We start from the raw sequence: 70,816 nt of genomic DNA, 5'->3' as shown, positions 1-70,816 counted from the left end.
GCTACTTCAGCCTAAGCTATTTCCTCTCTGAATAAATGGAGATGACCTACAGTTTCTGTTGTCTTTGAAGACCAAGTGATTTGATGGCTGAATGTCCAGATAAAACACCTTCAAATTAAGCTGTGCATAGACTTCTGAAGACATTTAGCAATGGAAGACTTAATTTTCTTGTGCCAAAGTCAAAGCAAGTGTAGAGAATAATTAAAACAGGAAATAATGTAAATGAAATAAAATGATGGACCTCATATGATAGCAAAATTTTGAAGACCTCTAAGGGATGTTTCAAATATACATTTAAAGGTTTAGTGAACATTTTGGCCAATAACTGTGCTACCAACCTGATGAAATTCTCACTGTTTTTCAGTTTTACTGCTTCCACAATCTTTTAATCCGATTTTCTATTTATATTTGTGAGATTTTATCCATGGTTAGTTGTAAACTGTTTATTTCCATGAGAAAAGAGCTCTGATTCCCTTAGGGCTGAGTCTTTGCCCTTTTCTCCAGGAAAGGTTGAAATTTCTTCCGCTGAAGAGACCCTTCCTGCACAGAATTGATTAGCTTGCTATACAAGCTTTATTTCTGGCTTTTGTTTTCAGTCACTAAACCTAAGCTTTTTATGTCTCGGTTGCCTTTTGTGTGTATTAGAAAATCCATGCTTCAGGTGGGTAGAGGTAGATACTGTGCGGCTTAGATGCTTTGCTCTCATAATGTACATTAGGATTCAGTGATGAATCATTCTTTTCAAGAGTGGAAAGAATTCTTGGTACACCTTGTGTTACATTCTCTTTTTCATAAAAGAGTGTATATACTTTTTTTTTTTTTTTTTTTTTTTTTTTACCTTCACATAGGGCTCTAAAAATCTTGCTTTTCTGTTTTTTCTCTTAAGGCTGTTTATATGCCCCTTTGTCTCTCATTAGAAACCTATAATGTAACCATCTTTTAAGGTTAAAAGAAAGTAAGACTAGAGCTGGTCTTGAATACTACATTAAAAGGTTTCCAATATAGCCTACCAATCTGTAAGAACACATCATTTGCATGGAACAGCCATTTGCAGAGTGGGGGGCTGTGCTTTGAAACCCACAGTTAATCAGAGCTTCAAAAGCTGCATCTGGGTAGGTTCCCAGCATTTCAGAGCTAAGGTGTGCTCAGATCAATGGTGTGGCTTCAGGTCCTGCTGCAGTTGAAACCCTTCAAGGATACACTTTCTCCTTCCCACTATGCTCTAAACTATGAATAGGACCAGTCTATACTAATGGAATTTGGCCTTTTGTCAAGATTCATATAATAAAGGAGACTGGAAGATTTTGGAGGGAGATTTTCCACTCTGCTGGGCACAGATGGTGGCCTGTTCTAGTAAGGAGAAAGTACAGGAAGAAGAAGGGGCCAGGTGGTTCATCACCAACTTGCTATGGTAGTTGTAGACAAATGTGGCCTCATTTTAAGGGGTTCAGCATTCCGGTTGGAGTGAAAACACCCCAACCTTATACTTCCATTGTCCATTCCTTTCCTGAAGACTGGTCCTTAAATGTTCCTCTTCTGCTTTTTGTGACTCTGGTCAGCTACCCAATGGTGATGAGCTGCTTTTCTATGTTTACTTTATTTGTAACGTTGGGCTGGTAGTACTGAGTGCTGTGATTGACTGAGCAGCCAAGCTGGCGGCAGGAATGTCCAAACAGGCCATGAACAGCAGCTTAATGCATGTGCAGGTATGGTATGTATTTATATCTGAATGCATAGTCTGTGTGTGTGCACATGTATTCCTGGGAAAGTTTTTGAGTGAATGGCTAATGCATCTCAATTACACTCCAGTCTGGAGGAACAGCCTTGCTAAAGAATTGAAAATCTGTAAAGAATCCACTGAGGTTAAAAACACCATTTGGTTTCCTTCGCCAAAGGGACGCTCATCAATATCTCTTTCTGTTAGTATCAGAGGGTTAAAGCCTTGGCAACATCTGCAGCCGCCAGATGCAGGCAGAGTTCAGATGCAAGCAGAGTTTTTGTGAAAGGCAATTTCATTGCTGTTGGGTTAATGTCCCAGTTTTGTCTGACGCTGCAAGTTTCTTAAAAGCAGTGAAAAAGAGATTGGTGTACAGACTGCTGGCTCTTTTGCTTGGTATATGTCCTGTGAATGAACTGGACTCTTTACCTGCAACAGGATGGATTTCCTTAGAATTCACGTCCCACTTTGGATCACATGAAATTGTAGGTTCCCTGAAGCAAAGAGGCTGGTGCTTTTGGTATTTCTACTACATCTCTGGATAGTACAGAGTGCTTCATGAGCAGAGATGATTGTTACGTTGCAGCTGGAGGAACTAAGGCACAGGCAGAAGTGATTTCCTAAGTCAGTCTTCATCAGTTCACACGTGGTACAGGAGGAGGGAATCCTAACCCTCCCCTCAGCTCTTTCTCGCTTAAAACTTAGAAGCAGTTCTAGGAGCCTGAATCCATTTCTGTCTCTCACTAACACAGGACGCTCCCTCCCAGAGCCAGTAATAGAGCAGATTTCTTTAGAGACCCACTGTACAGCTCAAGCCTGCTTCTTAAAAATTTAAAGCGACTTACCCAAGGTTATGCAGCAAGTCTTTGGCTTCACAGTAAGCGATTGGAATGCCCCTGATTGCGTGGTTGTTGTATTCCCATCTCTGCAGTGAGGAATTTCCTCTGGTGCTTCTCAGTTCATTAGCGTGCTGCTGTCTGATACCACAAGCCTTCACCAGCTGCTTCCAGCCCGCGCTGCCTCGGGGGCTGCGCAGCACAGACGGGGACACCTGGTCAGTGCAAACTCCCCGCTCCTCAGGGGTTTTGCAACCCAACCGTAGACATCTGCTCTGAGCTGAAAGTTGGCGCTGGAAGGCTTTTGGCCTTGGAATGAATATATTTACTTTGCACAGAATTTTTGAGAAGGAGCCTAGGATGGAGAAGCCCAACCATCTATTTAGTCTAGTTACAGCAGAGCATGCCAGTGCTTCTGAAAGAGCCCCCCTCCCACCAGTGCAGCTGGTTACTTGTATAATACTTTCCAATAGGAGGGAAAAAAAGATACTTTATTCCTCCCTGTTGATCATCCTTGCCCCACAGCACTAGTTTTGTCTGGTTTGGCAGGTCAGTGAAAAAAAAAAAAAGAAAACAAAACCTTTTTTTGGTTCTACAGAAACAAAGGTATTTCCAAGAAGTTGTGGAAAAAGTTCTCTCTCTAGGATAATTTCTATTCTTCTTAACAGGCTGCAACACTCTCTCAGCGTTGCTGCCTTTTGCCAGTCATGGCTAAACTTCGGTGTGTACTGCTGAAGGCTTTTCTTTTTACAGAGCGATACTCAGCCAGCTAGTTCTGATAGCAGAGCAAAGACTGGCCTGTTGGGTCAAAGCTTACGTACACCCTTTTAATGAGGAAAAGCGTAGCTGTGACTTGTGCAAACGAACTTAACAATATGAATGTTCCTGTGGTAGGATGTTGGAACATGGGCTAGAGCCAAAGTAGGTGCATGTGGGATGCTGCATCAAATTCAGGAGGGCCAGACGACAAATACCTTGTGGAGATTGAGGCTCCTCTGACCCTGTCACACGCTCTTGTCAGAAGTCCTTCCAGTGGGGCCTGTGGCTCTCACTCAAGCTCTAGCAGGTCATGTTGCCATTCTTGGTGAACAGCTTGAATAAAGGAGATGTCCAACAAGGATAGGAAAGTCTTGTTCCTCTTTTCTGAGAGTTTTGTTGGTGCTATTGAAGTGGTGCCTGGGTGCCATGGAGATGTACAATTTACAACCAGTGCCATTTGTAATCTGCAAGAGCAGAGTGGGTTGAATGGCATTCTTGGCTTTTTTCTAAGTCTGATTTCTCCCATTCTCTCCTCACCATGCCATCTGAGAGATTTCACTTATTTGTAATGTTTCTGTGTTATTCATCCCTATGAAATAGAGGTAATGACACTTCCCTGATCATAGTACTCCACTGTTTCTTAAAACTTGTTAGACCCTTGGTAAAAACCTGTCTGTCAATCACAGCTTGGTTTTTCTAGGCTTGTTCTCGGGAATAAGCATGGAGCTGTTCATATCCGATTTTTATGAACTGGAATTAATGTCCTCTGATTTTGAAGAGCAGCACTCTAGAGAGAAAAGTAGGCCCATGGGATCTGTCCGCTTCTTATTTTACACAGAAATGTGACAATTTGAGTGAAAAACCTTATAAATTACGGTTTATCCAATGGCTTTGTGACTTATGCCCCTATTTGTAAACAAGCCATGGATTTATGAAGTCCCTGTCCCATGTTATCCGAAGTAGCTACTGAATATATGAGGAGCCACTGCGCTATGCTATGGCAAGGCAGAGATGATGCCAAAGAAGATATATGAACTAGAAAGAGAATTGAGTGTCCCTAAGTCTCCTTGCAGAGAGAGGGACTGGAGAACAGAAGATCCCCAAATAGGGGGCTATAGGGCCAGAAGTGTCACGGGTCTAAAGTGAATGGGTCCAAAGAGATATTGGCATGTGTTCGAAGAGGAAGGTATTTTTTTGACCATGTGCCAGCTAAAGCAAAGTGGATGGAGTAGACTGGGAGGGCAGCCCAGAGGTGGAGGTGAGAGGTGCCCTGAGAAGAGAGGCATCGATCTGCATCCCGAAGAGCAGTCGCGACTGGGGAGAAAAATTAGGCAGGGGTGACAGGTAGGTGTCTGGCTGGTTTCTGTGGCAATGTGTCCTTCTTGTGATAGCTAGAGTAAAAAGAATTATTATTGACCTTTTGCAAAGTATGTAACATAGTTCATTTATCACATATCCTAGAGAAGGAAAATTGTTGTCTCAGGAGTTTCACATGGCTGATGTCCTGGGAATGGATGTGTGTAGGCATTGGTGCACTACACCATGTCCAGGCTGTGGGTTTCTTACCTGGACAAGTGTCTACTCTGGGGAGAAGATGCTGCCAGGGCTCCTGCGGGATGCCCTGAGGCCAGAGCCATAGGCGGTGTTTGGGCCCCTTCTGATTCAGAAAGTTCAAAGCACATGTACCTGGTACAAAATCTAACTGAATGGGCTGATGAATGTCCAAAAGTGGCTGTGACCACGTAAGGCTCTCACATCTTGTATTAGTCCATGTAATATAGTGTAAGGGGCTTATCTGCTGCAGATAAGGGTGATGGTGAGGGCAGGAGTGACTTTTCACTAGATAGGACTGTGATGCCCCATGGAGGTTTGCGAACAGTTGGCTTGTGTGTGTTTTGAGGCACAAAGGGAAGTATTTATGTGATGGGGCCTGGAACAGGAGGCCAGTGCCGGATCCGCACTGTAGACCAGGCAGGGCTAGTTAGAGGAGCAAAGCCTTGGGTAGCTGGGGGAGCTCTAGGTTGGGGTTACAACACTCGGAGACAGCTGTAAACTGGGAACATGCAGTGCCTGCCCTCATTTGGTTTGGCTCTGCTCAGAGCTGACGTCTCCTCACTTGTATTACATTATGCATAAAGTGATAATCATAAAAATATGATAATGGGACTCAGCAGACAGCACAAAGTCTCTAGCAGTCCCGTGTGTGTTTTCCTGCTTCCCCTTGGAGTATTACTGCCCCTTTAGAAAAGAGCCTCCTGCTTAGTGTAAGTTTCTCATTACTTACTATGGGTTCTTCCCTGTGGGGCTCTTAAAGTGGGATTAACTGGTAATGGGTGGCACAGTTCCCTTAGTACATAGTGATCTAGCTCTGAATTCAAAAGGGCACGGGACTATTGCTGTTGCTTCTTATTTAGTGCCAAGTGCTAAAGGGGTTTGGTGTGAGCCAGTGTTAAATGTTTGGTCCATCTTGGAATGGATGTTATGGGCTAAACTAGTGTTTGCCATTTGTTCCCTGCTATTATCTATACAATACCAGGTCCCCTCTGAGCTGTCTCCTTGGGAGAATTGTTAATTATCTTTTACTGTGTGGCATCAGTTTGTTTTTTAGCATAGGTTTCCCCTGTTTTACTGGCAACTTCAAAAGCCAGTGTGGAGAGGGAGACCAGTTGGGCTGTGCTGCGTGGCAGGATGGAATATTTCTGTGGTCCCAGCACACAGTGGGACATGCTGTTCTGTCTCACCAGGGCCGAGAGGAAGCGGCAGCTGACTGCGGTGCTCTAGATACAGCCGCAGTGCTCCACAGGCCTCCCTCTCCTGCACTTCAGTGCTTTCAATATCAGGATGAGACCTCTGAGGAGGCTGGGATCTTGCTCCACATATTTTCTACACCAGTTTTATTGAAGTACAGGCACGCTTTCTTCTCTTTCCAACTGCTTTTTGATCCAGGGGTAAAAGACAGCTAAGGAAAACATGGTGAAGTAGATGAGGGACGATGAGTCTGTTCAAAGACTTGCAAGGGAACCAAAGTTTGGCCACCAGCACTAATTCTTATTGATGTAATATGGTAACTCTGATACTTGCAAAATGATTAACAACCATGAGGTTGGGGCTGAGGCACAGAATAATCCGTCTGTCTTGGGAATGACACATTTTGACAAAGCCAACGGAAAGGCATGCATCTGCAAATGGGAATGTGTCATCCTGTCCTGAAAGGAACGCTGAGCTTGGCAAGAAAGGGTTAATGTTGTACATGCATCTTTGTCTGTGAACTTGAAGTGCATACCAGGTGAGGGTCAGTCAACTCCTACTGATTTCAAGGGGCAGCTAAATGGACATATCTGGACTAGCCTGAGAGGATTATAGGAGGAAAAAAGTGTATATCAGAGAAATTCTGGGGTGCCATCCAAATGGGTCAGAGAAAAGATGAAATGAAACTCATCAGATGGCTATTTCTTATCTCAGATGCTTACTCTTGCAGATATACAAATCTCCTGTAGTGGGAGAGGCACAGTGCTAGTTTTAAGCTCTTTTCTTTTCCCCCTCAATTTTTGTACTGGCCTATTATTACCACTAATATTTCTTCTCTTCAAATTGGCAATTGCGATCATAGGCTATTTCCAGGATAAAAAAAGAAGGGGGGGGGGATAGGGAGCATCCTCTAGCAGTACCAAGCTGGTAGAGACATAGGAGCTCATACTGTGGGTTATTTAATGAAGAACATGACTTTACTATCCCATTTCATGAGGAGTATGGACCTTTGCAACAGCTGGAGAGGGGGGTTTCATGTACTATCTGTTTCTTTATGTCCAAAAATACTATTTGTGGCTGTGAACTTTGCCTTAAACTCTTATTCTGTTCTCAATAAATTCAGGATAGTTCTGAGGTAGCTGAAACTGAGCTACCAGGTTGTAGGAGAAGAAGTGGCTGGCCCCAGTGCTGTTTCTTGTTGTGGAAGGCAGCAGTCCATTCGGGGTGGGGGTGGCTGCGGCTGTATTACTGAGAATAGGAGGTCATTTAGCTGTGCACAGGGAACTTCGCAGAGTAACACTGCCAGGCTCATTTAGTAAGAGAAGGGATCCCTTGTAATGGAAAGGGCTAAGGGGAAACTGGAGAGGGAGGTGAGTCTTGTTCCTGCTAACAGAGTTCCCTTTTGTTACAGAGTGGGGGATCTAGTTACAGAGAAAACATCCCTGGCTGTGCTGGGGGTTGTGTTATGGAGAAGGGGAACCCCTCCTTTCTGAGCTGGGTCCAATTGCTGTTGGCACAAGTTCTCGATTGTCCCAGATAAACCTTCATCGTGAGTTGCACCGGCACGGAGCAGAGCCTCAGTGGTTGGGAACTGAAAGGACTTTTGAGCTTGTTGAGTGTGCCCACCTGCACGAGCAGGGCTTTGCTCCTCGCTAGCAGGTCACGTTGTAATGGATCAGTGAAGCGTTTGGTTTTAGCCCACCTTTGGAGGGGATGGACAGTCACCCTACGCTGCTGGATAGCTTAGAAAAGGAGAACTGCGGGGCCACGTTCAGCTCCCAGGTTACTCCAACACTTTGAGGCCTTTCTTCAGCAGGTTCGGTTATCTGAAAGTTTGCTGGAGGAAAATATTTGAGGAGAAGCAGCGTTATAAGGGATATCCACTAGAAGTTCATACATCATGACATATATGTGAAAGAAAACGAGAGCTTAATGAGAGAAGGGTATAAGGGCTTAAGAGAAGCTTTGGTCGATAAGCATCCCGAAGTCCCAGGAGCTCCAAAATATTCTAGTGCATAATATTGTTTCCCTACCCTTTCAAAAAAAATAAACAGTCTTATTTTAATGCATAATCCAGAGACATTTGTTTGTGGTATTGCACTTTGAAATTGCAGGTTATACACTGTCTTGTCTTAATTAGTTGCCCCCTGAATAATTTTCAAGAAAGCTGAATGGGAAAAGAAGTAAAAAATTATTTAAAAAAAATTATTATTATTCCCTGGCACTGTATATAGTTGTTTACACTGACCGATTTGCTGTTGCTCTTGAGATGGTATCTGGCTTTGTGATGGGCAAAGGGTGGCATTATCGTATTCTTAATGGAAAGGACAGTCCCGAGACAGCTACCCAAACCTAATAACACAAGTTTAATTGCTAAAGAAGGAAGATGCTTACCGATGAAGTGTAATTACGTGCTTGTACACCATGCCTTTAAAGGGATGCAGCAAACCATTGTGATAGCGCACATGGTGAAGGAAAGGGATGTGATACTTTTCACAATGATGCTAACTTTTATTAAAAAAAAATAAAAAAAAATTGAAAGCTGTCCCAGAGGTGGTAGATCTGCAATAAGGAACTGTGTAGTGAAGCTGCTGAAAGTGATAGTTCGTGGCAGTGTCAGATTTAGTAGTAAGCAGGGGTTAAGGTACGTCACCACTTGCTTGGTGTCAGATGCCTACCTGTGGCATCTCGCAGCCATTCCTCGTAGGGCAGATGCTCCAGCCCTCTGATCATCTTCGTAGCCCTAGGCTGGACTCTCTCCAGTAGCTCCATGTCTCTCTTGGACTGGGGAGCCCAGAACTGGACGCAGTACTTGAGACAAGGCCTCCCCAGGGCTGAGTAGAGGGGCAGGATCACCTCCCTCGACCTTATTGGAGCTGCCGACTCCAAGCAATGGAGCGATGCAGGAACACAAGACACTTGCTCTGTCATGTTGCAAACTAAGTTATATTGCCCCACTTGGAAAAATTTCCAGCCTAACAGGAATCATTTCTGACTAGCAGGCACCCCTTAATCTGTCTTAATCCCCGCTATAATTTTATACTTATTTTACCTCATCCAAACAAAGGCGTGCAGTTGCTTAACTAATAATTGAGGAGGCCTCCCTTCACCTCTAGAAATAAATATCATAATCTCCCTTTCTAAAGCTATTTATCCCTTATAGAGACAAATAACTTCTTAAAACAGGGAGTACCAGGTTTGATAACAGAAGCAGTGCCAGCACCCCGTACCAACTAATGGATATCGTCACTTCACCTGCATAAAAACTGCGGTGAGGGTAGGAACTAGCGCTTCCCCTGGGGAGCTGATATCGCATGGAGCTGGTTGCAGAGCGGGGAGCAGGTCTAGGACAACTGTGGAAGGGGATGAACAATCCCTAATCCCTTATGGAGCAAATGCGAGGAGTTCTTCTGCATTCCTGGTTGTGTGTTGGGAAATGCTTGTAAAAAAGGAATACTCCAGAGATGCCACTGAGTACGGACTGTAATATCTGCAGAATCTGGCATTGTCAGCAAGCTATAAAACATCTGTGCTAGTTTGCTAGCAGCTGCTCCCAATTTAAAATTTGCCAAAGGTACAAGAACATTGAGGCTGGTTGCACAGCACCTTGTGCTGCCACTTGCTCAAGCTGTGTTTCTTCAAAACAGACTGTAGAATGGCAAAACTGGGACGCTCTGCTCGAATGGAAAGACTCTTTTCTCAGGGACTTTTCCAAGCATTTTTCTTCTTCATCATCAGATAATCAGAATGTAACTGCTTTCCCTTGGCACTGGAAAAGTACAGCATGTATTCTTCATCTGACACACTGCAGCAATTCCAGAGATTAGGGATCTGTCTTGCTTTTGTGGAACTAGATTATCTTGTCCAGAATTGGGATGAATTCTTATAGACTTCCAGAGAAGCTGAGCCCCTGTTTCTCACCTTTTGCTATCTCTATTCGTGTTGCAGATGAGATGAGCAAACAGCACAATACATAAATTTCCATCCGATACTAAACTGGGAAGCACTGCAAAGGACAGTAAGGAAGTAGCAAAACAGGACTGTGCAAAATCAGGCTGTGTGAGTAGGAAATGTAAAATGAATCCTGAAAGAATGGAAAATACTGCAAAAAAATGGGGAACAAATTATCCTGGCTTCAAAACTCAAGATCCTCGTAGTCAGGACTGCTTAGAAAGCATGAGGAGGACTAAAAGTGACATAGTGCAGCTTGTGCTACAGTTTTTTTTCACCCAAGACACTAAATCCTGTTTGAAAGAAAATTAACTATGAGCTACACTTCTGGGCAACGTGAAATACATGGCTGTGCTATGACTGTGTAGCTCAGCTAAAAATGCGGCTTCTTTCTAAACCACTGCATTAAATATATGCAGTAGCATATTGGTCACAGTCTGGACACAGCTCTTGGCTTATTGAAAAAATAAAAGGAAGGTAGTTAAAGCGGAAGAAGCAGCTTCGTACGAATGTCTGGAAGACTGAAATCTAATATCTTCCTAATCTCTTATATCCCCGTCACAGTGTCTGGGCTCTCTTTCGTTCTCGCTGCCATGCAACAGGCTGGACAGCCATCTAGAGGTATGTCAAGACTGTGACAGAGAGGAAGCATTTCGGGTTGCTCAGACGGAGCGAGGGCAGGAGAGGGACCTTGGGAGACATTGCTGAGTCGGGGACCTAGTAACGGCGGGGCAGCAGCTGCTGCAAATGGTGAAAACTCAGCAAAGGCATCAGAACGGAGAAGACTAAAACTGGTGCCAGTTTTCACTGGCTGGGGCATACAGTGGGGGTTTTCAGAGTTAGCAGGCCAATACCTGGCCTGGCCAAGGTGCAAAAGTAGTTACTGGACAGAGCTGGTGCTATTCTTAGGGTTTGTCTTTTGCTGAGGCAAATGCCCAGTATGGTACATCAGTTAGACTTTATGGAAAACTATGGTTGTCCTAGTAATACTTTTTAAAGGGCACTCTCAGCTAAGGCCAACATTTCAGATGTTGGAGAAAGGCAGAAAAATGTATGTGGGACATTTTGCTAAATTTAACAGCTGGGGGAAATGCTTTCAAGAAAAGAAAACTTACTGTGGATGGTAAGTCCTGTCCTCTCCTGTCGAACTGGTCTTTGTCTCCCCTTCTGTAGTGGGGACGTTGCTGATTCATCCCGGACAGAATCTGACCCCAGTACTAGAATCTGGCTTTTCCCCTTCCTTCTTTGCAAACCAAATGTAACTGTGAAATGTAAAAGCTTAGTGCAAGCCCAAGGAATTATTGCCGGCCATGCTGAGGACTGAATTTGTACTAACATGCAGACCGTGTTCTTCTAGTATTAGTGTTACATATTGTAGAGCTTGCAAAAAATGTCTCTTGTAGCAAGACAGGGTGCAACAGAAATGAACAAAGAAAACTGAGCTTTCGCTTGCTGTAGCTGAGAGGGGATTGGAGTTTCCCTGATCCTAGGGATGTTTGGGAACTGTCCTAGCAGAAAAAGCCAACAGCCATGGGGCTGCTGCTTATTCTCCCACTTGCCAAGGGACCCAAAGGACTGATCTGGTAGTGGAGAAATGCCAAGAGGCAGGTGCACCAAGTACACACTTCCCCAGCCAGCGTAACACAATTTGGTGACTTTGAAGGGGCTGCCAGGCTCTGGGGTTTGATCTGGGAGACTCCTCGCAGCCTGAAGAACTTAGCTCGAAGCTGTGCAAAGCATGCTAACACTCCTGATCTCATCTCTGAATTGTTCTAAACTTAACAGCAATTGTTTATCCACTGCTCTCTTCACAAGGGATGTGGGCAGGTATTTTATAAGAATGATATTTCAGCATTTATGAACCTTCATTGTTTAAAATCTCTCTGAAAAACTTGTAGTGACGTTTTCTTCCACTCCAAGCTTGTCCTTCCCTCCTGGTCTGCATTTGCTGAGGCTCAGTACTCTGTGGGATGGAAACTATATATCTAGAGCAGCTTTCTTTTGACAGCTCCTTCTTTACCTGTATGACCCTTACTTCCCTGGGTTTTCAGGACAGTCATAGGAGTGTATTTGAGCTACACTCTTCTACTATTATTTTGTCTTCCCCAATGGTATCTACTCATTGCATCTCGCTTTAAAAATATATTTTTAGGCCAGTTCTCTACTAGTGAGTAATACAGACCAGGGATAATTTCCAGATGGAAATGGATGTGGCAAAGCACAGAGCACAAACTGCATCTATAAAATTGTAATTCTTCCATCCTCCAAAATGGTGTGGCCTCATCCAAGCTGCTCTTTGGGAAGGGTTTTCAGTCTGTGATAACTCCTGAACTGTGCTTGGGCACAGTCTGGGAAAGCGTTAGTTGGCCCAGGCCGGAACTATGCCCGAAACCATGCTAGTGATGAGAACCAGTGCCTTTTGTTATTTACTGGTTATAGTTATTTACTAGTATAGATCCTGCATATGGGGCTCGAGCTGGTTTTACGTGGGTGGGAAATTGATTGTGGACATGAGTGATTTATAAAAGTGCCAAACTCTTGTTCTCCAATGAATATACAGCTTAATGTCCCTATTTTCAAGCAATGGCTGTCTATTAGCAGGTGGTAAAAGGCTTCCCAAAGCTCTCATCATGACTTGGTGGAGCTTCCAAAAGCTCTTGCTGAAAATAATGTGCAACCACTGTGCAAAATCTCAGGAGAGGACAATTAAAAATAATAGTTAATGAAAATTCTAAAATACCTTTATCTAACAAGTGACTAGAGAAAAAAAATAACAAATTTCAATGTTTTAGTAAGTTTTATTGACAGTAATGCTGACTTTCATTACCACGTTTAGAAAATTCTGAACAAAAACATTTTTGGAATGCTTTTCCTTGCCTTTTTTGATCACGTCATTTTGTGTTTTTTTCCCTTAAAAAAGGTCTTTGAGATATTATATATTTATTAGTGTTCATAAATGTTTTCCTTTGTTTTCCAAATGCTTTAGCTGTAAGTATAAAAAAAAATAAATGTCAAATGGCCTAGGGTTAGGAGTAGTTGTGTGTCCCCTTAGTGAGCTGAACATTTCGCCTTTGCATGGCATAAGATTTCCTGAAGATATGTGTCTTTAGGAGGGTCAGGAGTCAAGGCCAAATATCATCTGCATATCATCAAACCTGTCAGCCCAGTGCCATTTTGTGCAGAAGAAGCCGGCGAGTGGGTGGAAGATGCTAACAGATAAATGAAAGATGGTTGTCTCAACTGACTCAGGGTGGACTACAGCAGGGCAATCACTTTTCAGGCAGATGACATGGTCAAATACGCACGCAGCGTGCACTGCGAGGTACGCCTTCAGTCACATTTCAACCCCTCGAAGATGGGGCATGCGTCAGCGTTGTTCTTTATGCAGCTGTGAAAATTAGCTAAGGCACCCAGGTGAGAAGCATGCTGTGAAGGCTCTCTGACTTCACGGGCACGGCTGCCAGGCTCCTAGGCGCAGCAGGGGGTATTCCACGACAGTGCACCGGGAATGCTTGCGAGGACTCCACCAGTCAATTAGTTACTTAAATTAATGAAGTCAGTTCAGGATTCAGAGGGTGTGTCACAGACCTCAAATGAACCTCAACCACCAATTACTTAGTGTTATCTGTCAGCTTCCAGATACCCTCTCTCTGTGGTCCACATCAGGATTTGGGGAACTCCTGGATGGGAATGCAGCTGTTGGCATCGGTGCAGGCATGGGCCCAGCTCTGCCTCTGGGAGCCACTGGGCCCGTGCACGGGAAATACAGCAAGGCTGCTATAACTCCCCAAGTAGGAGTGCAATTATGAAGGTACTGTCCTGGCTCAATGAGAAACTATTTCTCTTTCTCTTTGAAATACCTTCAGCAGGGAAATTATGAGGTAAAGCAGACAGGTTGCAGAATTGCCTCAAAGCGTGCATGTTTGGACTTAATACAGGAAGTAAATTTCGGGGGCGTTTTATTAGTCTCTCCACTATTCAGAAGGGACTGTCTGTTTAATCACTGACTTTCAGTGATTTATAGAGGGTTAGCTCCAGTGTCTGTTAAAGTCAATGGGAGTCTTTTGATGTCAGTAGACTTCAGTTAGGCCCATAGTCTGCCCATTCTTGTAGCATCTGGGTACGTGACAAGTGAAAAGCATGAATGATAAAGCAGGCAGTGAAAGTAAGGGAGGTCTGAAAGAAAAAAAAAAGCTTCATTTGAACAAAAGCCTGGCTCAAAGGTACAGTGTTTCTCAGAGCTCTGAAATTCACAAACTGTTGCTTTCTTTTTTGGCTTTTCAATGTTCTATTTTGTTTTTTAACGGACAGTCTGTTCTAGCTGCTGCTATTACTTTTTAGTACTGCAGCCCCCATGGGTTGGGGTGTTTTATAAATCATGTCGTTAACATTTATTTAGATGTCTGCCTGAGGAAGCAGCCTTGATTGATGTGTTTATTGTCTAGACTTTGCAAATGACTCTACGGTTGCACATATCTCATTACTGCATTCAGTTTAAAGCAAGTGTGATGATCTTGGGTGTGTGTTGAGACTATTTCTTAAGGTTCAAAACATACTTCAAATCTTAATTCTCACAAAACCAGTTTGAGGGAGGTTGTTGCTGCTCCCCCATTCCATAAACTGGGAAAATGGGTACAAAAGGTTTAAAAAGATTACCCAAAACCAAGCACAGAATCCCAGCTGGAGCCAAAATGAGAGCAGCAGAGATCCTGACTCCATCCTCAGTGCTGAGGCTGTGCTCTTCCTCTGTATACATCTTACCTAATGAAGCATGATTTCTAGATCCCGTGTGGACATGTGAGTCAGTTCAAATGATTACTAGCTGACACTCCCACCTGCAATATTGTAAAGACCCAAAAAATTACAATTCTATCAGCTGTGAGAGAATGTTTTGGATCATCTACATCTACAGCATAGTCCCACTCACCTTGACCAAGACGTGTCCCTGCACAGTTGACTCTGGGGAGGTAGGACAGAGGTCTGTGAAATGTGTACCATTTAGGGGCAAAAGCCCATTTGAGGGTGGCTCTTTGCAGAATCCAGGCATGTCTTTGCACATGTAATTTTGAGAGAGATTTTGTCATCTTAGTCACTAAAGTTTAAAACTAGTCCTTTTTTTTGTACACCAGTGTTTAAATAACAATTCTGTATCCTGATACCTTTGTTTATTTTCAAGGTCCTTTGGACATTAAAATAAACTCCTATTTGAAATTTGCAGATGGCAAGGAAATAGGTAATTGTTGCCTCTCCTAGAGCCAGTTGAGTCCTGGAACTTGCATTTTGCAGTCAGTAGAGTTAGGAATGAGAAGAATAATAGATATGGGAGTGGAGGAATCAAGTCCCAACTGCTCTGATTTTTGATATCTGGAATAATCTTTCTATTTCACACTTTGGTCTTTGCAGTACAGTAAAGTTAAACAGGTACAGGCCTAGCTAATGCTAAGACAGGAGGGTCCCATGGAAAACTGGCTGCTGTAGGAAGCAGAATAACTGAGTGGTGGCTCTTACAGTGGTGAAGGACTGAGGTAGCTTTTTAGAGGTTATTGGTTTGTTGAAGCTAACAAGCCTTTGAACTACTTAGTGATGCCTGTGAGCTAACAGAGTCTACTGTGGGAGAGCCTGCATTTCTGATGGATTGTACAACTGAGGTTCCAATGTGTTAAAACAATTAAGATTCCATAGCCTATATTGCATGTGTTGGGATATTACTCCTTTTTTTTTGTTATTCCATGTTGCTGCAACTTTTGTTCATGCTCCCTCCTAAAGTGTTGTGGTTTATTTCTGCTAAATGTCTGCTATTCTCAGCTCCAAGAGGTATCTGGATTTCAGAAAAGGATGAAGTAAACTCCACAAACGTAGAGTTTGATTCTGCAAGATACTGAATGTCTTTGGCTAGCCTTGATTTTCGTGGAGAGCAGGGTTATCAGCTGCTTAGCACTTTGGAAGCCTGGAGTGCACGTAGGGTGTTGGAAGCAAAAGATACTGTGAAAAGGGAAAAGTACGTGGTGTAGGTGAGAAAAATTAATTTATCACAAAATCTCATCCAACCATTAGAAATTAGTGCACAGTTAGCACCTATAGTAGAAAAGAGGAGAAAGCAAATGGGTCAGAGACACCTTACATTAGGCACATTTAGCACAGAGTAAGTCCTTCCCTGAGTGTTTCACATGGGATGGGGACAGCTGAAAATTCTCACTCTTTCCTGTTGCTGGATCGGATTCCTTTGGTAGAAGGAGGGCAGAGTGTCTGAGGGAAATATCTCAATGGGCCTAGGCCCCTTCTGACATCAGGTCAAATATTCTGGGTCACATAGCTGAAAGCCACGTGATGAAACTCAATATTACAATGGATCGAGTGCTTCTGCCACATGGAGCTAATGTGCGTCTGCACTAGCAGACTTGGTGCACTCAGCAGACGCTCAGAGAAAAGTTTTAGCCATGGCTGATCCATGAGGTCCAAGCAGGAATAATGAAGCCAATAGATGAATAAACCTGAGCTAGATTAGGTCAGCAATGATAGTTACCAACTGCAAATGGAAGGACAGTGGCGGCAGAGAGGCAGCCAAAACTAGGGCTACACTGGGATGGAAGGAGAACAAGGAATTAATGTAGTTGGGGGATGGATGGAGCTCCTGTTTATACTGAGGAATCATTCATATGGAGCAGAGAAAAACAGCTTGGAAAAAAAAAGTGAATCCTGATGTGTCCAAAAGGAGAAAGTGAGCCTGTGTCACTTTCATCTTGTCCTGTGCCAAAGCCTAAAATTAAAGCTTATTAAATGCTTAGGCTCAGAGAGTGAAAAAAGTAAATATTACGTGTATTAAAAAGTGACTGACACGAATTCCAGTCAAGAGGCTGATCCTGCACCAAGATGTGAAGTGGCCTGTCCCCTTATTCCAGAAAAATAGACCCAGCACCCAGTTACCTCCAAACCCAATTTTCCTTTTCAAAACTCAAATCACTTTAAATTACTTTCTGCTGCAAATATCCAAATAAGCCCTAGTTTCCATCATTTTTTTTCAGTAAAAATAGACTACCCTCTGACATCTGGGAAAGGTGAAGGTGTTACCAAGCACTGAACTGTCATAATTTGCTTTTTGATTGGTTAGAGTCCCCTTATTTAGATATTGTTCTTCTTTTGCACTTTATACCATCCTCAGCTAGAAATAAGATGGCGTGGCTGATGGAAGGACTCCTCTATTCTGTAGAAGAGGCAAATAATGCTTTACAAACTTATTCCCTGCCTGATGACACAAAGCACATTGCAGGCTGAACTCTAAAAACTTGAAAGTTCAAAGCAATGTGGAAAAATAAGCTTTAATACCGAAACCCAAAGCTATTTTTACTGCAGAACTGTTATTTCACCTAATAAAATGTTTAGAATTCCTAGATCTTTTAAGGCCTTCTGAAACTTTATTCCCATTTAGGATTGCCTCTTATTTTTGTATGCATATAGTTCAGATCTTGAGGATGATATGGTAAGTGCTTGCCATAGTAATATGTTATTTAGCGGAGTGAGACAAGTGCTAGTAGAAGGTGCTGATGTGAACATGACTGGTTACAGGCTTGTCACTGCTGCAGCACGGACAATTTCAATTTTTGTGTTTAAGTCTCTTTCTAATATTCCTCAGACTTCCTATTGAAGGGCCCAGCTTAGAGGTGTCTGTGCTCATTTGGGTTCTCTTCCCTGCATTGAAACTAGTAAAAAGCTTTCCAGTCATTTCTAATTAAAATGCTGGGATTTTGACCAATTCTTTTATATACATATATCACTAAGCTGCTCTTCAGTGGGAATGATTTAATTATTATTATGAGCCATTTTCTTGTAGACTTGTTTCTTTTGGAACACTTTTCTAGTCCCCAAGAACATGATTTTCATGCCTTTATTTCTCTTGGATGAGATCTCATATTGCAACTGCCCTGGGTTAATGCTTGCAAGAGTTTAAACTGCTGGTTTGGCTGCAAATATTCCCCATTGATTAGCTTCCAATAACTTCCAGTGCCTTGGTGTTCTTCAGGCCAGTATCTAAGTTTTGCCATTGCTTCATCCAGCTTCATTAGTTCATTAACCCTTTTGATTTCACTCTTTTGCAGTCCAGTAGAATATCATTAGAGAGGCAAAGGATGAGATATATGTTACATATATAAAAAATACAAAATTTTCTTCACAACTGGATTCTAACTAGTAAGGAGAAGGCAGGTTCTGCCATCCTTGCTTCTACTGATTTTCAGATCTGTTCTCATCCAAATCCTGAAGCCTCTCTCCAGAGTAAAACTGTTCTTCTGGGTGTGAGAGATTTTTCACTGAGGCATACTGGAAGGTGCTAAGTTTGAGAGGGCAGATTGGAAAGTTTTCATCTGCTCTGATAAAACTAAAGTTCAAGGCAGCTAATCATCTTTTGAATGCTTCCAATAGTGAGATGACAGATAATCAAATTCAAAATTCAGACTTGTCCTTAGACTTGGAATAGTCTTCTTCAGGAAGTCCTATAGGGCCATGTTTCTTTATTATGAGCTTGGAAGACTTTCCTGGCTTTGGAACAGCAAGCACTTCTCTAAAATGGGTTTTTGCTAATGATAGACAAACTGAAGAAGGACCAAATATTTAATTCAAAACATACCCAAATGTCTGCATGCGCCCCTGAATTTCTTGTGTCTGCAGAAGCGGCCAAGAAATCTCCTGAGAAATGCCTCTTTTTAGGAGCTTTCTGGCACCTCATGTAGGCTTCAATGTGCTCTCTGTCATGACGCAGCCTTGATAGCCCTTGCGGCTGAGGACACCGCAGTTTGAAGATGGCTCTTCCATACTTGGCAGAACTTCATTCATGCACTTTCTTTGTTTTCACACACAAATTCCCACTATAATTTACTTCAGACAGCTCTACAGGACGCCGAGGCCTCAGCAGGGACGTGGGACTGGCCTGATCTGCACGTCAGCACCAGCGCCCCTAATGAAACCCTGACAGGAAGATCTTTGTTCTCGGCGATGCAAAACCTGTAAGAACTCAGCTTAACCGACTGGGAACAGGGTGATGTTTACACACCAAGCCTTTGCTTTCTGTTTTCTGCTGAGGAGACTGGCTTCCCAAAATAGCTGATCTGTGAGTGAATTTGATTTGAGAGTCAGCGAGTCTCCTAACCAAACGTTGTACTTTCCAACCAAAATGCACGCTAGCTCCAGGAGGGCCGCGCTCTGGAGCGACAGACCCACGTTTCAGCCCGCAGTCGATGAGCTGCGGGGTGCCAGCCGCTCCGTGGGAGCCCTGTAGCATCTATCTGCAGGGGGCAAGTGGCAAATTAACAGCGTTTTGCAGGGGTAAAGCAATCACATTCGAAAATGTGATTGCGTGGCAAAAAAAAAAAAAAAAAAAAAAAAAAAAATCCCTCATCTCTTAAATTATGAGAAAAAAAGCCTTGGGATTGTCCTTTCTATAAAATGCTTTTTCACCTGTTTTCCCTTCCCTTTGCTGACAGCGATCTCTGGGTACAGGAGCCATAAAAGAAATATCACTTTCTGCCTCGGGGCTCTGTTTTCCAAACTAGCCGTTTCGTGAGCCAGCTGTCAAGGACAGGCAGTCGGGGACTTCCCATAAATCCAGCGCGTGAAAAAGAACCCACCCTCGTAAAAGTTGTACCCTCGCTCGCGCACGTCGGCAGCGGCAGGGGGTGGGAGAGGTGGGGGGGAGGGCGTGATGGGTTAAATAACGGTTAAATAACGCGTGCCGTTGCCACAGCAACCCCCTCCCTAGAGCGATGGCCCAGAGGAGGGACAAAGATGTGTCCAAGAGAGCCGTGCGCGCGCGGGGGCTGGACGGCAGACCTCCTCCGGTGGGCACCGTCACGTGGCTGGCATCCCCCTGGGAAGTGGGGAAGATGTTTGGGGGAGCGGTGGCAGACTCGGGGCCGGCGGGTGCCGTCAGCTACTGCACGTGGCGTCAGCAGCTGCCGAATCCCGCTTATCTGCCTCGTTTCGGGAAGGGCGCATCAGAATATGGCTATATTCACGCTTCCCTGTGGGGGGGGGGGGGGGGAACCAGCTTGCAGAACGGTTGTTCAGATGGGCTTGGAGGTAGCTGGTCCCCGCCATCTGCGGAAAACGCAGCGGGGCCTCCCCGCGGGAGGGGGAACGGCAGGGCCCAGGTGCAGGTGGGGTGAATCACAGCTGAAGACCTCCTTCACCTGGGGCCTGGTGAGCTGGGAAGGGCAGTGTGTGTGGGGCTGGCGGCTGGGGCACCTCGTGGAGGCAAGGTAAGCCTCGGATGGGCTTTTCCGTGGGTTTGCTCAGAAGGCATTGCGTTGGCATGGCTCTCTGCTGCTGCAAAGTGGGAGGCAGGGAGTTCAGGTTAGTGTTCAAGAAGGAAGAAGGAAGGATCTTTGAGTATGGTTGGCTTGGCCTAGCAATCTTTGTTTTTTTCTTTTTTTTTTAATGGAAGAAGTTGGAAATAACTTAATTGGAGAACTGAGTCACAACAGGATGATGCAGTGGAGGTGAATATTGTTACCTGAAGATCCAGGAAGTAGTTAAATGTGGTGGTGTTTCACAAGGAACACTGAGGAGGGAGTTCTATAGCTGGTTTTCCTTTTTGTTACCCCTTTGCAGAAAATCTGAAATTTTATAAGTATGCTGTGAAGCAGGATTATTTTATCTCTCTTCTGCAGAGTTGCAATGAAATATGAAACTCATGGATGTCATGGTTTTACATTTCTGTCACAAATCCCTTCCAAAATGGATGTATTTACTATCTGAAGTTGCTTGGACTTCCCGAAGGCCCCAGCTCTGCCAACTGCAGGCTTCTGTCCTTATGTGGATTCGCTGTAGAACCAGGAGCAGAGCTGGGTTGGATATTCTCTTTTTTTTTTTTCTTTTTTTTTTTCCCTCAAGGGAACAGTTATGTGCCATAAAGGTATCAGTGCAAAAGGCAAGATGAAATCAGCAAAATACAAGGTCCTTGAACTCATCTACCTTGGACATAAGGGTTGGATTTGTTGTGTTTTGCTGTGGTGTCCTTCCTCAGGGTTGTCTCAGTGCTGGAGAGAATTTTCTGTGGAACCAGCTCCCAGTTTGATGTGCTAAGGTAGCACATTTCTACACACTGAGGCTTCTGACGACGTCTACGCTAGGGTAGTTATTGCTGGGCTGGTTTGCCCAGTCATGTTTTTGAGTCTGACTTAGCAATGATGTGGGCTAGGAACTTGAATTACAAAAAATGCAAGAACTAAAGCAATGATTCTGATACAATCTCATGGTACTAACTTCAGGGGCCCCAGGGGTTGCCACTAATACTTTAGCCTCACTGTGTTCATGCCAGCCCAGATTATTGGGGAAGCTTAGTGTTTATGCACAGTTTCACATCCTAAATCTGTGTTTTTGTCCATGATCGCTTGGACTGTTCACTTTCTTTCCGTAGCTCGCCATGAACATAATTTATATAAGTCTTCCACTACTAAACCTCTTAGTGAATATTTTAATTTCTCATGTGATTTGTATTAGACAAGTATAGTCAGAGTTCATGGAAGTTTTGTGAGAACTTCTTCCACACCTTGTTGAGTTGATTCACTTAGGAGTCAGCAAAGACTTTGGAATTCTGTATTTGCTTGTTTTTTCTAAGGTAGCATCAAGACTGAAAAATGAAGCAATAGTTTATCTCCCTCTTATGGACAGATTCAGAATGGCTGCACTGCACTGAGCTTTTCTGGAAAGGAAGAAGGCTTCAGGAAAGGGAGCAAGGAATCCTTGACATTCATGAAGGTTTGGGGTTTGTGGATGTGAGAGGCCCTGATTGATCACAACAAACTAAGCTCACCTGTTTTTAGGGAAGCTTGTAAAATATATTTTTCAATAAAATATAAGTAGGAAAATACTATGAAAGGGTTAACTACTGTAGTTCTCTGTGGGCATGAAACAGGAACTAAACACATGGCAGAAAAGCAATGCATATGGCAAGCTTATGACATCCTCTTGGGAGAAAGAGCTGTACGGAAGCTTGTCTCCAGTGACTGAGACTGGCAAAAAACTGACAACAGGGTCCAGAGCTGTGATTATAGCTAGACCCCATTTGCTGAAAGAGAATTTGTTGTTATAAAATTCTGATGGTATTCCGAGTCACTGTTTTAGTAGCATGTTTGAAACAGATGGCATATAGTACTGTGACAATGTGTGCTGCTCTTGCTCTTTCTATTGAGATGGTGAGAAGAGAGGAAAATGCTCCATTAAGTCATCTCTACCCCTACCCATTCATCATCTTCTGGCTGAAATCAGAATGATACATTGAAATAGCTCTCTTCCGGGCATGTTGGCTGTGTCTAATTAAAAGTAGTCATGCTAGTCCTAAAAACAGAAGAGGAAGTAGAGCTGGAAATGGTTTGAGTTTGAGATCCTAGAACTATATTGATTTCAGTGTGGTTTCAGCCTACTTGGGCAATGGCTAGCTAAGTGTTTGAAGGTGCTGGATAATTTGATTCACTATCCTGATAAGTCCTCTAAGTTTGATCTTCCTTGTGCCAAGGACTCGGAGTTATGCTTCAGATCTGTCTCCAGGCAGTCGTGATTATTTCCCTTTCCCAGAGAGAGGTTTTGTTGACTAGCCTGCAGTCTGATTCCAGGCATCTCAGTCATTTTGTATCAAGATTCAAACCTTGTCTGGTTGTGAATTTTGTAGTAAGTTTTAAACTTGAAATTACATCACCATGATGTGGAAATATATTAGAGGTGAGCAAGGCCTGTGTACCAGTGAGGAAAGCAACAGAAGCAGCAACATTTTACTCTTTCTCATTTGTCCTCCCTTTTTGAAATGTTTGGATTTAGGTGTTTGGTCACTGGGATCTGTTTAACAAACCTGCCTGTACTTAGTTATTCGGAGATGGATCTGAAGACTTAAGTTGGATTCAGCTTTTCCAGAACAATGCACAGTACTAATTCTTGAATGGGATGTGGTTAAAAATGAAATAAGTGTCCCTGGAAAAATACTGGCTGGTTTAGACAGAGGCTAAATATATAATGGCAATTTTGGTGAAATCTACTGAATCAGTGTCTGACTTGCCCATGGACCAGATACTAGTAAAATAGCTGATGAGAATGGAAAAGTGGTAAGGACTCCTAAAGTAGGAGACTTTTGTATTTTTGGTACCTCCTTAGCAGCATCACTGACTGCTGGTGAGTTATCCCTTTAACTGATTAGGTTAAATTTGATTAAATTAATGCAAAAGGCTGCTGTAGTAGTGAACCTGAACTAAATGAGCCTACTTTAACTGAAGGTTATGGACTGGAAATCACAAGCAGCCACGTTATCAAGATTTCTGAAGTTACTGCTTGTCTATTCAGATGTGTTAATTGATGCTATGCAGGCCCTGGCGTTTTGTAGCAATGCATCAGTTGCTGAAGAGCCTACTTTGCAAATGCTCCAGGCTCAGGTGAAAGTGTGGTCCTGTTAAGGTGTTCAGTAACTGTGGTGATTGTCTTGGTTTGTTGGTAACTTGTCTCAAGTTAAATAGAAAGAAGTTCCTCTGAGACCAGGTGCTAGGGTTTGCATTAATATAATTTAAATTCAGTTCTCAAACTCTTGATTATTCAAATGCAGAACCTGAGATCAGCTACACAGACTCATGTTGACTACCCCTAATTAGCTGCAGTACTGTTCACTGCTGTCAGCAGAGAGGCCTGGGTTTGAAAACAGGCATATTTGCACCATGACTGAGCAGACTGATTGTGAGGGGTGGAGAAGAAAGTTCTGCAGAGACTGTCTGTGCTCTAGGGATAAATCAGACTGATTATAAAGATAGCTTTGATTATGCCACAAAGTCATTAGAGAAAGTGTTAATTAACGAATGTGAAGTTTGTGGTGTGTTTCAAACTGCTTTGTGCTATGCAAAGGAAGATGAATGTTCCAAGGAATATCTTCCCTTGAACCAGTGAGCTGCCTCACGTTCCTGGCATTGAGATTACTCTGCTATGTTTGTTAAGATACCATTTTTCTTGCTGCTGCTTCAAGACAACTGCTTAAATGCTAGCAACTGACCAGATGGAATTCAAATATCCCTTTCCTAAGTTCCTGTAAATGACAGTAAGTTTGTGATTATAATCATAGATTCATAGACTGGTAAGGTTGGAAGGGACCTCTGGAGATCATCTAGTCCAACCCTCAGCGTAGCCCATACAGGGACTGAACCCATGACCTTGGCATTAGCAGCACCATGCTCTAACCAACTGGGCTAATCATCCTTTCTTTTAGGAGAAAAGATGCACAGGGTCAAATTAATTGATTCAATAACTGCTTTTGAAAAGATTCCCTCCAGGATTGCTTAGCATTCCCACTACACTCCTGCACAGAGTGGTTAGCCAGTGTGCCCAGAGGAGGCTAAGAACAACCTAGAACAGTATGCTTGGCTGTGTTGTGCATTGCTCATCTGCTCTGCAAAACAGCTGAAGACTTAATGTGGAGACGAGCGATCTGGTTTGTCACTAGAGTTATTGATCTCTCCTACCGGCTTTACTGATGTTGCCTAGCGTGATCTGATGCCATCATCTTCTTCTAAGTATGTGTTTTATCTTAAAAGCGCTGTCCTGTGGAAAAGGTGACATAGGTTAACACTGCTTCCCTCCTCCTTTTCCTCCATTAAAAAAAACAAATGCCACTTTTACCGCTGACCCTCTTTATATTGCTGCAATGAAAGCAAGTCTACAGCAGGGCCTGCACGTGCATAGTTACTGTGTCACAACTCCAGTTAAAAATATCATTGTGATTCTGCATAGATTGCTTTGTGTGTTCTGCGGTATGCATTGCATGTACACTTCTTGGGAGTAACAGCGAAAAGGCAATTGACTTTTGCTGTCAGGTTTTTCTGAAAAGAAAGGGAAAAATCCTAACTTCTGTAAGATTGCAGTTCAGATTTTGACATGGGAGAGGGGAAAATAGATAATGGGGAAAGTAAGAAAACTTCTGCAGTGCTGTAAGTAACAGCTAAGCTGCGATATCCCTGCATAGTATAAGAGCTCTCATCACAGCTACAAAAGCCTTCTCAGTTCAGCAATGGATGAACATATCTGATTATTCTTTATGTTGTTATTGTACTTATTTTTCTGTCTTTTATCGCAACCTGTATCTACTAGCAAAACTTTAGAATTTAATTTGTTTTCTCAGAAAACCCACTTACACTTGTATTTGCTGATTAAGGAGCACTGGAGTTCAATGGCTATGAACATTTCAAGCAGTGCATGTCCAGTGGAATTTTAGGGTAGCCAGAGTCAAAGACAATGGCATTTATTGTCATGTTGGGACTCAGATATGTAGGTTATAAACCTACCCTCCCTTAAGATCAGGGCATTTTTTGCTTTACTGTATTTTAGTCATATGGGATGTGTGGCAATTCCTTTAAGAGCCAAACAATAGCACTGTCTGATATGCCACTTGGCTGCGATTGATACAGAACAGGGATGACTGACAGTAATGTAATCAGTAACGCAATCCTCCTAGATAGGCTTGGGATCTTTTTTCTTTTATAGGGGTTGAGTAACTGGGTTTCATTGCTCACTCTGTATCTGCTTCTAATTTTGGAGTCACAATTTTACAAAGGCATAACCAAAACCCTAGTCTGGCCTGCAGGATGTGGATTTCAAGAAGATTCCATAGGATTTCAGCTGTAATGCCTAATCATTAAAACTTTTATAATATACCACAGCTTACTAATATATACATATACTGAATGAATGTATACCAATAAACACAGAAAGGCTGTAGTATAAATTCTTGTACCAACTTCTTTTTCTATATGCCAAGATGATCTCATAAGTGCTAGTGAATTAGGGAACTCATTATCTTTGGGAGAATTACTAGGGTTTAATTTATAGATGACATATTAAGACACAAAGCTATGAAGGAATTTTGAGGCCTCAAAAAGAAATCTTGAGTAGAGTCAAAAGTAGTTTCATGTTCATTTTAGTTTCATCTTTGATTCATGTGCCTGCCTCCGACTTTAGAGCTTAAATTTTCCAAAAAAGTTATGGAGGAAGGAAATCTTGGAATGGGATGGATTTGAAAAAATAATTCAGCTTCTGGTAACTGCAGATTTGAAAACAGCTGTAAGTTAATGTTGCAGGGTTTTTTGTCCTGCAGGTTCTTAACTAGTTTTCTCAAGAATGTTAAACTACAATTTCCCTTTATTGGGGGCATGGGAGGAAAGTTGTCTTCTGAACTGAATGTCCCTGTACACTAGGCATCACTGAATTTCAGAATAGAAAGCTTCCAACTAGAAAAGGGCATTGACTGTCACATTTAGATTAAGACACATAGCTGAACTCTATTTGGCATGTTTCAAGTGGCTTAAAAGCCTGGAAGCTAAGGAGTGCTGAGGAATTCAGATCCTGCAGCTTGACTCACACTGATCTCTAAGATATTTCTCTTTTTGCCTCTCATTATGTGGTGTAACAATTACACTATACATACAGGTGTGTGTATGTATATACATATGTATTGTAAGTATATACATCCTGCCCATGCTGGTTTGCTTCTAAGGCAGTATGAGTGAACTAGGAACTATCAAAAGCATTTCAGAAAATGGGGAAGGAATTCTTAAGCCTGTTCAAACTGAAGTTTTCATCTAGCTTAATTAGTGGGACTACAAATTAGAGAGGCAAGAGAGACTACATATGCTTTATTTTCTAGTTTGCCTCTCAGTTGTCTCAGGCTCCCATCACATAGTTCCTTTCTTTTTGTATTTTTATTATATTGGGCCTTAAGTATGGTATCTTGAGTTCCTCCCCACCCCAGGACTTATGTAAGAGGGCATAGTTATCTCTGTTTTGCAGGTAGGCAACAGGTGAAACAACTGGCCATGACTGTTGCCTAGCAGGACCCAACAGACATCTTATACTTCCTTGTTCCCAATCTAATACCTACCTACTGAGCCGGACTGGTTCCCACAGGCTTTGGAATCTGGTATTTCCATAGGGCAGAGCAGCCACTGAGTGGCAAGGCTGGTTTTCCAAGAATACAGCTCAAACTCCCTGCATATTTTCTTTAAACTGCAGCTGGTCTCTTGTGACTCGGCAGAAGCAAATACATGTGGTCAGAACAGGTGAAAGCCAAGAAGGAAGAAAAGCTTTAAAGTTCCTTCATGTTATTAATGTATCGGATGAAGAAATGCTGCAATTTCCTGAAACCAATTAAAGGTATTAATGTAATCATCTGAGAAAGCATATTTGAGGTATTAAATGACTGTCTAGGAAACAGGAACAGTCAACTTGAATCTAAGAAGCACTATGGGAAAGAAAAGGCCTGTCTGATTCACAGAGACTCATCCTCCTAAGGTACTGTCCAGCTCCTTCGGCACCACAAAGGCATCTAATTACTTCTTGAATTACTCAAGTGTCTTAAACCTGTCAAAGTTGCCACACTCTTGCTGTTTCTGCTTGTTCCTTGAAAAAGTTCAGCACTGTTATCTGGTAGAAGTCAGATGATGCAATGGTCAAATTGTACGTGGCAGGCCAGGGAGCTAGGGACCATTAGCAGTATCATCTCAACCACTAACTGTGAGAGATGCTCACTTCACTTCCTCCTACACACATGCATTATTGCAGTTTTGACTATTTAACGTATTCAGCATAGTGATTTAAACTGGCTGATGTGTGAATTTGTCTGGCATCCTACTAAAAAGGGAACAATTTCACTTTTACTGCAGGTACTGCAGCACTGTTTTGTATCCAAAAGTTGTTATGTTCTGTCATGATGATTTCTATAATATCGTGGAGTTATTAAGACTGGAATCCTGCCTCCAACAGTTGCCAAGGGCTAATGTTTATATCAAAGGACACTACCTACCAATTCCTTATCATGATGAGAGCTTGGTGTTTTTTCTCAGTGTCCCCTCAAAGATAAGGCATCTTTCCAAGGTTTGTTAATTCCAAGAATCTGATCCAAAAAAGGACTTTAGAGCCCTGAAGTTCTAAAAAAAAGTGGAGCAGCTGCCTGATCTCATTAGGTACCTCAGTTCTGATCTGAAAGTTCTCATACTTGCAGTCATGCACTGTGCATTCACCTATACAACTAAAAGCGTAGCCCTACAAATACAGTGCAGTGGACAGTGTTAGTGTTCTGAGTTTAACACAGCTCCCCATCTGAGAAGCAAACAAACAGTGAAAAACCTTTGAAAGAATCTGCTTCATATAGCAACTGAGGCACTTGCCCAGAAGTAGGAAACATGGGCTTCCCTCCTCATTGCAGCAATTCAAGGTCTACTTACTTACTGATCTTAAGACTGAATGTGGTCCCTATTCCCTAACTGCTACTATTGTAATCCAGGCTTTGTTTAGGCAGAGCTAGGCCCCTTTCCACTTGCTTTCTTTCTAGCCTCTAACTTTTTTTTCCCTTCCCGCATAAATGGCTAAGTTTCAAAAAGTGGTCAAGACACCCTACCAGGATGAACTTTTTCCTGCCAAGAGTTGCTCTTAAGACCTTAAGGAAAAATACCTACTATTGGAGAGCAGTCTCTAACCACCAAATCAACATGCAGAAGAGAGCCCTTTCCTCACATACACTCCTTGTCCTGTTTTATAGTGGGAACACAGACTTTATATAAACAGCTGAGAGTCAAGTCACAAAAAAACAGATTATTCTGAAATGCATTCCCAAACAATTTTGGGAAGGTTGTGGCCAGTTCAGCTATCATTAAAAGGTACAGATATTAAAGTTCCCATTCTAAGCACGATTAAGGAGGAACACTTAAATGGGATGATAATATTGATGGAAAAAATCATGTATCAGTAAGACTATACAGTACTGGGCAGACTGCAAACCTACTGCAATGATGAAATTAGTGGAGGTCTCTTGTCAAGAGCTTACAGCACCATATTTCAAATGTTTTTTCATCTCCACCTCTGCATAGAAGATGTACTAAGCAAAATAACTAAGCATATAGGTACAAGGTTACATCACAGCATTCCCTGCAAACTACCTGTTTTTTGAAAGGCAATGGAGTCAAGCTGGACTTGTCTCTGTTCACATACAAGCTCTATGGATAAGGCTGTAGTTGAGATATGTAGCCCATTAATAGCAAGGATTCAAACAATGCTGAAGTGTTATTCAATGACATATGCAGTTATTAGCGTCTTAAAAGGCTGTGATCTGGAAAGAAAAAAATAAAATAGCTTTAGCCTAGAGCCAGAAGTGCACTGTTTTTACAAAGCTGAGCATGCCTTCACTATCAAGAGCATTAGACTGAAATACACTCAGGACTTATCATATCATTTGCATCTTACCCAGTATAAGGTCAATTCAATTCTTGGAGAGGAGCAGTGATATCCATTTTACTTAACGACCTCCTACTAAAAACCCTGTGTTTTCAGAGCTGGATTAATCTAGTTTAATCAGGGTTCAAGGAATTGAGACTCCTGGATGTTTTTAAGCTTTTTTATATTAAAAAAAAAAAGAAAGAAAGAAAAAGAAAGAAATCTGAAAAAGCTAGAAGTCAGAAATGCTTTTTGAAGTCTTTTTATTGCAAAAGGTCTGGACACTTGCTGGCAGAATACTTGATCACATTCTCTACTTGATGGTCATCCAGAGGACACTGCATGCATTCAAGCTGAAAGCATAGGGCAGTTTCCACCAGGCACCTGAGAAATTTCACAGGAAAGCAGTCTTTCAAGTTGAAAGAGACAAGTTTGAAACTGATCACCTGCTCTGGTGCCCTTTGCTTCTCAGAGTCACTTGGGAAATAAGAATTAAATGAGCTATAGTCATAGCTAACTGTAAACATTTTCCTGCAATGCAACAGAAACTTATCTGGATAATTGACCCTGAAGTGTTCTTTCCAGTTTTAAAGAAGAAATGAATTTCTAAAGCAGGCAGTGCAATGCATTGCAGCTAACTTGGCACCTAATACTCAATGCTGCATTATACAGCAGAGGCATGATGCTTCCTCTCATCTGGCCTGTATCAAAGTAAGTCTCACAACTCTTGCATAGTCTTCAAGAGACTACCCCTCCCTCCAAAACTTCCTACTTCCTGCTTCCAAGTCCATATCATCTCAAACCACTTCCCTACTCCCTCCAAACATGATGATTCTCTTTTTCTTCCCACTCCCTTGCCTGAAGGCACAATTAAGAATACATGCCGCTCTCTACCTCTCTTAAAAAATAGGAAAAGTATCTTGATGTTTAGGCTGTCCCTCCACGTGCAGGATTCCAGGTGCATGTGAATTTTATGAATTTCACTGATGCTTTCCCATAGATCTGACAAAGCAGACAGCAATCCTGTAACAAACGGAATAAATAATCCATTGCCAATCTAACAGGGTGTGTATTTTGCAACTGTAGCTGCTTAGGCTCAGGAACTCACTGCAAGAGAAAAGAGAGTTTACAGGATGGTGTATCTTCAAGAGTAAATGCATCTGAATAGAGAAAATATCAGACTATATTAACTAACAGCTGCATTTAACAGCAAGTTCTAATGGACTTTAAAACTATTTGAACAGGGTGAATGCAAAGGTGTAGCAAAGCATTAAGGACTAAATTAGACAGGCTCTTAACTTCTATTGTTAAGTTAAAAAAATCATGCTAATTGCTTTAACATTCCAAGCATAAGAACAGCTACAGTCAGTTACTTACTACCTCCTTAATAAACAGCTGTAAACTGTGAGAAAAATTTTGCTTTCAGAAAGCACTAGCAGAGAGAACAATTTACAACTTTTTTTCATGCACTGCAGTTTCAAATTCACCAGGAAAGTGGCAGATTCAAATTTTCTATCAAGACTGTGGTTCTTTAATAATGAACACACATGCCTCAATAGTCAAATCAACATTAATATACAGGGCCTTGGCAGAGATGGGGTACAGTCATTTGTATTAAAACACAGTAGCCATTACAGCCCCATGAGGCCCCTTGAGTTATTTTAATCACAAAAGCCAGAATGAACTTGTTTCCAACAAAGGCACCCTCAGTCCTTTCAGCTGAAAAGATATAGGTTGTTCTATTTAAACCAGTCAATTTGCAGTGAAACAGTTATTCACTCCCAGGGACATTAGCCTAGCAGTGAATATTTTAGTCACTAACAATTCAACACTCCAGTTCATGTTCTAAGGAAGAGATAACTAAAACTTTCAATGCTAAGGCATGATAACTTTTCACCACTCCACTTTCAGCCGCATTTCAGTACAGGCTATATATTTATTTTTAATCCATTTGACATTGTTCTGAAAGCTACCCAGCCAATTTTACGTTCATCACTGCTGGAACCTGCTTTTACAGGAATAAAAGGCCTTTTGACCTGATCCAAAACCAGCACTGGCAGAGTCCACAGTGTTCCTTGATAGCTGTTTTACATCATGCCCATGTCTTCAATCCCAAAATATTTTTAGCAGACACTTAAGTGGAAGCAGCTCAGATGACTTCTGACACTGACAACATGCTGATGATCAAAGTGTCCTCCCTGTCAAGCCAGGAGGAATACAATGCCTTTTCTATCTTACATTACACAAACTACAAAGATGAAGTACATGAAAACTATAAGTAGTAAGTGCATAGATACAAGACCTTTAGGATGCATCCTGAGATGGAGCAGGAGGATCCTTATTCTCAGGCTCTGGTGGAGGAGCTGGCACACTTTCCTCCTTCTTTTGTGCAGCCAAAAACTCATGAATCGCCTTCTCTATCTGGGGCCTGAAGATGTGGTTTAGTTTTGGATCCACCACCTGAGAAATAATTCTGTCCACTCCAGCTTCCAGCATTCCTGACCTTGGACAAAGACAAAGGAGTCATTCAGCTCCTCTGAACAACTTCTCCCCAATCTCCTCCAGGAATTCTCCAGAGCCCTCCTGTCAACTGCAATTAGCATTAACATGGTGAGAACTGCAGCCCACTCAGTAGATCCTTAACAGGGAGTTGTTTCAATCACCTATTCCCCCAACTCCCTTTCAGATCTCCCTATAGAATTAACAACTGACATCTGGTCTCCCAGGTACTTAAATGATATGTTGGACAAGAGCCACTTTAACAGGGCTCAGGCGGAAATGAGGTCAACATGAAAGCAAACACACTTGAGCACAAACGAGAAACAAACTATTCTGAGCAGGAGGGCAGGTGAGAACACAGTCTTTTTTGGGGCTGACTCAAGGGAGAAAAGGCCTTCCCCCTAATAACATTACTGTCGCTCATGCCTTTTAACTTGTAGTCTAGACACATGGGTATTAATTAAGAAAACAAGCACATGTAGCACACAGCAAAGTTTCTGGAACTCAGCACTAGTAACTGAAGTGACTTATTGCTTCAGGGGCTGCGTCAGACTCCTGGATTATGGGGCCACAGGCAGTCTAGCAGGCTTAAGTCATGTCTGCAAGAAAGCAGAGGACAGGAAATGGAGACATTGCCTAGCATTTGGAAGAGTAGCCACAAGACTAATAAGGCCATGAATGCTGGTAGGTGACTGTGTGCATGGTCATTCCATACCACGTCCACTCCAAGTAACAGCACATGTAGATGTGCATCCAGGCAAAGGCCAGTTATCCACGTACACATCTTGACACACTTCATTGCTCAGTCCTTCAGCTACCACTGCAAGATGGACTCTTCAAAGTCCCCCATACTGGGTGACCACTCCTTGTACTAACAGCCTACCTGAAATGAGCATTTTGTTTGTTTAATTACAGGCTCTGTGGTACAAAATTTTTCAGCTGCCATTTCATTCTAGTTGTAGAGTAACACGACATGAAAGAAGAAGCATCAAGTGACCAAGACATTTCAAGAACTTCAATACAAGACAGTAAATTCTGTACTTCCAGCAGACACCTCCTCCTCAGGTTACAGATTAAACCCTGGAACTAATACTACATGCTCTTAATTTGCAGTTCTATTGAGTGCTTTGAAATACATTTTTATCTGCTGTGCAAGACATTCTAATAACTTATGCACATAAGTGCTATTATCAAGTTCCCTACTGCCCCTCTTCCCCAGCTTTACTCTAATGTTTCTACCTATGACTTTTAGTTCTTGCTGGCACAGCACAGTTCAAGCTGGCTTTCCAGTCATGCTGGAAGTGTAGTATCTTAAACAGCTGTACAAAAGCTATCCCTTGCTGCCTGAGATCAGGATAGCCCAGTTTGATTGCTGCCTGCTAGTGGCTGGAGGTCTCCTTAAGCAAGTTTTGGAATCTTCAGGAATTTTTCTTAAGTGAGATAAGCTCTTTTTTTCTGAAAAAAAAGACAAGGCCATTCAGCTGAGCACATGAGGTACAGTTTTGCTAGCAGGCAGCATTGGTGATTCATGACAAAAACTTGACTGGATAGTGTGCAAGTGTACACTATCCAATTCATGAAAACTGTAAGTTTCAGGTAAAGCAGTAATACAAGCATTTCAAATGAGGGTTATGCCTGCATCTGTTGTTATAATGAACTTCAGGAGAGCACAGTAAGAAGTGTTGTGAGAAATTCAACTATGCAAATTCTTATCTGCCTAGGTGATATATATAATTGATTTATTATTTGTCATAGTATCACTATTAGTTTATAGAATGTTGCTTACTTACTGAATCACGCTTTGTCTCAGCCCATTTCGTAACTGGTTTTTGTTCATTGTTGGATTCCATTCTTGTTTGTCCAGATGAGTAGATACAAAGTTGTCCACTTTCTGCCTCAAATTTTGATAGGCTGGCTTAAAAAAAAAACACAAACAAACAAACATCCAGTTAAACAGTCAAAATCTCAAAACAATCCCCTGCCAGACTCACTCATAGTACATCTTTTGTGACCTATGCTACTGTTCGGTTATCTATACTCTCCATGCCTGTGCTTTCGGAACAAAGGTACGCTTGTTTTGCCTAAGAACACAACCAGTAATTGCAAAAAACAATTTGTGAGTGTATTATTATAACAACTGAAACAGCTGAATAGATTTCTTTTAATGTTGCTATCTGCTCTTAGCATTACTTAGTGAAATGCAAACTGCTTGCACAGACAGGAGCTGTGTAAGCAGAGTTCTTGTTGTCTGGAAACCCCTCTATCACATAAGTCCTAGGAAACTGTCTTAATAGCAGCACTAAGGAAGAAATTAATTATCTGCTTCTGTGACACTAACACAGAAGTTAAGAATTTGGGGAGTTTGTTAGTGGAAGCTTTGTTCAATTCCTGTTCATTAGAATTAACAAGTTAATATAACTGATTTATACTGATCATAGAATCATAGCATCAGTAAGGTTGGAAGGGACCTCTGGAGATCATTTAGTCCAACCTCCCTGCTCAAGCAGGGTCTCCTAGAGCATGTTAGACAGGGTTGCATCCAGGCGGGCCTTGAATATCTCCAGAGAAGGAGACTCCACAACCTCTCTGGGCAACCTGTGCCAGTGCTCTGTCACTCTCACAGTGAAATGGCATACTGATGTGCACTGATTTATATATTTTTTTATATGTAGGCCATCCAACTCCTGGTATTGCACAAGGAAGAAAAGAGAGTGGCAACATTTGAATTTTGGAATTTGATACATGTATGAGATGATAAATGGAAGTGGTGATGGTAACAGTTCAGTGGTCTGCCCAAGGCAGCAAGATCAAGTGCTTGGTAGATCTATCCTGACAAAATTGTTCTGACCTATGGCTACTCCGTTTGTACGGATGACCCAACAGCTTCAGTAATGGTTTTGCTAGGTCTGCCAAGGTGGCCTGGGAGGACTGCAGGTTCCTGAACAGCAGTCCTGCTGACAGCTCAGGAAAAGTCTCAGGAAGTAAAACCAAAGTTGAATTTTGACAGGGCAATTGTGAACACACCAACTTCAAGAGCTTGTGTTGTGACTGATGAAAAAAAAAATGGTTCTGTCCATAGTCTGGGAACATCTCTTGGAGGAAAGGCCTCGAAAAGGAAAGGATAAATGCTTGTTTTGGAAATGCGGGAAGCTTGCATAAAACCAGGAGAGGCGGCTGGTGTTCTTCAGCAGAATCTTTTTTTTTTTTTTTTTTTGGTGCGGGATCAGAACAGGGAAGCCCGGGCCTGTTCTCTGCCTCTGCTTTCAGACGTCTCTTCATGCCGCGAGCCAGAGACCCCCCTGCCGGGCGGACGCACCCCGAGCGCGGCGCTGCGGCCCCCGGGGCCGCTGGGCCTGTCCGGAGCTCGGCGCGGCGCCGAGAACCGCCCCCCGCGCCGCTCCCGGCCGCCGCGGCGCTACCTTGGTGTCCACGTCGGCCAGGCAGTCGCGGCGGAAGCCGTCGAACAGGCCGCGGCTCTTGAGCTGCTCCACGATGATGGCGATGAGCTGCGCGTCCCCGGGCGGCAGCGAGGCCGGGTCGGCGGCGCCGGGTCCCGAGCCGGAGGCGGCGGCGCCGCCCGCGCCCGCGCCGCTGCCCGCGCCGCCGCCCGCGCCGCCCGGAGCGGCCCCGCCGCCGCCGCCGCTCTCGGACATGGCCCGCGGCCCGCGCCCGGGGCCCGCCGGCGGCTGCGCCCCGCTCCCCCGCGGCCCCCGGCAGCGCTGGCGGCGCCGTCGGCGCGCCGCATTCTGCGTCACCTTGGCGCGCTGCATCATGGGGAGGGGAGTCCGCCTCGAGCGGCGCGCTTATAGGGCGCCGGCCGCCGCGAGGCCCGCGAGAACTACGCGTCCCAGCGTGCATCGCGGCGGCAGGCCGGAAGGCGCCGTCGCGGTGCCTGGTGGGGGTTGTAGTTTGCCCGGGGCGCCATGGCGGGGCGGCGGCGGGGCCGTCGCTGGCGGCCGCGGCCGCCCCGTGGCGGGCGGCGTGGTGCCGGCTGCCGTGGCGAGCCGCACGGTTTGGTCACAGGGCGCTGCAGGAAGCCCGGAGCGCGCGCGGCAGCCCCTGAGGGCTCCGAGCATTCTGTCACGCTGCCAGCTTGCGCCCAACCGTACGCCGTGGGGCCAACGTGCTCCTGGGAGAGGGCGCAGAGGAGTGCGTGGGTGGGTGCGGGCCCGCAGCCCGCGTGGGCGGTGGGTGTGCTGGCTGCTCGAGGAGGCTGCAGCCGGCCGTGGCGAGGGCAGCGGCAGGGCCTGCCCGGCGCGCTGCTGTGCTGGGTGTTCAAGTCTTTGAGAAGCAAATGTAGAAAAAAATCAGTTTGCATGAGATCATCCCGGCTCTCCACCACGACGTGAATTTGATTCGTTATTGCACCTAGCAAGAGGAAGGTTTGTGTCAAAGGTCCCCCCACATACCAGTCCCTGCTGAGTGAATGGACGGAAGGGGACGGGTGTTAAAGGTGCCTTCTCTGTTGTGTGTTCTTCGGCTGTTGGTGTCGTTCATTATTCTGATTACGTCTGGAAGCTATGACAAAGCACAGGGTACAACTTCCATGTATTGGTTTTATCTTTTGATCTAGTTATGTTGTACAAATGTAGGAACTGTAAGAAAGAATATGACACATCAGAATATTCCCGTTTTGAGTGCAGGAGAATAAGGTATTCAGGAATGTAATAATCCAGTCCTCTGCAGAGGTGCATGGCATAGGTGTGTCAGCGTTGTGCATACAGTGTATGCAAACATTGTCCTTCACCTGATTAAAATTCAGCAGCTCTGAGAAGCAGCACGAGCTGTCCTTTTCCATATGGCGACTATGAAGAGAGAAGAGGAAAAAAGATGGGAGTGTTTAGAAACCCTAAGCGTTACCTTGACAGAAGCATCTTGTGGAACTGTAGTGTTCTGCAGAGATGTATCGGTGCTATCCCGCTGGAGTGGGGAAGCTGTCCCTCTGGCCTAATGCCTTGTCTCTGTCACTAGCCAGTGCTGGCTATTTCAAAGTTGGGTATAAAGCCCCCATAAGTCATCTAGGCATTCAGAAGTATCCGTGGCATCGCATTCCTTCCTGACAACTGCTAGCAGTCATTTCTTCTGGTTGCTTGTGACCAGCTTACAGGAGAATCATGGAGACTAAGAATTCAGTGGCCTCGTGCTACTGTGAGTGCTGTTGTTTCTGTAAAGAGGTCCCCTTTTACAGGCCTGCATTAATGTAATTACCATAATACCCTGTCCCAGTGAGATCCACAGGAACATGTTAATGTACTGTTCATTCAAGCCTTATACCAATATACTGCATACAGTAGCATGAACAGGCCCTGACATTTCTCTTAATTTAGTGCTGTGCAGGCAAGGGGGGGGGTGCTCAGAGGCACTAGGCAGTGTATGACACATGGGCGACTTCTCTAACCAGCTCCATAAAAAATTCTCCTTTGAGACAAAAATTTTATACGAGTCTTTATCTCCTCATTCTGTATTTTTAGGGTATATGGCTCTGACTCTTCCTGTGGATCAGTCACCTAAGGGGGGATCTGACAGGAATTCAACCAGGTTACTGGCTGCAGGGGCTGAGAACAGAACACCGTGCAGTTTTTCCCCATTTGGGGTGGGGAGTGTTGCAGCAGGTAAGGGCAGACGGGGATAAGTGATCGTCCCAGCAGAGGGCACCCCGAGGGTGTGCGCTGGGACCAAGCTGGCAGCGCCACTGACAGCAGCAATTTTCCCTGAGATGAGCTGGCAGTGAGAGCAGCACGTCCTGTCCTCTCCTGTCACACTGGGAGGCAGAGACGTTATTAATCGATTAGCGTCATTAGGGAACAAGCACTAGAAGCCGGAGGGATGTCTCATAAAATGCAATCGCTTAGACAGCCTCAGTATCAGGAAGGGAGCTGAGGAGAAGGTGATTTTTGCATGAATTTTCTTCTGTCCTTGGAAGGGCTTCTTCCAAATGCACAGCAGAGGGGCTGTGAGTGAGCACCCAAAAGCAACCTGAGAGGCGATAACAATCTATCTTTTGTGCTCTCGACAACAACATGTTGCATTTAGGAGAATCCAGTCCGGGATTTACTTGGGGCTGCCGCAAATGAAAATTCCTCCCGATTAACAAATGCCTCAAAGAGACTGTGAGCATCTGTGATGCTGCAGAGGTAAGGCCTTAGTGCAAAACTCTTCTACCCAGGATGTCTTCCAGCTGCAGCACTAAGAGCACCCTCTTGCCTGTGTTAAAGGCTGTCACCTTCCCCAGCCATGACAGCTCGTACAGAACTGTCTTGTTGGCGGTGCTGCGGTGGGAGACCGGTGCTGATGCTGTGTTATCAGTGAAGCAGCAATCACAATCACTATGTTATGCCCCTTCCTTTATTTGTAGGTGGATGAAGTGATTGATGTCTCAGCGTGGCACAAAAGGACATGTAGCTGGTGTTTCAGGATGTGGGGAGAGGAGTAACTTGGTAGTCAGCAGGGCAAACAAGAATTCATAAGTTCTTTTTACAGGATGGCTGGCTGTGAGACCTAGGTCAAGCAGTGTTGGTAAAAGGTTTTGAGGTCTGTAACTGAAGCAGAAGAAAAAGACAGTACTCAGTCTAATCTACCTGGATATTTTTGCCCATCATCATAGCACATAGGCAAGCATATTAAACTGGGGTGAGTTAGATAAAACAATCTAGGCCCCAGTGAGGAGAATTCTGGACCTCTCCTTCCATCAGATCTCTGATACAAAATTTAAGAGATCTGTGAAACTCTCGTATATCTATACCCAGAAATGCTTTAGGCAGTTTTTTACGGTTCTAGTCAGTAGGAGACTCAGGAAGGGAGAAATCTTACCTGTTTTCTGCTGCCTCTGAAGACCCAATTCTCATGATATGTTTAATGGTTAGGGTGTGTGTGTGTGGGGGTGGGGGGGACAAGCTTATAAATCTGAGGAAGAAAGCTTATCTTAGGAGAAAAAAATATAAGAATGTTCTGGGATCAAAACAGCAATCAAATCACTGGTTTTTAGTCTGTTTCTTAAACAGGAACAACTTCACCACTATTCCCTGCCTTACAACCCTCCTGAAACCTGTTTGGGCAACCAGGAGAGATGAGGGCACTTAATCATAGTTTGAATTTATAAAGGTTCTCTGTTCCAGAGTCCTGCTTTCTATTACAGAAGATCAGAGCCAGAGCTCAGTCCTTTTTCTTTCATTTTGCTGTCAGTGCCTTCTTTCAGGTTTCCTGCCCTTTCAGCCTCCTGTTTTCCCTTCCTGCCTCTCTGCTTTCACAAAAGCTGCTAACTAGCATCTCTTTTTCACGGAAATTATGATATCACAGAGAAAAAGTTACCCTCTGCTACAGTGATGGCACTCATTTGGCTCTCTTTCCACCCAGACACTTATTTCCATTAAGCCTGTAGGAATGCAGTTAACTTTGGGGGGTGCATCCTGTATTCTGTTTTATTGTCTCACTGATTGCCAGAGGATATGAGTCCGTTCCCTTCCCGAGCTATGGAAGCCAGCTTTCTACCTCACCTTATGCTTTTAATGATGGAAATCCCCGTAGCAGACCTGGTATTACCTGCCTCGCTCCAGCGCTCAGGATAAGGTCTGCTGCTGTAGAGGCAGAACTAGCCAGTGGGGCAGAGTATATCACAAATGCACATTGTGCCTGAGCTACACAAAATGGAAGTCTTCCAGCCACCGGCGCAGCTCTCAGAGGAGACTTTTGTCTTATTCAGTGCCAGGGCTTAAATTGTGACCGTTCAGAACTGAAAGAAGGAAACTTCACCACAGCTTTTGCTGAACACCAATGATGGAGTTACATATTTATGCAAGAGATTGCAATCTTGCATCCTGCAATGATTAGGCAGAGACAGGGATGTGTAATATAGGCACCTTCCTTTTATGTAGCACCTAGTTCATTATCCAATTATATAAACAGCAGCTGGTGAGAATGAATAGTAAAACTGATCTTATAATAGCCCAGCATGTCTCGTACCTGTCTCAGACACAGATCTGTTCTTACTGGGTCCCAAGCTAGGACCCAAAGCACCTCCTCCCTGTGTTCCCCCTGAAACAGGAGGGCTTGGTGATCCTTCAGTCCTCACAAACCCCTTCCCTCTGCTCCAGGATCGTTAAGGAAGCAAATTGTTACCCTCTCTGTCCTCTAGGCCAAAAACCAAGCTAGCACTGATTAAGGAAACCTATTCATCAGTAAGAAGGAAGGTGAAATGTCCCTTTTCTCTGGGGAGGAGTTATGGGCAAAGAGCCCAAATTAATGCGGCTTCATTACTGATATTCATTTACTCAGCAAATTATAGAAAGTGGGATTAAAAGTCCTCACTGCACTTTTCATTTAGTACAGACCTGACTCTCCCATTTGTTATGAGTATTGGAGGAGATAGTCATCTCCAGGAGCATCTCTGGGGTCTACGTTCCTTCTCAACTCGCTGATATTTTGAATGGCGCTTTTGTTACTCTGATCCCAGATGAACTATTGGCTTTTGCGCATTTGACAAGCTTTCTTCCTTAGATGACGTGTTTAGTCTTTTCTTACCGAATGATTTGAAATATAAGCCTCTGATCGTAGGATTTATGGTGGAGGCAATCACTATGGCTGGGAGGAAGAGAAAGTTCATTTTCCTCTCTTCAGGTTTTCCACCCCCAGCTCCTATATCAGTGTTAAAAGACACAGCTTGTATAGAGAAATAGTTGGCAGTTTTCTCTTCCCTGTCCTGACAACCTCTGGCCACAAAATTAAAAAGCCAGTTATTGAGTCTAGTTTCTAACAGCTTTGCCCTTGCCAATGATTAGACAGAGAAATCTGGAATAGGAGGCTTTAGCCAGGCATTGTATTTGCTGAAATGCAGACTGAATTACAATGGAGACCATTGCAGAGGAGGCGGGCAACCTACACAGGCACACGCTCCCACTCCCTCGCTCACGCAAGCGCATTCAGATTGCTAGTAAGAAAATGATTGAACTCTGGTAATTTCTGTTTAAAAATTCTGGTTGTAGCGACAGTGCCGATTTTCTTGATAGACTAAGCCACAAAGCTTTGAATACGGACTGTTATTTTCCATTTCCTGTGTGTTTTGGGTTTGGGAAGAGGAGAAGGAGCTCAATATGTTTGGGGAAAATCAGATGTCAAAACTGTAATAGTAAATTACAAGCTGTGTCAGTAATTTAGGAGTAATGGCTGGGAGTAGAGATTGCTTGGGACAGTTCTGAAATTGCAGATAAAGGCAATAAGCATAAAGGCTCAGATGCTACTATGTCCATCTAAATTTAAAGAAAATGAATGCAGACGTGAACTCTCAGTGCTTCAAGATATCCCTCCTTTCCAGTTCTGCAGAGCTTAGTGCTGAGGAAGGATTTGGAGCAGAGCAATAGAGGCAAATCTCCTGCCAGAGCAATGCAAAGAGATTCATGATCAACCCCAAAAGGAGATCAGGAAAAGCTCAGTAGGTGTGCTGGCATTCCTGTCTCTGAATAGGATTTTCCCTCTGTAAAGCCAATCAATTTACAAATAAAAAAGGTTAAATGAACTTTAATGATTGCCTTACTAATATTTGTATAGAAAAAGTACCACAGGAATCTTTCCATGCCATCAAAAAATGAAGGGAAACAATTTCAGGGCCCTTCTGAAGTTGCACTTCAAATTTTGTTGCCTCAGCCTAGTGGCTTAAAACAGGCGTCTGGCGTATGATATTTTTTGCCATTAAAAGTAACATTGGTGCTAGACCACATCACCACCTCTTTCAGTTCCCTCCGCAGAAAAGGTTTTCTGGCTTGGAAGGGGGTCACAGCAGCTGGAGAGGACCACAAATGGGGCACACTTCTGCTCCAGCAAGTCAATATCCTTGTAAAATGCTGCTGAAGCTGGGGTTGATGCTAAGACAGTCTTAGCTTGTACCATGCAAAAAACCCAACTGCTCCTGACTAGGAGCTGCAGAAGCTACCTCCCTGTCTCCCTGAGCTGGGACTTCCAACGGAACAGACCCAAATCTGGTTTGCTCTTATTAGCAGGTGAGCGTTTCCCCTGGTGTGTTTGCAACCTAGATATTGCCCCAATACGTCTGTGCATGAGAACTTGAAAGTACAATTTAGTGCAAGCTGACTATAAACCAAGGTGATCTGGCAGCTGTACCAATGAGACCAGATTTGCTCTTTTCTTCTCCATTAAGAGAATACAAGCAACACCCACTGGCTTGGGGCCGAGTTTGCCTGCTTTTGTAGGGTAGTATCATTTTGCAGAAGCTCTGATTCTGGGCCTTTCACATGGTGGGATGGAGCTGTGTTCTGGAATATAACCCTAGGCCTCTGCACCTTGGTGGTAACTACAGAGCAGCGCAGAAATCTGTGAAGTAGAGCAAGTATGTGTGTGTCAGCTTGGTCCGTTTGGCAAGCGTGTTGTTTAATCTTTGCATCAAACCTTGAACTAGTTAATGCAGTATGCGCTGCGTGTTTGGATGGATTGGGGTCAGTGCTGCAGTGAGCTTTCTTTGGCAGCCAGAGGAAGTGCCAGAGCTTTTAGATCCCGTAGATTTACAGAACGAACAGCTTGGCTACACAGGTGGCAAATTATTGAAAGAGTTGAGAAGTCGAAGGAATGTTCACCCAGCCCATAATTCTCTCCTGAAGAATGTACAACATGTACTCAGCCTGCCAGCCTTTCAAAAGATCCAAAGCCCAGGAAGAAAATCTATATTCCCTGCACATTTGACATTCATGTTGGGCAACATATTATCCATGGAACGTATGCTCTATGTATGGCACACTTTCTGAACTGGCCACAGCTCAAACTAAAGCCCCAATCCTGCAAATGTAGCTCTGGCCTAAGCAAACATATAACTTTATTAATGGTAATGATTCCAAGTATTACAATAGATTTACCTTTGAAGTTTAATTTATATCTGTTGCTTGCAAGATTGGGTCCTATGGCAGTTTTAATGTTACTGATACCATATATTATATTCAATTTATACATTAGTTTATTTTATGTGTAAAATGTATGTAGGTGCCTGTGTATATGCATAATATACCTTTTGTGAATGAATGTTGTAGTAATGGGCATTGTCTAGACTTAGGTAGACAGAATTTGTATATAACACACACAGTTCTAGAATGGTGGTTTTTCCCTATATCTTTTCGGTGGATTATATCTCATAACTGAAGCAACCTTGAGTTCTAAGTACTGTATCTTTAAGTACTCAGGGAAAGTATATTTGTAAAGCAGAGCTGCTGCAGGATTTTTTAGCGGACACACATGCTGTGTCTTCAAACAGAAATGTCACTGCGGTTCATTCTTATATCATTGTTTCCATTATTATGAAAGGCTGAAAGCATGTAGGGAAAATAATATAAATATTATTGCCATATATGCAAAAGTGGGTTGTTTTCCATGCTAGATTGGCAAATGAAACTTCGTGGTGTATCTGTATAATATAATACTTTGCACTGTCTTATTTGCGGATTTCACATGCTTTCTAAATGTTTATAAAAAATTTACCTATTAAGCTGATGAATTCAATAATTCTCCCTGTATGCAGGGAAATGAAGGCTTTTTGACGTTAAAATGACTTACTTGTGATTACTCTGGAATGCGGTGTCAGAGACAGAACTAAAAGTGAGAAACCTAGACTAGCTGTGCAAGCTGCTAGACAAATTTGTGTTTCTCAAAGTGCAGTATTTACCTTTCCCAGAGCCTGTACTCTCTCGCCTGAGCCGTAGCAGTACCTCGCTTCCTATACTGCAGATTTTACAACTGAGGGCAGTACTGCTGTAAAAAACCACTATGAGGAGCGATGTGCACGGGATCAACTGCTGCTTATTTCTGATCTTTCTGTTTTAGTATCTGTGTCAGGATAAGGTGCTGTGTTAGTCAGTGGTCCATTGCTTGCTTTTATTACATCTTTTTTTTCCCAGATTTCTTCCCTGGAACTCTGTAGTTTGTAATAGGAAGTGATTTGACCCTTTTCTTCTCTTCAGCCCCATCCTACCTCAAACTGGGGAACAAAACCTCATATTTAGAGTGACTGAGCGGGAGGAAAGTGTGACATACTGCAAGCATTTAGGGACTTAATGCTGTCTGACAGCTGATTGGAAATATACTGGTGTCAGAAAGGAAAACAGCTGTTCACTTACCTTCTGGAGAGAGGAAAAGACTAGACTCTGTCACATCCAGGAGTAGAGGAGCAATTACCCTGACATTAGAGAATGAAAAGATGAAAACAAGTAGGTTGAAAATTAATTTCTTTTGCCCCTCTGTTGCATGCATCCATCAGCAGTACATCTGGGCATCATAGATCTAATTTAAAAGTGTAATTTCTATCCCCAAAGATGATATTCGCTGTACTTCCCACTCTCAAGTCAAGTTCAAGGGGGAGCAAACATACAGTAGAGGGCATTTCTGCTTCCACAGGCTGATTCCGGAGCTCTGCTTTAGCCTGGTTCTTTGTGGATATATGCATGTGTATATCTGTGCATAGCCTCATAACACATTGTTTTCCGCATAAGTTACTTGTCCCTTATTTACAGCTTACAGTTTTCCTCCCTTCTCCAGGGACCTGCAGCTTGTGACCTTTTAGCCTAGTAAATTATTTACATGTGAAACAGTGAAACAGTAAATCAAAACGATGGGTCTCAGGAAGATGCTGCTTTTTCTCAAGGAACAAAACCACTTTTCTTCATGCGATCTCCTTCCTGAGATTTTCATTTTAGGCTTGCGTGTCCCGTTCTCCCTGTCCCTTCCCATTATGAGAAGGAGAGCAGCTCCTTTTTCACATGGTTGTTTCATTTGCGAAGGGAAATGTTTTTCTGCCTCTAATTTTAAAATATCCCCTGATATTTTGGGGATGAGATGAGAGCACGTAAGTTTGGTATCCTTCTGGTGCTGGAAAGCAATGAAAGAAAGCAAAGAAAGGGTGTGTGTAACGGTCCAAGTTGCTATGAGCATCCTGAACCGAGGGAGACACCAGCAGAGTTAGAAATGCTTAAAGCTCGAAGTAGTCTGCTCGGTGGAGCTTCAGGCTGCCCACACACTCGCTCCTTGTGCAAACAGCTCTGCCTGACACAAAGGCTTGTTGACTGTGATGCCCTGAGCGCTGTGTCTCGAGAGCACGGTCACGGCCACGATCTGACACCGTCAGCTGCGCCCTGATGTGGGCGTCCCGGGGCCGGGCTGTTCGGCGCTGCAGGGCTTGGGGCAGCTTGCACAAGAGGCACTCTTAAAACCGAGGCCTGCAGCCTGCAGTCTTTTCTCGCTTTTAAAGACTGAAACCAAAATGCTTCATGCTGGAGATTAAAAAAAAAAAATAAAGTTATTCCACATTAGAGGACTTCTTAAAAGTATTATTTTTAGTACACTGTGAAACAGATGTAATGTTAGTTCTTGGGGCAGCGCTTTCAGATTCTTTGATGAAAAATGCTGTCGTAAGTGAGACAATTGTGCACAGAGAGCAATGGGGACTTTTTTTTTCTTAGAGCTGTATTAATCAAACTGAGGAAATGGTGCTACAGGCCTTGTAGCAAACAGCTTCTCGATACTCACACGGTTTTATCTGTTGTACAAAGAAAACATAAACACAGAAATGTGAATCCCAGAGACAGTAGATTGAAAATAGAAAGTTATTTAAATACTATGATTTCTTACCACAGAATTTTGCCTATTGTGGGAATGTGGGAGAAAAAAAGCCATCAAGGCAACATTTTGAAAAGCAAAGGCTTGTTTCGGAATTATCTCTCAGCCTTCTTTTTGTTGTTGTTTAAACAGTATTTCTCTTCCCATTAGAAGGCTGGAACATCTCAAGCACCTGCTTTTCATAAGCCACCACGATCAAAAAAGAGTCAAAAAAGAGAAAGTAAGTGTTCTGGCATTATAAACCAGCATTTTTCTGAGATGAAAGCAATTTATTTTCTCAAGAGCATAAGGAATTTTATAATTCATGCATATTTCATGAGAAAAATGGCCACTTCGTGGATCTTTCATGAGAAATGAAATTTCTACATTGTCAAATGGCCAGAGAATAGATTCAAAAGGAACATGCAATTTAATTTTAATTAGTTTGGTGTAGTTTCAGAAACTATATCATGATTTGATTGTTCTGCTATTGCTATCACTCACACAAAGGTGAGATATCCTTGTCATGCAGTGAGATACAGGTGCCCAAAAGTTAAGTCAAGTGAAGGAAAGACTTATATGAAGGTTTTTTTTTTACTACGTGGCTCTGAAAGGAATATCGGGTTGGTAATTGTCTGCTGTAAATTTTAAATGTGTGATGTTAAAAAAAAAGAAAAAAGAAAAGGCTTGATCATGAAATCCTTGGAGTGCAAAATATCTTATTTTTTCCTCCCTATACATGACTGTATAAAATGGTCTTCTTCTGAGGTTTGTGCAACACTCAGCACTCATCATTTAACTAACGCAAAGTAGCCAAACACACTGCAGCTGGTATTTGAGATCCTTTTATCCGTCCTTCTTCATACACACACACAGACAAAAGTTAGTTTCCTTTAGGCAATCCAGAGCCCTGGGAGAGTGGCAATTTCTTTGATTGCTTATTGTAGCTGTAGCACTGGAGATAAAAGTTTAATGCATTCTTATTGTCTCAGTGCTTTTAAGTATTCAGCAGCACTGAGCAATGCATCTTCATCCATGTAACCAACTGAATATAGTGGTTTAAGATTAACAGATACAATGTCAGTGCTGTTACCTTTTTTGTTAGTGCTCAAGAAATTATTTGCATTTGAGGTAAGTGCGGCTGAAATAGTCTGTGGCAGATGGGGAATGTACAGCGCAGGCACGAGGCAGTGCAAAGAACGCAGCTAACGGAGGCAACAGCAGCAGTTCACAAATACGAAATTACTGTGACAAATGATGGGCAAACTGGCTTGGAAAAACAGGGGCTGACCCAAATTCACCTGTGGGAATAGGCAAATAGGTGAATACAGGAATGGCAATATTTCTCTTATCTTTTGCCACAACGCCGGTTTCCCCTTGCAGCTCCTAGGAAGATGCTTCTTGCGCTGTTTTCCAGGCATTTCCTCTCCGCTCTCGTGAGCACCGTCCAGCCTTGCCGCCCGGGGGAGGTCAGGAGCGCGATGCCGCGCGCTGACGCGCGGGTAACCCAATCCTTCGCGCCGCTGGCGTGCCGCCCTGAACTCCAACTCCCCTGGCTGCGCTCGGGGCTCTCGTACCGTCTCTGCCATCGGAGCTGGGTAACTGATATACTTGGAGGGACTTTAATGAGCAAGAAAGCTAATTAGCTAATGTAAGGAAGGGAAAAAGTAAGTCCAACAGCCTCGTAGTCCATTTTGTTCCATTGCGGCTTCCCACGGGGCTCAGCCCAGAGCCTCGTCCCGACCTGAGCGGAGCTCGCTCGAAGCCCCGGCGAGTCCCAGCCGCAGCCGCAGAGCAGAGCCGGGTTCGGCTGCAGCGTTCAGATCTTAGCTGCGCTCGGGGAGCAGGGGCCGGGGCGCGCGCTGGCTGCGCGGAGCCTGCTCCGGGGGGTCTTTATGCCTGAGCTCTTCGCGAGGAATGGAGAGGGAGGCCGAGGGGAACAGCAGAGCCTTCCAAGTTAATTCTGGTGGCATAAGCGAGCTGGAGAGCCCGCAGCCTGAACTGTGGGACGCAGGGACAGTTTCGGGTCTGGGTGTATAACCTGGCTGCATCCTGAATCCAGGACAAAGTGACATCTCTGTGCACACTCTCCCTCTCCTTGGGAACAGGACGGAAATCCAAGTGCTCCAGCTGGAGGGAGATGCACTGAGCTCCAGCCAGGTCCCTCCACTGCTGCCTGCGGTGCATCCTAGAGCAGGCTCTCCACATCCAAAAGCACTAATGTGACAGTATCATTAAAAATCTTTCTAGCCTTATAGAAAAGATCTGTATAAAGACCTGTATAAAGATACAGGGGAAAAAAGAGAACCTGCAATTACAGTTTTGAAAATGGGCAGAATTCCTGTATCAGGATTTAATTTCTAAATTGTTCCTTATTCCCTTTCTTCTTATGAATTCCATGACTTTAACAGCAAAATAATCCTCCTCATTTGACTGTGTGATGATTTACAGGAGATTTTAATTCTTGTTATGACTGGAGGAGAAGAAAGTAGTAAAAACGGACTTTAGCTGTTGTTGCTTTTAAATCCACATCTGTTTTCTTGAGGAAAAACAAGACAGAAACAAAAATGGTCAGGGAAGAATAGCAAAGATTAAGGCAGTTCTTGTAGCCTTATCGCTTTAGAAGCAGGGACATTGCTCATTTTTTTTTCTGACACCTGGCAAATGAAATACTGAATGTATTTCTCCCAGTTGTCCTTCTCATCACTTACCCCCCACAGTACAACAAAAGTTTTGGCCTTTGCCAACTAGGCCAGATTCTTGTTAAACAAAAAGCAAAAGGGAGTAACAGAAAATAAGGCAGAGAAGGAGCATGCACACAAACCAGATGTTGAAGCTGAACTGCACACTCCAGGTGTTTGTAGAAATTAGCTAGAGCTGGTAAAGTGACAAAGCTTCTGGATCTCTTCTTTCGGCTAGGCTGGCTGGAAAGGGTGTTTTCCAGCTAGCGCGATGAAAGACTGGAGGTGTCATGATGAAGCTCAAGATTTCAAGTGGTACTGACATGAGTGCCTAAAACTTTTTTTTTTTTTTTAAGTTGTCATTAGAACAGAAATTACAGTCAGAATAGTCCATCCACTCCATCAAGTGGATTGAAAAGAGCAAGCTCAGCCTTCAAAGCTGTCTCTTCTGTGGTGTCCTGAAAGCTTCTTGGGTCTGTCATGGCACAGCATGGCCTTCATCTCTTTGGCCCTGGGAAAAAAAAATCTCAACTGGGTCAAGGAGGGGGACCCAGATAATCTCTCTCAGGCCTTTCATTTAGTTCACTAGTTTAATGATCTCCCCATGCCTGGACATACAAACTAACAGAGATGATTTGTGTCCCCTGCCTAGGGGGAAGGAGGTCTTTCAAAGCCTTCAAAGACCACTGAAATCTGTGGATGTTTCCTTCTTGACTTTGATGGATGCTGGATCTCTCCTTGAGAGGAGAAGACATAAGGAAAGTGAGGAAGAATGGGAAAGAAGAAGGAAAAAGAGAAGAAATAAGACAGCAGAGGGATACATAAACAAATGTGCCTGGGTAGTGTTTGTTTTGGATAAATTATGCTTCCCAGTGCGGCTTTCAGACTTGTATTCTTTGCACAAAAATCCAGTTTCTTCTTGCAAGTCCTGTAAACACCACCTGTTTCTGGTGCTTTAGATAGTGAATCGGTTGGAACTAGCCGAGACCTTGGGCGCAACTAGGCCTGAGGCCCATCAAAGTGAGGCTTATCAATTATTTGAGAGAAAAGAGTCAATAGAAGGCCTATTTCAATATAATTATCTCTGTTGGATGTGGTGGGACTCTGAGGAGTGAATTGTTCACACGAGACTAAACTCTTCTGGTGGCTGAAGATAAACAAAGTTTGAAGGCATCTTTGAGGTATTGATCTAATAGCTGCTGCTTTGTCCTTGCGTACCTCAGCCCTGGCGGAGCCTGCGTGATGCACAGCCATGCTCTGCAGGCCCAGGCACTCCCTGGTCCTAGCTCATCCTCTGTTTTGTGATAGTCCTGGTAGCCTATTTCCCCATCACCAAATTCCTCCTCCATGGAGACTGTTCATCCCAGAATCAGATCAGAGCTGGAAGGCAATGAGAAGGAAGTCTTCAGGTTTTGGAGGAAAGTATTTGCGCAGCCCAATGCCTGGCCACTTCGCTGTTGTCATCGCCACGCTTGATAATTTCTTAGGCGCTCTGAACTCGCGCTCACGGAGGTGTGCGTTTGCATGGGCCTGCTCTCCCGCGAGCGTGCCTGTGTCCGTGTTTAACCACGTGCTCTCCAGCAAAGGTAACCAGGTGCGTAGATCTGGTGCACTGGCCTTGTTGCCCGTGCCTCTCTGGGTGTCTGTGCATCGGCATACTCTATCTGAAGCTGATTAATACTCGTTAGCACTGTCCTGTGAACACGTGCTCCTACACAGTTGCAATGCATCCACACTGCTTCACACCTACGCTCCTCCTGTGTTGCTAGTGCCAGTGCAGCTGAAGGTCTGTTAGCAACTGTAGGAAATTTCCCCCTGCCCAAACATCCACTTAAAACCAAAGCTTGAGAAAGGAAAGGCTACTAACTCTCCTGTCTTGTAGAAGAGGTGCAAAGCTCTCATCAGCAAGTGGCCAGCTTCAGGGCTTGCATTTCTCAGAGCTTTTCTGTTTGTTTTTGCACTCTGGACCCTGCCATTTTAATGGTATCTGTGTCATTTAAATTGCAACATCCTGATGTGAATATTCATCAAGTCAGTATTCTGACAGTCACACAGTTGCCAGGTCCTAGGTGTGTTCATTAAATAGTCTGTGGCAGAAGAATCATTATCAGATACAGCTACAAAGCTGGTAAAGAGTATCTAGGATTTAATGAGATTTTTTTTTCTGTGTATCTGGTTGCAAAATCTACGTAGTTCCTTATTAGATGGACTTTTACCCTGATTTTCAGATAGGCATGCGGTCAGGCAGCACTATCTACTGCTCCCCTTTCCCCTCAGAAAAAAACTTTTGGTCAAATTTCAGCTAGACTCATCAAATCTCAAAGAGAATGAAGTTCCTACAAAATTTATGAAAACTGATGAGTGGATAGAATAGAGAATCCAAAATTAGTCCCCCAGTGACAGCAAAATAGGCAGAATTTAGCAATCAGCCACCGTTTGCAGCTCCCAACCAGCCAATAAATAAACAAGTTTATAGTTGTGACCCAGCTATAGCTTCTGCTCCCTGTTGCTCTGTCAAGCAGACAGAAAATGCAGGAGGGAGATCCTGGCCTTTGGGAGGGGAGGGGGCATCGCACTGGGGAAAGAGTTTGGGGACAAAGGACACAAAGCTGTAGGAAACCAGGCTTTGTTACTTCTGGCGCGCGTGGAATAACTTGTTTTGATAGGCAGTTCAGAGGCCTTTAAAAGATCGATAATAGTAACCGGTGCTCCCCAGCAACCCTATAAAAACAAATCAGCCTGCGCGGTTTAGCTTTCATAAGCAACGTTATCGGCTTCATTATAGAAAAAGATTTCAGCCTGAGCCTTTCAAAACGTTCCTAATAAGCAGGTGGCTCTGGGAGGAATACTGACTTGTCCCTGCGCGTGATGATGTCCAACACTGCATTCCTTGTATAGAGAAGTTAGTGGAAGAATTGAGTATTGAGGGAATACAGATTTCAGGTTTGTGCTATTTAAGAGGTGAGCAGCAGCAGTCGTGTGTGTGGACATGAGACAGCTGTAAGGCTCCTCTGCTTCCTTGCCTTGCCTTGCCTTGCACTTTATTTGTCTGTGCAGTATAAAAAATGCAGGAACTTAATCTCATATTAAACTATTTCTTATATAATAATTACCGTGAGTGTGCCCACGAGATGTTCTGGCTAGGACTCGGCGCGGATTGTCTGAGCGTGGTGCTCTCAAAACTCTTCTGCTAAGGCCAAAGCTTTCTCAGCAGGCTTTTAGATTTATCGTTTCAGCGAAATCACGTTGGCTGGGCCAAGGAGCAGGGTGTGACGACGGATGGCACGCTGCGCGCAGGCAGACGAGGCAGAGCCCTGTCTGCGGGGTCTGCACTTGCACTTGGGGGGAAATGCAGCCGTTGGTGCATCCTGTGCGACTCAGGGTCTCAGACACACTGAGATTTATAGTGCAAACAGCCCTCGTGCTTTCCGTGACCACACATCTGTGCCCGCCCTACACGTGGGTGAGGTTAATGCCGGTTTGTCTCTAATAAGGTGGTGAGAAGTGCAGAAGCGTCGGCCCGTGCTCAGATCACAGCTGGCTGAACGAAGCAGCGCCCCTTGCCCTTTCCTGAGAAATAAGCTGTTAGTTAGCATTTAGCTCTTTCCTGGAAAATGCAAACAGTGTGTGCCACAGCAAGGAACTCCGGCGTGGAGGACTGGCCCCTTGCATGCAGCAGAACGGTTGCAAAGAAGTGCTGAGATGGGATTTTGCCGGGCCCACCTCCTTCCCAAGTTCACATGGCGTTTGGGGGCACCAGGCGAGAGGTAGGGGCCTCCGAGGGATGCGCTGAGGTTGCAAAACAAGAGCTTGCCCTGCACTGCTGTGGCCGAGGCAGCAAACGCGCCTGGGGCCTGACGCCCCTGCCTGGCACTCGGTGTTAGGGGCTAGCTCTGTTAACACGTCAGCAAATCCGATTAACCGGGTTTGATGCCTCCTTGCTGGGGCTAATGGGAGGCAGCCTGCTTGCAGGTCTATTACTCAGGAATGGCTGGATCTTGCAGGCCTCCAGGGCAAATTTTTAAGGCTGTCCCTTAAAATTTTTAAGGCTGATTCAATGGCTCAGGGTAACCAGGGCATATTCTGCTTCCACCAGCCACCTGCTCCACCTCCGCTTTCCTCCAGCCTCGCTACCCCCTGCTCTAGGCTTTCCCAGGGATGAAAACACAGGCTGTACTTACAGGCTGGGTGCTCCGTGCGGAAGGAGCGCGCTCCCGTGCCGCAGAGGTGGGACTCGCGTCTCGCCGTCCGCGGGCTGCCTGGGGCGCGCGGGGCTGCGCAGACGCTGGGAGCCGACGAGCGCGCGCGCTCCGGCCCCGGCTCGCTCCCGGCCTCTCCCGCCACGTCCCGGGATCCGCTTCCCAAACACAGCCCCTCGTCTCGTGTGCTGCGGGAGAAGAAACGTTCGAGCTCTGACACAGTGAACGTACATGCTGTCTTGCAAGACAGTTTGTTAATATTTATTAACTTTTGTAATGGCCCCTGGGCTCCCTGAACAGATTTGGGCAAAGCGTATGAGGCTTCTTTCTGGCTATTTACTGTTTGCAGAGCAGATTCAAATCCCAGCTCAGGGGAGCAGGGCAGAATCGAGCAACACATGGAGCAGAACTGAGCAAAACACTCTGGTCCTCTGCGGAAGGAAACAGCTGAATTTTGCATATGCTAAATTGGTACCGCTGTGGGATATGCAGGGTCCCTGGGGCTGTAAAGCCTGCAAATCCCGTCCCTTTACCCCAGCGTGACTTTCCAGTGCCGTATAAAGATGCTGCGTCACAGCATGCCTATGTGCCGTCGTCACACTACAACATAAGCATTGCAGAGCTGCAACTTCATAACCTTGTTCCAGCAGGCGAGCTCCCAAGAGGAGGCATCCCCCAGCACGCGCTCCAAAACAGGCAGCCGGGAACAGAAAGTTCAGCACAGACTTCGAGCGCCTGCAAGTTCTGCTGCAGTGTCCTTGAGTGCCCTCCCTTTGCCCCAAGCCTTTGCCTCTAATGCGTTCGGCTCCTACAGCTTAATCCATTTTACAAAACGCTCCCGTCCTGTTTCTCTCCACCGTGTCGCTTCTCCAGCTCTTTTCAAGCTTCATCGCTTAAAGCCTCCCCTTGCTTTCTTGCCTCTGCCTCTTGAGTTCCCTCTTCCCTATGAGGGCTTCAGATTTGACGCACGAGTCTTTTCCTTGTGTTGTGGCTCTGCATCACTCTTTTCTCTCCCTTTACTCCGTTGCTTGCTTTGTCTTGCAAAGCTTTTGGGATAGCGTGGTTGTAAGGTGTGATTAAAAATAAAGTGTTCAATCTCTCCTGACACGTAGGACTATCAATCACTGTTTAGGTTTGAGGGGGGAGAGCGTTTGAAGGTGAGGACATTCCAATTCAAAGGTCGATTGCATTATAAAGCCAATTTTCATTTTAAACTGTTTTTCACTAATGCTCGTCTCTCCAGAGTAATAAGGTACTGTTTGCTTTAGTACTCTCTGCAGTATTAGTATTTCCCATGGAGAAAATCCGATGAGCTCAGCATGTCTTTCAAGGTCAGCATTTCTGGGGTTTTGGGTGTTCAGTAGGTCATGTCGTAGACTGAGACAGAAACAGGTAGAGTCTGAGAGGAAGCACAGAAGCAGGAGGTGATTTTATCAAGGGTGAGAGCAGAACGGGCAGTAACACCTATTGGGGAACACGGCTTAATGCAGTGTTTAAAAGGTGCAAACAGTAACCGTTGTAGTGGAGCCTTCAGGAGTTGCAGGTGTATTACCTGGTGAGGATGGGATTCTGTGGAGTGTGTCCAAAAGTGCAATACGAGTGGAAAGCCATCACTTGAAGCAGGACCCTTTCTCCCCAGAGCTATAAATAGGAGATCTCACAGTCAGAGCTTCTCCGCAACAGTAGAGCTGTGCAAAGCGCCTCTCAGTCCTCGTCTGTTTTCTGTGTAATGAAATTGAGCCAGATTCTGATTTCATTTGCACCACTGTAAATCTTAAGTGCTGTTAATTCTGAATACTTTGAAAGTTTTCAAATTGTTGGTTGACAGTTATTCTATAATGCTGTTAGCAACTTGACTTCAGTACAATTATTCCAGATTGATGCAAGTACAAATGAGACAAGATTTGGCCCTTATTAAGGAAACATTGTTGCAACTTTAAAACGCATATGGAGAGCAGAATCTCTTTAGCAGATTAAAATACTTTTTTCCAAGGTTTCCCCAGGTGGAGTTTTGCACACACACTCTTCTCATGTTGCGCCTGAAGTGAGATCAGCGGAGATGAATGGTGTCATGGCAAGAGGAGGAAAAGTGAGAATATTAATGTAACACTTTCTCCTTTATTGCATCTAAAGCCTCTGATCCACAGCAGCCGTCTGGGCGCAGATGCTCTGAGCAGCTCCAGTGTAGCTCACTCGGGCTGTGTGGCCCCTGGGCCTTGCTGACTTGGAGAATTATCCTCCGGCAGGGATGCTCTCCACCGTCCCTCCTACCATTGCTGCAACCAAAAATGCCAATAGCTGCTGAGGAGGAATTCCAAAGAAACCCTACAATATATGGAAAGCTGACCTTGGGATTTCTGAGTATGTGCCATAGGCCAAGACAGCATCATCCTGTAAAAAACCCACCTCCTCGTCCTTAGCACAATGACATCTGTGAAGGATAAAGGCCAATCCGACTGCTGATGCTGCCAAACTGTCACCCTAGTACAGCATTGCGGGAATCTCAGCCACTCATCCTAGCCCTGACTGATGTCTCACAGCCTCTGTAATGAGATGCAAACGCTTTGATTTGCACGCCCGCAGCAGACAGGCCTGTCCCAGTGGAGCAACCATATGTGCAAACTTCAGGTGTCCTAGCTGTGGTTGCATATGCTTTAACGTGATTTATTTTTCTGGAACTCTGTTTCCTTTGCTGCCAGACTATATAATGTCTCTTCACCTTGTTCCCTGGCATCCAAATTCCATTTTAATGGAGTTTATCTTGTTGTCCTCTAAAATAGGATATCAGTGGATGGCTCCTCGCTTTCATTAGGAGCTAAGGAAACAGACAGTGAACTCCCAGGCCAGGGTATGGAAAGGCCTGGCAATGCCAGCTGTAGGTTCCTAGGGTAGTAGATGGGACTCAGCATCTAAAAGTCACTCCTGGTGACTTGGATTGAGGAAACATCCACACTTTGATCCTGATTCAAGTCCATGTCATTACCTTCTGTATCAGTCCTCAAAAGCTATGCTTGATGCCCTTACACATATGAAGTGTGTGTGGGATGAAGTGCAGGGTGGAGTGATCCTGGATGAAGGTAGGTGTACCATCTTTTTTTGCTGAATTTAAGTTTTCGCTAAATGCAACAACATTTGGGGAATCTTCAGTCTTTATGGCTTGAGGAAGGCCCATGAACCAATGCAGAGTTTGCCGTTAGTCTGACTAAAGCAACAGCTTGAGGAAGTGCTCCCTTGGGGACAACAGGGAGTAAACCCAACACTGCTGCTCTGGCTTCCCTTGTGCTTGCATGTGTGGGAGAACTGGGAAGCTCTGGGGCACAGGGGAAGGGTGTCAGGGAGTAGCTGCTGGCTTTGCCACCGTGGGACCAGGAGACGCGGCACTCAGCGTTCCCAGGGGATACTGAAAGGTCACAGGCTGCAGAAGGAGCACGTTGTGCATGAGTATGTACGCTGGGCCTGGATATTGAACATCTTTTTCTTAGGTCTCCTTAGAAAATCCTTTACGTGACACCCACGTATTTTTTTGTTTTATGGATGAGCTTCAGAATCAAGACATCTAACAGTACAATTGAAATTTATGTAGGTTCACTGCCACTGCGCCTCCTTTTGTGTGGCTGTTCTTTGAATAAGGAATGTTTTCTGAATAGAGCTGTTGACACTACAGATTCTTAATTTTTTTGAAGAGTAAGACTTACGTCCTGGTAACCTTGTCAAGAATTTCAATTTGCCATTTTGTGTAGGTTGCTGTATCCTGTCCTCTAAAAGTAGCTGTATTTCTCATGTGTTGTGAAGGACTCTCATATTTTGGAGGACAAAAGATCCAATATAGCTATAAAAATAGCATATTTATAGATTATGTAAATATTAATTTATACCAAAGCATTGTACATTGCACAAATCCAATCTCTGTTGCCCCATCTTATATTGTGTGATTCATGCACACTTCATCGCAAACTACCTAAGGCTTCTTATGGGCTTAGATATTTGAATCAACCATTACAAGGATTTGTGGTACAAAAAAAGACAGGGAGCATCTACCAGAAAAATTCAGAGCTCCTATTTTTCCTAAACCAAAAAACTCCCCAAAGCTAAAACTACGTCAGCGTGATATCTGTGGAAGTGTTTGCGGCATGTGGGTATGTTTATCTAAAGTTTCTATCACTTGATCCTTCTGCCTGTCTCCCAGTTGTTAAGTTAATGCAGGGGCTTGTACTGCGGAGAAGGGCACAGAAAATCCATACCTATATGCGTGTGTGCACGCGTAGTTTCTACCTACGTTAGTTTGCAGTTGTCGCATTTGCAATGCAGAGCGCACGGGGAGGCATCCGCACTCGGTGCCAGCTATGCCGCATGCAGCCAGACACATCTTTGGCCTTTTTAATTTGTGCTGTGATGGAGCTGTCAGCTTTGTTCTTCTCAGCTGTTGGCATGAAAAAGCTGAAAATACACTCCTGGCTAGTTGATTTAGCTGCATCGGCCCTAACCTGGGCTGTAGTTTCTGACTGGAGAGCCTTTTGTACGGATCTGGCCTGCATGGAGTTAACGGAGTCGCTGTTATTTGCTTCCTGGGGATGGCATAAGCGCAAGTGATGCGTGTTTTCGACAATCATAGGAACTTTTAGCCTATTGACAGACTGTGGATGATACAATTCTATTTCAGATAAGGGAGGAAAATCAAGAAAGAACGAGTGAGCAAACGCACAGACAATCCAGATGTGCCTAAACGAATGAAACAGCGTCCTTGGCTCCCAGCGACTGTTTTATCGAGCTGCTGAACACGGACGGCTTTTTTGATTCTGCCTGGTTCAGTTAGGCGGAATCAAACTAGTTAATGAAACCTAGCTGCATATTAAATCACCCGTTGCACATTCGGCTGCCATCTGAAACTGTGGACACTAATCTCTCTGGAATTAGGCAGGCTAGTTTCCTGCTATCTGCTATTGCTGTCGTTGACAGCAATAATGTATGAAGCAGAGAACAGCCTGCAGTTTGATTTTTCAGGGAATTGGGTTTGTACGGCTGGCAAGCTGAACACACAGTCCTTCAGATGTGCAGATACACGTGACAGGCCAATCATGCAGGCAGAAAGCTATTTGCTGCCATGTTTTCATGCTTCCAAGGTACAGAAGGATCAAATTCATGATTTTTTTTTCTTTTTTTTAGAGGGGTTTACCCCAGGGATGAATTTGGCCCAGGGAGAAGGTTATAAAGCGACAAGAAACAACACTGAGGGGGAAATGAGAGCAATTAAAAAAAATGAACCTGCTTGACCCTAATTTTACAAATCTCTAGCTGTCAAAGAACGTACCTCAACTAATTATGTTTGGATGTGAAATTATGGAATCATTATAGTTCTGATTACACAGGTCCCCCAGCTCTTGCCTGCCATGCTGTCTGGGTGTGTATGCTTTCTAATGCGATCTTTCATTTTATATTTGTTTTCTTGTTTTAACTGTCCAGTTCTCCAGCGGTGTCCAGAAATAGGCTTCCAAAAAAGAAATAATTGTATCTCACGTCTGAAATGTGCTATCCTCAGCTGTCCTCCCACCTCCCGCCTTTCTTTTTCTCCTTTTGGCCTTTAGAGACTGGAGTCGCTACTGCAGTGAGGCAATTAAGTTTCAAAGCTGAGAACTCCGCTGAACTTTGCCAAAAACTGCTGAAGCCAGCAAGCACTCTGGCTTTGAACATGTGGTGTGGCAGTGCAATCGTTTCCCAGTCAGATGCTCCTGGGGTAAGAGCAGGGTGGCTGAGTGTGAAATAACAAGCTCAAATGAACGCTGGGCGGTTGAGAAACTTTGAAATTAAGTGTAGCCTCTCCAATGCAAAATGTTTCCTCATTTCCAGGATAAGGTCTGAGGTATAAAGGCTCAGGATTTCTGGGTGTTTCTGAAAAGAGCGTTTTTAAATTTGGCCAGCTCAAAATATACCCCATGTTTTATTTTTATTTTATTTTCCATTCTCTAATGCAGCTGCTTACAAAGTCCATGCCTTTTTTTCCTTTAATAGTCAGACTGCCCAGATGCTCTGCATAGCATAAGAATAATTCAGGGATCCAAACCTTTATCAGGGACCTTGCCTTAAGAAATCAATATGACCTACCATCCTCAAGCAACTCTGACAACAAGCCGGCGCCTGCAGCTCTGATAACCAGGAGCAGCTCTGCAGCAACAAATTAACGGGTGCAGCCTTGCACTTGTCATTACGAGCCTCTGCGTCCCTGCTCCAGAGAGGGCAGTCGAGCAAAGAGCGACTGTTAGGAGACCGTATCTGCAACCCCGTCCTCGTCACCAGCTTTGCATTAATGAACCAGCTTTCTATGTCTGTGACACAAGAGCTGGAGAAAACAAACAAACAAAACAACCCTCTGCTGCAAAACGCCACTCCCAAAATAGATTTCTGAGAGCTTATTACATAAAGCAGCACTGAGAGGAAAGGAGGATTCAGAAAATAGCTTGCAACACTCCTTTAAGCAACTCTGTATTGTATGGTAAATAATGCAGGAAGGAAGGTAAACTGCAGCCTCTAAATGGATGTTCTGGAAGGTCTCGCCAGCACCTGAGATGTCTTTGGAGCCCATCCAGCAGCACAGAAATGCACCGCAGACATTGCTGGCCTTTCTAGCAACCCTTGGCCTCCCTGGCTGCTTGGAGAAACAGTTTCTGAGCATTCAGGGGGGAGCTGGGCTGAGCCAAGGGCTTGAGGGGAACCTGGAGCTCCAGTTCAGTGAACCCACCAGGCACAAGCAAATTCAAAGGGAAGACCCAGGGTCTTTTGTGCAGTTCCCCCAGCAGATAGCAGAGGGGCACAGAGGGGAGGAGAGGGCAGGATTTATCCATTCAGGCTCCGAGAGGAGCAATCCAAATGCCACCCCTGTTTTATGCAGATCAGGAGCCCTCATAGCCCCTTCATCCTTCCCAGTCCTTACAGCGTTCTTAGGAGCAGCAGTTCCAGGTTGCCTGCCAGGTCCTTCGGACGGGGACTCGTCTGCACGACGTGAGCGCGGGTTCACAGGCCCTGCTGCAGACTTCTTCTCTGACACCCGGGGACTGCGAGTAGCTTTCCAGGATTTGCAGTGCTGTGCCCCCCTAGCTGTGTGTTCACATCTGTGTCCCCGAATTATGGGATCTGGCAGCACAGTCAATTGAGTTAATTGAGCTGATGTAGAACAGGTATCCAGTACTGTCACCACTGCCTCAGAAAGAGGCATTGCCTTTTCTAGCTCTTGTTTCTCAGATGTTTTAGATTTCTTTCTTTCTCAAATTTTATGGGCATGAATTATAAAAATAAAAGAAGACTTTAATCAAGCAGGCAGCATCCTCAAACTAGGAAGGAGATGGCAACCCAGAATTTCACTTACAGTGACCAGACAACTGAAACTGAGTTAAAATTTTACTTTCAAGACCTCTTCATCCTTCACTTTCACCCCTCTGGAAGGTGGTTTTGAAGCAGTGCCTGCATGAGCCTGGCAAATTGCTATCCTGCTTTCCACAAAGAATTCTTGCTCATTACAGAAATGGGCTGCAGATTATCGCACGTGTATATTCTCTGCGTACTGAAAATTGTTTATGGAAGCAGGTTGCGTGCTTCATCGTGGTTCCAAAACGACACTGGCAAATGTATCCTCACTGAGACATTAGTGTGTGTCAATGTGCGTGTATAAGCAGGAGCATTTGCATGCTTAATCGGGCACGTGGCCTTTGTTAATTAGACAGTCAGTTAATGCTTTATGTCTGTGGGTCTGCATGTGCAATCATTTGCCCAGAACCTCATTAATTTTACTGGCTGCCCCTCCTGTTGGAGTTCACAAATCAAGCTGAGCAGGCACACAAATCCCTTTGAGTAGGTTTCTCTAATAAAGCAAATCAGGCATCAGAGGAAGCTCTCAAAGAATACTGGAAACAACAAAGCCATAAGGACCAGCCTGGTGATTTGGCGAAGTGGCTTTGTGCTATCAAATGGGAGCTGCAAAGATCAGTTGAAAACTCCAGTTTGCAGGCTAGGGGCGAGCGAGACTGTCCTGCCGTGTAGTTTCTCACTGTGCATGTTTGCATACGGACCTGTCCTGAAACACAAACTCGTGCATTTGTTGTCCCTACAAAATCTTTGTGCGTACTCAGTGTGAACGTCTGCTCTAAGGCAGCTGCCTGTAGGACACATCACCTGCCAATTACTAAAGAAATAGCCTCATCACCTGCCATAGGTCAATGGCAGCAATGAGGCCCCTGGGAAGGGTGGTGGCAGAGCGCATTTGCAAGGATGTGCTTTTGAATCTTACTTATCCAGTACTAGTAGGGTAGAGGTGTAGAAAATTCTTAACTTCTTTTTCTCTCTGCATTCTCTCCACTATAAAGCAATGAGCATCACTGAAACGCAACCTAAAAGCAACCACAGGGTGAGATCCTTATTCCCACTGACCTCCGTGCAGACAGTATTTCACTTAGGATCTTCAGGACGTTGTCCCATGTAGTTGTTACCCCGAGAGCTGCTACCTCTACATAGATGGAAAGAAAGAGGTAAAGCTATTTTAGGAGTACAGGCCTCTCCTTCCCTCCTAGCTATCAGCTATAGTGCGATGCCTCTTTGAACTGCTCTGCTTGCATTATACACCTCTATTGGTGGAGACACAGTACGGGCTGTGACTACGCTTTTGCCATCTGCACTGCAGTCCCCATTACGGATGCAGCGCTGAGCAGCTTATTTCACAACTGACTGAAGGCAAGGGCATAAGCATATGTGTGTGTTTGAGGCTATTCCTTTCATCTTTCAAAACCGATTTGGGGCTTGGCAGCGGAGAAGGTTCAAATCAGGAAGAGGCGCTCACTTAAATGGTCTCTGCGAAAATAAGACCAGTGGTTATTATTTTCAGAGGGCCAACCTACAGCACAGATTTGGGCAGAGTTAAATCATGGGTTAGCCCTGCACTGTATAAAAAACTAGCTGATGTTTTAGCCACATTCCTAAATCGAACTGTTTGGCCTACCCCTGCACTAGGGGAGTATGACTTCAGCGCTGCAAATACAGAAGAATATATGTGGAAATGCGGTAATTACATGGCTCGGTTCCATCTTTATCTCAAAGCTGGACTGTGTTATTACTATGCCAAGGGATAACTGTGAGGTAGCGAGGGAGAAGTGACAGTGGAGCTGGAATCTTAAAATAGAGAGGGGCTATTTTGCCTTTTTTCCCCCAGCTGTGCTCACATAAATCTAGACTTTAGTTCAGACGTTGCAGGCATTCCACTTGCTTTGGGAAAAAATCAGTTATCGCTGTTGTGAAATGAGTGTCGCTCTCCCTTGGCTGGGCTGCCAGACTGAGAGAGAGGACCAGGGCGTGAGGCAGAAGCTGATGTGCCTTCAGCTGCCCTGAAACAGCTCCAGAAGTAATGTTTAATCCACGCAAGCTGGCATTTGCCTGTTGAATCGTTATCGGGATTGCTTAGTCATTCGTGTGTTGTTGTGTTGCAGGATGGAGAGCAAGGGATTTATTCAGCTTGACATGAGCTGCTCCCAGCCATTAGCATTTCCCCAATAGCTGGCTGATATCTCATTTCGCACTGGTAAACAAGTCACCTTGGGGCCAAGGTACTGGTGACCCCCTGCGCCGCAGGTTTCTTGTTAGAGCACCGTGAGGTGCAATGCAGGTGGCGAGGCAGCTCTCCAGCCTCTTGCAAGGGGCTCTGGGGCAGGAAGGGGTTTGCCTGCTCTTTGCATGCTGCTTTGGTCTCATGCCACCATAAATAACAGTAAAGATCTCCAGTAAACTCTACCAGGTTCCTATAAATAGGGTTGGAGGCTCAAGAGACCGGCTGGGGAATTACTGATACTTGAAATCGATTCCAGACAAAGTCTTTGCACTCTCTTGTGATGGGTTTCCAGAAACCTCCAGTCTAAATTTTTAGGCTGTGTGTGGCAGGACGAGCAGAGGTGTTGTTTGGAGAGGAGAGGGAGCAGCAGAGCGAGGGAAGCACGGATGTCTGGTTTGTGCACGTGTGCGTGCGAGGGAGAGACAGACGGACAGTCAAAGACAAAGAGAGCGTGTTGCTGAACGCACGAGTGAGAAAGACGGGGTAGGTGTAGCCATAGAAACACTGTGTGCTTAGTGGTAATGGTTCAGAACAATATAGCCCCTGTCTCGTTAGCCTGGGGGAGCCAGAATATTTCAGTGAAATTCTGGGTCTGTGCTTGCGTGCATCTATCCCATGGCATGTGCGTGCACATCTTGCACGTGCCGGTGGCGGCTGGTAAACACGTGGGTGTCCGTGAGGACAGAAAATACCTGGATAGGTAAGAACGTACTGTTCAGAGGAGGATATCCTGACCTGAAAGGAAGGCTGGAGCGAGAGCTCCAGGCTTATCGAAAAACTGAGCGGGGGCAGCAGAGCGGTGGCGAGGGAGATGGCCGAGCGGAGCAGGTAGAGAAAGGAGGTGATGTTTCAGGGCAATATCTAACCCTCCCCAAAGGTGCCTGCTTCGCTCTGGGAACACAGCAGTGCTGTGGAAAAAAACCCCTCTCCTTCTGCAGGTAGAGAGTCTGTGCACGGATGGTTACAGGGTGGGTGGTGGGTGCTCTCTGAGGGGACGGGTTTATGCTTGGTTTAAGCTGATCTACATCTTTGCTGCTGGGTCACGTGTTCTCCCTCATGCCAATATCAGCTCTCGAGTGATCTGCCAGATTAGGAATCTGAGCCCTCTGAAAAGTAACCCCGCAGAAAGGGAAAAGACAAGCCGTTTCCAGCTGGATCGGTTCCCTGGCTTGGCTGATGCTCATGCCAACAGAAGGAAGCAGGTAGGGGCAGGAGTGGGGAGAAAGTGAAAATGTCCCTTTTCTTGGCAGTTTGAACTAAAATCGGCTTAATTACAATACCACTGCACCCTGAGTCTCTCCTGTCTGCACAGGAAAAGCCAGCAGCCGGGATGAGGAGTGTGGTGAGCTTTCTGCCCAGCGAGGTATTGCTCTCTCTGCTGAGAGCTCAGTGGCAATGTTGGAAGGAAAGCAGGACGTCACGGTACAGTCCCTCACCTCAGACTCTGGGCACAATTTGCACGAAGGCTCTTAATTATGAAGGATCTGAAAGGATCATTCACACTGATTGCTCCATAGCTCTGGGGTTCCTGGCTGGTGGTGGTACGTTTCTGTACATCGGACTGAAAAATGTCAAGTCTAATCTGAGCTGGAAAGAAAGGGAAAAAATGTAACATATCTTACAGAGCGCACAACATGCTTCAGGCTGCGTCTTTTAAACTGAAATAGCAAGCTGAAAATTTAGGGTCTTCTCGGTAGCGTCCTTCTGGAAAGAAAAATTCTATGCGAGTTTTGTCTTTTTGATATCCTCCCTGTTCAGACGTTCCCACGTCTGGTCCCACTGTCTAGTGAGCATGCAAAATGGATTGGTGTCTGCGCAAATCTAAACCGATGTCACCCGCGCGGGTGATGTGACACAGGCTCTGCACACGTTCGGCGGCTGGCAGATCACACCTCCCGGAGCGATAGGCCCCGCGTACCGCTGATAACAGAAGGCTACTGAGCTGCCCAGATTGATCGAGCTGGTGGGCCCACGCTGGTACGTGTTAGCAGTAAACCAGGACTCGGGAGGCGTCAGAAGACAGTTTCTTTGCTCACAGCACTAATCCTATTGCAGCAAGTGCACAACTCGAAAGACACCTCTTCCTAGGCTCTATCTCAGGCTGTGGTTTCATCTGAAGAAGTTTGGTGCCAGTCGTGGGTTTAAATACCCCTGCTCATTCCTGATGCTCTTGCTGGGACGTGCCCTCTCCGAGCCAACACAAAATGGTTTGTCGAGGCACTGCCTGAAGCAGGGGCCCGTTCCCTGATCTGCCTTAGCAAAATCCTGATTATAAAAAAAAAAAGCATTAAAGCCAAACTGATTCTTTCACCTGGTTCAGGGCTTGGCTGTGCAGGCGCAGGTGGGACAGGAGGGCAGGAAGGAGCTGCAGCAAGCAGGAACAGCCGTGGCGGGATCGCCGGCCGCTCGTTTGTGCCCCCAGACCGGGACCTCGGGCTGAGCCTTGGCCGCTGCACCCGTGCCTGCTTTCTGCTGCTTTCCCCTACTGTTTCTGCACTGGTTTTTGTTCCTCCCCTCCCTGCTCACTGCAACCCAAACCAGTAACTGGAGCAAACCTCTGGCTGCATGCTTCCAATTCCTGAGCCGAGCGGCGTGTGGCTTTGCTTTGGGTGGAGACCTGCTCGTGCTTGAGCCTGGTTTTACTCCCGAATGAGGCACGACTGGCGCATCCAGGCACTTCACGGGGGCTGGTGCTGCCGCCGCAGCAGCGGTGCCGGCGGGAGGTCACACTTCCAACAGGGAGACCCCTCGGGCTGGGGGGCCTCCAGGGTGAACCCCGGCGCCGGCCAGACACGGGCACGGGCTGCGTGAAGCCTCGGCAGTGTCTAGCACAGGTGGAGAGGTGGATCAGGTAATGGTAGTATCTCCCTGCTTGTGCTAGGATTATCATAACTGTGTAAAATTATTATAATTAAGCCCAGTGCATGAACTTTTGCAGTTATGGCTCCTATGGGAAGATATCCAGGTCTGTGAGGATTAACGTAAACTTATGTAATGTCAAACCCCTGTGCATATGTGTTGAAGATGTCACATTAGGGAGCCTGTTTGGTTTGTTGTATGGTGAGAATAGAATGGGCTTGATGCAGTAGTTCTAACTTGGACAAAACTTCTGAGGAGCGGATATAATCAGAGATGGGATCTCTGATTCTAGCCTCTTGTAGTTGATGATAGGTTTGCGTTTGCATGGCGGTGCTGTGAAGTGAGCTGTGTCTTTGTGCGTCTGTGAAAGCTGTGTTTTCTTTTGTGTGTGTATTTTTTTTTAATGCCACAAGCTTGGGAAAGGTTTTCTAAGGGGTAGTACAGAGACAGGACCTTAATTTCTTCAGAGTGAACAAACGGCAAATGCACTGCTTTGAAATGTCACTGGTTCCCCTATCAGGAAAAAAATGAAACAAATTCAGGGTGGCTGACAAAAAGCATTCATAGAACTTCAAACTCTTGTCATCTCTTATGAGAAAATAAAAGTGCCCTAGAAGTTTGTGTAGGGAATAATAAAATAGAGCTTGAAACAGCTGTGCAAGAAGCCCTGATGATTTAGTGGGCAACGGAAAATCCTTTTTCCTGCTACTGGGAAAAAAATACTGTATGTGAAACAGGTAACACACATACTTCTCTCTAACTGCTACATTACAAGAACACTTCACATCCTCTTTTCTGGGAATGGGATTTATCCAGAATTAATCCCCCTCATTACACCCTCTCAGGTACTAGCCACGGGCAGAGAGCAGAAGAAGCCGCCCTTCTCCAGCAGCTGCAGTGGGGCCTCACCCAGAGGCCTCCTGGGAGGCTCAGTGTGCAAAGTGAGTGGTTCTGACCCAGAAACCACTTTCCTTGATCGTAGCATGGCCTCGTGGAAGATGCTCCTGCCTTCAGCTCTGTACCTGCTGACCTGGGATTGATATTCCCAGCCCTGCTGCAAGGAGGCCCCTGTAGGCACTTCCTAAATTGTGAACTCTTACAGCATTTTAACGTAATCAGTCAACCTAATTTTGTTTTATCTTTGAATGTTGGGTTGTAAACTGCTCTTCCGTGCCCCCAAGAGATACCTCCACAGGCGGGTGTAGACAGACATAGGTTTATTCTGCTCATCTCCAACCTGACTAGATGGGACTAGCTCTGATGTTGGCCTTACAGGCACAACAGTGTAGCAAGTACCATAATTCCAGTCTAGCTGCTGTCTGTATTTTTCAGTACTTCCTCTCTATAGCAGAAACAATAGATTTTCCTTGCTTTATTTATCATCTCTGTTTGAGCTGTTAGGCTGGACCACAAAATCCTGTCTTACACTGTATGTCTCTGCAGCAGTGTGACGATACACAGACCCCATACAGTCCATCCAGGAAGTCTTGTCCTCACACACTTTGGTGGGACATCAGGCTTAGGGGAATTATCTAGGGCAAATGATGTCCAGGCGGAGTCCAGCCTTCCTGCCATGGCTCCAGGAATAGCTCCAAGGGAGCTGCTTTCCAGATCTCCCAGGAGGGGAAAGTATCACATAGCACGATGGCAAGGATTTCCCTCATAGTCTTGCTGCTTGTTGTGGGTGGGCTTTCTGCGAGTCACGTCCTGTGTGAAGGCACTGACAGCCAAAGAAATGTTTTTTATCTCATGGGCCTGCTGGCTGGGGTCTGGATATGAGCCTGTCACATGGGCCCTGTGGTTGGCTCACACAACTGTTAGGCTGGGAGATGCTCTGGATGTGCTCTTGTACCACAAATAAATAAGAAGAGCCATATTTATTCTCCCCAAATAAATACATTAATCGATTAAAATTGGCTTAAGTATTCTCAGTATGAGGGAACAATTCCTTCATCTTTATGTCATTTTTTTTTAAAAAAATGTATATGGGAATGGCAGCTCTTTTATACCCCCACTGAGGCCCCATGAAATGATCTAATTGTGTGCAGAGGATTGCGAAGGACAGGGGGGCTATGTGCAGATCAAAGAGTGGCAAACCCTGCCAGAGGTTCTGCTTCTACAAATTGGGGTGTTTCCTTGCTTTTTCACTGAACTATCCAGATCTTGTGTCTCTTGGAGGCTTGGGTTGGATGCTTCGTGAGGACGGATGTTCTTCCAAGATTTCCAGTACTTTTTGTTTCAGCTCAAACCAGGAATAGCACAAGAACAATCTTTTGTAGTAGCTAGCAGTTCCCGATCCTGGCGTTAGTCACAGTGCAGGCAATCGGAGGCTGATGCTGCAGTGAAACATGCTGAAGAGAGTGAGCTGGAATTTTCTGAACCTTGAAAAAAGGGTTTTAAACTGTATGCCAGAATTTGTGTTAGTTCTGCCAGTAATTCTCCATCCTGGCTTTAGTAACTAGAATTCCAGCTGGGGTGTGTTACTTAAGGAGAAAATGGTTGCTAGCAATAGGTCTGGCTCAAGATAGGTGTGCTTTCATGGATCAAGACCTCGGGGTATATTTTCAGGCTGGACTCTCGGTGCATATTTTCAGGTGTTGAACTAACCCCTATGTATCAGACAATCTCTATGCTCTGCAGAAACACCGATGCAGATTTTGCAGCTCAAGCCCAGGACTTACCAAGCTTTGACTTTGACCAGTTCTCCTGTGCAGCAAGAGAGGCAACTCTTTCCCCTCAGTCTTCCCTTTCACCTCTGGTATCAGCAGCACATAGCAGTCTTGCAGGAGTGTTTCAGGTCAGTGGGAAGCTAACAGCTGAGGTAGCTTCAGTGGATAAGCACCTCTGAAAGAAGCTCCCCTTTAGGAGAAAGGAGGCTATTTACAATACTGTGTATGGGGCGGGGGGGAACTCACCCAAATGCAAACCACAGATCTTGTCTAGGGAAAGCTGCCAAGAGACACACCTTAAGAGCTAGTGTGGTAGGCAGCTGGATCCAGGCGCTCAATTCTGATACTTTCCTGTTCTTCCGATGGGTGTTTCCACATGTTTACAGAGACACTCTCCATGCACGGAGTACTGGCAGAAGGCTCCTGTGTGGGACATGCAGTTCTCTGTGCAGACACACAGTAGTACTGCACAAGCAGCGCAGTGCAGTGCACACGTCCCTTCTCCTTCCTCAGAGATGTCACCATCCCTGACGGGGAGAGCTTGTGCTCCCATGGAGATGGCAAAACTGCTCTCAGCTGCACACCTTGTGTTATTCGGGAGACCTGGCAATTCATCTGGATTGTTAACAGATTGTGTGCAGTTAAGCACATCTTTTAAACCTCACAGTGTCTCCTAATCTCTGTCTGTAAAATGGAATAATGATGCTGGTGTTTGGATGAGCCCTCCTGGTGTAATGTGAGACTGCCGTGATTTGAGGAATGAGACCCAGCACAACCTCTCTGTGGAGACGTCAGGTTGTAGCAGAGGCTCTCTGTGATCTATCAAGGTAGTCCATCAACATCCTTTTGCTTCTTGGCCAGAGAAAGACATTTCATTTGCTTTCAGCTTCCATCTCCGTTTTCTAAGTGCTGAATCCACCACATTCACTTCTGTGGTCCATCAGGATAGCCAGTTGCATAGGGAGACCTGTGTGATCAAGTGTCCCTATCCGTGAGCTCAGAAAGGTTGGCCCTAGGTCCTGGGCACAGCTAGGTGTTTTGGAAACACTTGAGAGCAAATATACCAGTAATCACTGTAGCTAAGGAGGCAGCAGCTTCTCAAGCAAACTAAGAGTTTGCAGTGACTGTGGATTTGTGTGTATGTAAGCTTTAAGCTAGCAACCTAGAGTTTCTACTTACATGGTACTCTGAGTAATGTGACTGTAGTGAGGTGAACCTCAAGTTGGGCTGGCAGCTCCTTGAAAGCTGGGAAATGCTCTCATTCCTAGTTTTGTTGGCTTCTCTACTACTGCAGTTCCACAACTTTGCCAGACTAAAACTAGTAAAGATACATATCCTCACATAATGACCACCATGTAGATATACCCACTCTTAAGCATTTTCTGCACTAAATTTTGACAACTTCAGCAAACATGGGTTAACTTTAATCAGTGCAATGCAACGGTTCTCTTGTCCTGTAGCCTCTCATTAAAGGATCTTGCCTCAAAGTGTGGTGGATATCATATCAGACTAGGATTTATTCCCTAATAGCCAAGCATTTTAAACAGGCTACCAAAAGCCTTCAGTACTGAGACATTATGGTTGGTCTTTTCCTCATGTTTTCTACAAACATATATGGCTGAGCCAGATTCCTGCTGGCAGGTGCAGGGAGGTATATTCATTTTCCTGAGCTGCAAAAGCTGCTTCCCTCACTAAAGAGCTTTGCGAGGGGAGAAACTGGCTATGTTTCCAGCCTCCATCTCCCCTGGGGCTCCTGCCAGAGCGGTTCACGGGATACTCCTTCCGCTCTGGCCATGCCTACTCCAGCCTGCTCCATCTGCTCTGGGACCACATCCATGACCAGTCCTCACCAGAGGGAGGTACTGCCTTGTACTGCTCATTTTGGCAGGTTATTTTTTTTCCTTTTGTTAGTGCTGGGAGCCTTGCACCCTGGCTCTCATTAGCAAAAGCTGGCACAAATTAAAAACAAATTTAGCCCTGGTGTCTGTGTTCTTAGTGAATTTCACCTCGGCTGATTATTTTTATGGCTTGTTGACAAAATGGTATGTGTGTGTGGGGAGTCTGCTGCAGGTCCCTGGAAAATGCCAAATGAGTCACTTTGAGGATGCTAAAACACCCCTAACGTCTCTCCATGTGGAACATGCACATGTGCCGATACTTGGGAGGCGACAGGCAGAGAACAGGGCATCCACTGCAATTATTTGTCTGAATAAATGTGTATGTGTGTTTTTTTCTGGTGTGTGTGCTCTAGCTGCTTTGTCGTGATAACTACATCTGCTGTTTCGGCTCATCATAATCAAACCTCCCCCCATCACCCCCTTCCCCGAGTTGCCAGGCAGCGGACTGATGGCTCCACCGCCCATTGGGAACCCATTACTCAAGTCATCTTGTGCTCAGGATTATTCACATTCTGCTGCTGATATTTACGGTCACAGCTGCTAAAACGATGTTTGCAAATTTATGCTGATTTGATTAGCTAGTTTAGTCATCATAGCTTCTAAGAGCAGGATCTGGCCATAAAATTGCTTTCTGCTGCATGTGACTCGTTAATGGTGTGTCACATGAGAACACAAGCCTCTGAACAGTGCAGGGGCCAGGAGAGACCATATGGTGTATCAAGACTCCCCTCTCCCATCTCCAGAAAATTTTATGCCCTCTGCAACTGCATGCGGTCAAAGGATTATCAGCTCTGTTGAGCCATGTAACCATTCATCTACCTTAATGACATATCAGTAAGCTAACAGAGTTTTCAATAAAACTGTCCCTAATTCAGCCATGCCACTGGATACATCCGGTTTCCTAACTCTATGTCGTCCTTTGTCCCACTGGCGAAGAACAACATTGAATTCTTATCCCTGAGAATATACTGTCCTTCCATGTGACCATTGTAATCACCCAGGAACTGCTGCCAGAACATTTCCCTCTGAGCTGGACACCTTGTCTACCAGTCTTTGGTGTAGAACTCCCCCATTACTAAAAGCCATTTAACTTTCCTCTTTCAGTCTGGGCTTTAGATTTGTTCTAAAATGTTACGAAATTCAGTTTAGAGATTCCTACATGCCTCTGCTCTGTGTCTGGGACCACAACAGCGGGCTCCTTGCTGAACTTCATCTCGGAGGACCCCAAGTCCCCATGCTGCCGCCTTGCCGCAGAGGTCGGTCTACCATTTGTGGAGTTATCTGGAGTGCCCATGGATCTGTGCTGCAATGGTTATATCCAGCCTACTTTGTTTTTGTTTCCATTGACTGTCCCTTGAGCGATAGCTTCAACTTAAGTGAGCCTAGTCATTTTGTGTTTCCCAAGGAACCAGCCCCAGTTATATTTTGAACCTCTTCTTTAAGCCTGTGCTTGATGGATTTGGGCACGGCTCGCCATCTAGCATTATCTGTGGGTGATGGAGCTTTCTTTGTGGCAGCCACGACAGAAATAAACTCACTCCACCTTAAAATCCAGCTCACTGCCATTAAAAAAAAAAAAAAACTAAAACTTTGTTTTCCCCCAGAGAGGTTTCTAAAT

At 44.8% G+C, this 70,816-nt stretch overlaps 1 protein-coding gene and 2 long non-coding RNA genes across 6 annotated transcripts; all 3 read right to left on the bottom strand.

Moving 5' to 3' along the window:
- Nucleotides 1-12,844: 12,844 nt before the first annotated feature.
- On the bottom strand, nucleotides 12,845-29,222 carry LOC134146609 (uncharacterized). Of its 2 annotated transcripts, XR_009959857.1 has the most exons (3): nucleotides 28,956-29,222; nucleotides 26,903-27,158; nucleotides 12,845-14,187 (listed from the first exon to the last, which is right to left on the bottom strand). It is a non-coding gene; the product is annotated as an uncharacterized LOC134146609 (long non-coding RNA). The 2 variants fall into 2 exon arrangements; XR_009959858.1 differs by lacking the exon at nucleotides 12,845-14,187 and having other exon boundaries at nucleotides 26,636-27,158.
- Nucleotides 29,223-29,475: 253 nt separating this feature from the next.
- BOD1 (biorientation of chromosomes in cell division 1) lies at nucleotides 29,476-35,396 on the bottom strand. Of its 3 annotated transcripts, none has more exons than XM_062586945.1 (4): nucleotides 35,148-35,396; nucleotides 33,519-33,643; nucleotides 31,532-31,732; nucleotides 29,476-30,336 (listed from the first exon to the last, which is right to left on the bottom strand). In XM_062586945.1, exons 1-3 carry the CDS (start codon nucleotides 35,379-35,381, stop codon nucleotides 31,534-31,536), a joined length of 558 nt encoding a protein of 185 aa, XP_062442929.1. In that variant the 5' UTR covers nucleotides 35,382-35,396; the 3' UTR covers nucleotides 29,476-30,336; nucleotides 31,532-31,533. The 3 variants fall into 3 exon arrangements, with proteins under 3 accessions (XP_062442929.1, XP_062442931.1, XP_062442930.1); XM_062586947.1 differs by having other exon boundaries at nucleotides 29,476-30,252; XM_062586946.1 differs by lacking the exon at nucleotides 29,476-30,336 and adding an exon at nucleotides 30,872-31,427.
- A 2,680-nt stretch (nucleotides 35,397-38,076) lies between these two features.
- LOC134146966 (uncharacterized) lies at nucleotides 38,077-52,246 on the bottom strand. Its single transcript, XR_009959928.1, has 3 exons — nucleotides 52,172-52,246; nucleotides 43,836-43,894; nucleotides 38,077-38,267 (listed from the first exon to the last, which is right to left on the bottom strand). It is a non-coding gene; the product is annotated as an uncharacterized LOC134146966 (long non-coding RNA).
- Between the last annotated feature and the right edge of the window lie 18,570 nt (nucleotides 52,247-70,816).

Source organism: Rhea pennata, chromosome 14, assembly GCF_028389875.1.
Source record: "Rhea pennata isolate bPtePen1 chromosome 14, bPtePen1.pri, whole genome shotgun sequence".
NCBI lineage: Eukaryota > Metazoa > Chordata > Aves > Rheiformes > Rheidae > Rhea > Rhea pennata.
This window is presented reverse-complemented; position numbering and strand designations above follow the sequence as displayed.

Bases quoted from the DNA above. Each gene is read 5' to 3' on its own strand.
- BOD1 (XM_062586945.1), bottom strand. From the start codon at position 35,381: ATGTCCGAGAGCGGCGGCGGCGGCGGGGCCGCTCCGGGCGGCGCGGGC. The intron at 33,644-35,147 runs GTAGCGCCGCGG...TTTTTTTTTAAG, and splicing joins TGGCCGACGTGGACACCAAG to CCAGCCTATCAAAATTTGAG. The intron at 31,733-33,518 runs GTAAGTAAGCAA...TCTTTGTCCAAG, and splicing joins CTGAGACAAAGCGTGATTCA to GTCAGGAATGCTGGAAGCTG.